The sequence below is a fragment of the Alligator mississippiensis genome, chromosome 3 (genome assembly GCF_030867095.1).
Source record: "Alligator mississippiensis isolate rAllMis1 chromosome 3, rAllMis1, whole genome shotgun sequence".
In the NCBI taxonomy this organism is placed as follows: Eukaryota; Metazoa; Chordata; order Crocodylia; family Alligatoridae; genus Alligator; species Alligator mississippiensis.
In genome coordinates, this window is record NC_081826.1 from 302,243,548 (window position 1) to 302,311,528 (window position 67,981).

At 60.1% G+C, this 67,981-nt stretch overlaps 4 protein-coding genes and 1 long non-coding RNA gene across 5 annotated transcripts in view; 2 read left to right on the forward strand and 3 right to left on the reverse strand.

Annotated features, from left to right (window-relative positions):
• The window catches only part of LOC106737388 (B-cell differentiation antigen CD72), a 2,916-nt gene extending 1,530 nt beyond the window's left edge, over window positions 1–1,386 (forward strand). Inside the window, exons 4-6 of the mRNA XM_019494511.2 lie at window positions 119–463; window positions 713–861; window positions 1,294–1,386. Of these exons, the coding sequence (XP_019350056.2) occupies window positions 119–463; window positions 713–861; window positions 1,294–1,386 (587 nt within the window). The remainder of the gene's footprint in view (window positions 1–118; window positions 464–712; window positions 862–1,293) is intronic.
• A 10,616-nt stretch (window positions 1,387–12,002) lies between these two features.
• On the forward strand, window positions 12,003–15,485 carry LOC109284867 (killer cell lectin-like receptor subfamily G member 1). The gene is made up of 8 exons (XM_019494513.2): window positions 12,003–12,153; window positions 12,226–12,324; window positions 12,451–12,540; window positions 13,075–13,209; window positions 13,542–13,690; window positions 14,106–14,215; window positions 14,473–14,629; window positions 14,772–15,485. Exons 1-8 carry the CDS (start codon window positions 12,069–12,071, stop codon window positions 14,859–14,861), a joined length of 915 nt encoding a protein of 304 aa, XP_019350058.2. The 5' UTR covers window positions 12,003–12,068; the 3' UTR covers window positions 14,862–15,485.
• Window positions 15,486–15,589: 104 nt separating this feature from the next.
• TESK1 (testis associated actin remodelling kinase 1) lies at window positions 15,590–37,093 on the reverse strand. Its single transcript, XM_059725380.1, has 10 exons — window positions 36,733–37,093; window positions 27,061–27,182; window positions 25,985–26,033; window positions 25,614–25,760; window positions 22,519–22,601; window positions 22,131–22,221; window positions 21,686–21,769; window positions 20,563–20,652; window positions 19,647–19,797; window positions 15,590–17,514 (listed from the first exon to the last, which is right to left on the reverse strand). The coding sequence occupies exons 1-10, from the start codon at window positions 36,943–36,945 to the stop codon at window positions 16,436–16,438; spliced, it is 2,109 nt and encodes a 702-aa protein (XP_059581363.1). The 5' UTR covers window positions 36,946–37,093; the 3' UTR covers window positions 15,590–16,435.
• Window positions 37,094–59,113: 22,020 nt separating this feature from the next.
• LOC106738958 (uncharacterized) lies at window positions 59,114–59,936 on the reverse strand. The gene is made up of 3 exons (XR_002091407.2): window positions 59,816–59,936; window positions 59,381–59,525; window positions 59,114–59,223 (listed from the first exon to the last, which is right to left on the reverse strand). It is a non-coding gene; the product is annotated as an uncharacterized LOC106738958 (long non-coding RNA).
• Window positions 59,937–61,843: 1,907 nt separating this feature from the next.
• On the reverse strand, window positions 61,844–63,882 carry LOC102573876 (uncharacterized). Its single transcript, XM_019487079.2, has 5 exons — window positions 63,807–63,882; window positions 63,301–63,421; window positions 62,794–63,207; window positions 62,501–62,657; window positions 61,844–62,084 (listed from the first exon to the last, which is right to left on the reverse strand). Exons 1-5 carry the CDS (start codon window positions 63,865–63,867, stop codon window positions 62,025–62,027), a joined length of 813 nt encoding a protein of 270 aa, XP_019342624.1. The 5' UTR covers window positions 63,868–63,882; the 3' UTR covers window positions 61,844–62,024.
• Window positions 63,883–67,981: the final 4,099 nt, after the last annotated feature.

Here is a 67,981-nt window from a genome sequence, read left to right on the forward strand (position 1 = left end):
ATGGTCCCAGGGGGTTGGTTGGAGGTGTGAGCACAGCGGATCCTCCCCTGCCGCAGCCACTGCACCCAGCTGGAAGAGCCAGGCCCTGCCTCTGGCACTGATGGCCCCATGCCCACAGACTGGCAGGTGGTCACAGCACTGCTGCAGTCCCAAGAGCAACTGGCAAAGACCAGAGGAGGGGGGAGCCACTGCCAGAAGGAGCTGCACAGCTGCAGCATGGAGCTGCAGAAGGCTGAGGCGGGTCTGAAACAGGCCCAAGTGAAGCTGTCACAGGCACGGCAGGAGGGGAACAGCTGCCAGAGGTTTCTGCACTGGAGGGACATGGATCTGCAGGAGGCCAGGGCAGCACTTCAGCAGGCCCAAGAGCAACTGCTGTGGCTGCAAAAGCAAGCCCAGCTCCTGTCTCAGCAGCTGAAGGAATCTGCAGGAGCCCAGGCCAGTGCATTTCCCTGCAAGGCCACAGGTACCCCAGGGTGGGGAAGGGTGGGAAGCGGGGCACCCCCAGAGCTGACTGTTCAGACAGAACAGCCCTTCCACACCCGGCAGCACTGCGCCCATGACCTGCAGGGACCAGGCATGGGTATTGCGGTGGGAGGGAACCCCGGTGTCCTGACCTGGTTTCCCCAGACCTTCCTCCCCCCGTAGCTTGCTCCCTGTGGCCTGGGCACTGGCCCTGATAGCGGTGCGGGTGTGAGCGGCTGCCTGTGCGCAGACTGCTGCCCGGAGACCTGGGTGCTGCACCGCGGGAAGTGCCTGTTCCTCTCCAAGGAGAAGAAGACCTGGGAGCAAAGCAAAGAGTGGTGTAAACAGGAATCCTCCAAACTCCTCATCACCTGGGACTGGGACCGCACAACCATGCCGGTACGGGGCTGTGGGAAGTGGTGATCAGAAAATCTGCCTGGCAGTGAGATGCTGGGGGCAGGGCAGGGCAGGGCAGGACAGCCTTCCTGGGGACATTGCCCTGGGTCTGGGCACAGCCAAAGCATGCTGGGGGGTTGGTGCTGCACTGGATGCCACATTTTCCCATCTCTGCCACTTCTGAGCCCAGTCAGCAGTGGCCTCTGCAAGGGGCTGGGGCCGGGAGCAGCTGGAGCGGATGCAGGTGCCTTCCATGTGTGCAACTTCCTGGGGGCAGTTGCAGCGGCTTGGCGGACTGGTGCCACCGACGGCCGTGCCCTCCTTGCTCCCCTCCTGCTTCCCATATACAGACAGGCCCCGTGGCCCCAGCTGCCCCATGTCCTTTGTCTCTGGCCCAGGTCTGGGGCTGTTTCTGAGTGGTTGCTCCCTCCCCAGAGCTTCCTCACCAACACGGACACCTCATACTGGATCGGGTTGTGGTTTCACCAGAGATGGATTTGGATCGATGAGACGCCATATGCACAGTGAGCTGCACTCTGGTTCCTTGGCCTGGCAGCCCCATTCAGCTCCTGGAAAACGTGTCCTGTGGGGAGGGGGGTCTGCGCAGGGTGGGAGGACAGGATCCGTGCAGTGTGGGCAGGGGAGGCTGCCAGGAGCCTTGATCCCCGGCTGCACCTGTGCCAGGAGCTGCCTGTAAGGACTGGGCTGAGCTCTGGCAGCCCCGCTGCAGGCTGACCAGGACAGGAGCAAGGGGCTGCTCACTGACCGTGTGGGATGGGGGAGGAAGGCTGTTGCCCAGGCAAGGGGCTGCAGGAGTCAGACCGGCCAGAACGGGGCCTGGTTCCTGGCTGCAGCTAGACGGGTGGGACCTTGTGGGGGCTGGGATGACCTGGGGGCCCTGACATGGCCTCTGTCATTGCAGCACTTTGACTCCTGAAGGTGATGGCTCTTATGGAGTGATTAAAGGGGGCAGCATAGAGGCAGGAGGTTTGAATAACGAGCAGTTCCAGTGGGTGTGTGAGAAGCTGCCCAGCTGCCCCGGGGAACCACAGTGATCGTCCCTGAGGTATGAAGACAGGAGGCTCCTTGAGTACGAGAGTGTGAACCTGCACTGGGCGCCCTCGCTGCACCCTGGTGCCCAGGGACTCGTGTGCCCTTCTCCTCCCCTGGCAGTGGGAGCCCTGCACCCCCGTGCAGGAGCATGGCCAGGGGAGAGGGGCTGTGCTTTGCCTTTCAGCAGCCCCAGCTCACCCTGCCCCTTGCCTTCCAGCTCGCACCGCTCCAGCACGGCCTCACCTGGAGCACTTCACTCCATGCTCCCAGCATGCAGCATTGCATACTCTTCATCCCTGCCCCAGCCTGGCTGCCCTTGCCCAGCCACCTCCCGCCTATGGCACCTTCATCCTGCCCGTCCCACAGCCCAGACCAACATGAGCTTCTTCCTGCAGCTGCAGCACACTGCAGACTCCTCTTGAGTCTGGCACCTCTGGAGACACCCAGGTCCTTTTTTGTATCACTGGCTTCAGCTGTGTCTCACCCACTCTATGCCTGTGTTCATGATCCTTCCTCCCAAGGACAGCACCTGCACTTGTCCACTCTGAGCTGCATCCTGTCAACTCCATCATGGCTTTCCATGCTGTTGGACCTGTCTGTGCTGTGTTCACATCCTCCAGTTTGTTCACCACCCTTTCCAGCATTGTGCTGTCCATAACTTGCTCCAGAAGCTTTCTGTGCTGGCGTCCAGACCATGAATGGACACAGTGAGCAGCTTCAGGCCCAGGACAGACCCCTGTGGGGCTCTGCTCCAAGTCTGCTGCCATCCTGACATGGACTGGGTCAGAATGACCAACCCCTTTGCTGCTAGTGATGGAGGCAGGTGTCTCCCCACCATATAGTACCTCTGTGCACATGTATGCACTTGGTTTATGAGGAGGTCGTGCAGGACCTTGTGCAAAGCCTTGCTGAAATGCAGACACATGACACCCACAGCAGGCCCTTCATCCCCCACCCCCGCCCCTCCCACAGTCATAGCAGGAGATCAAGCTTCTTGGACAATGGACCAGACTTTCCTCCTCCACATGTTTGCAAACAGACTTTCTTAGCATCTGCTCCAATAACTTCCTGGGCTCTGAGGGAGATCGATCTATAATTTCCCAGATCCCCTGTTGTTTATTCCAGGGAGGAACCCCACATTCCCCATCTCTGGTGCTCTGAACCCCCCCCCCCCCCCCCCCCGTGTCCCACGACTTGGTCAATGTCATTGCTAAGGCCCCGGCAGTCCCCTCTGCCCGGCCCTTTGGTGAAGTTCCTGGGGCCCTGCTGACCTGATCTCATGCAAACCCATCAGATGCTGTCTAGGACAGGGATTTGTGAGGTGATCTCTCATTGTGGACCAAGTCCAGAGCTGGGCAAGAGGACAGATGACATTTTGGCCCCAAAAGGCCCTTCCTGTGGGTTGCAGCCATAGCAGCTTCAGCCCCAGCTCAATCCTGCAGGCAACAGCGACCAGATCAACTGCAACGTACTTTAGGGGTCAGAGAAAGTCACTAAGGATTTATTACTGACTCTTTCTCACCAGGCAGGAACTAGGTCCACTGAATGAAACCAGCAGGCAGTAAGTTTGTCCAGAGTGTCATTAACAGGTAGAGCTCATGGCCAGCAGATGTGGTGGGAGCTGAGTGCAGCCAGATTCACCAGGGGAATGGACACATCTTTAGAAAAAAAGGGGCATCAGTTGTTGGCAAAGACCTGGCACAATCATCATGTGTGTAGGAGACAGAGCTAAGGAAATAGGGCAGGGTCCCAGGCTGCTTGGGTTGGGGGGGAACCAAGGAAAGCAGAGAACAATTTCCATTTCAAAACAGAAGGTGAAAAAGGTGAGACTGGAGTGCCTGAGAAAAGACAAAGACACTGAGTGCAGGAGAGTCGTGTTGTGCTGCAGGTGAGGGTAATGCAATATGGGATGAGGGTCCAGACACCCAAGGGGGAGAAGGCGGTGCAGATCCACCTGTAACAACCCAGGCAGAGAGGAGGCCTGTGGGGTCTCCACTCCAATGCTTCCATTGTACAGCTGTCTGCATCCCCCAGAAGGACTCTCTGAAACCCTGGGTGTGAGGAGACACTCTGCCCTGGGGATGATGTGAGACTTATGTGAGGCTTTCTGTTCTCTTTGTGGCTTCTTCTATTACATTTCCAATCAGATGAAGTTGTGCTTATTGTCATCACGTCTCACTGGGCTGTGTTTCAGCTTAGGGGAAGTTTCCTGTTGTTCTTGGTTGTGGGCTTAAAGTGCAGACTGCTGTGCGCAATAAATGCTCTCTTCAGAGCACAGACTTCTTGTTGAAGTGTCTATGAATTCTGCGCCGTGACCTGAAGTCTAATGTTCGGTCAGGTAAGAAAGTCTCTGTTGAGCAGGGAAGTGAGGGGCACAGCCTCTGCAGGGCTATGTCTTGGCCTTCACCACCCCACCTGTGGTCAAGGCAAGTTCTGCTTCTGACTGATGAACCAACACTTTCCGTCTTTGCTGTAGCAGCCTCACATAGCAGAGACACTTGCATGGGGAGTTGCTCCTCACCCCACTGCTGGGATGGGTGGCAGTGTGCTGTTTGCCAAGATGTGGTTCTCTCCTGGGATAAAACAGCCCCTGGCACAGCGGGGATGTAGGAGCCAGAGCTCCTACCATGTCTGTCCTGAGCCCGCCCATGTGTCGCAGCACCCCAGCACCATACCCAGTTGATAGGCCCACAATACCCTCCAGCTGGGCCCAGTGAGAGAGAGGCCAGCCAGGACTGGGTCCCAGCAGTGCAGAGGTGAGTGTGGGGGCATCCCCTGCCCTGCTCAGGGATGCAGAGAGCTCCCAGGGCTGGACAGCTGGCTCCGTGTGAAACAGGACTGCAGGGGCTGAGATCAGATGGAGGAGGCAGGGGATGGAGGGGCTGCCCTGCCCAGGGCTGAGGGGTGGCTCTGCTGGCTGTGTCCAGGCTGCAGGGCAGAACGGGTGTGTGTTGCTTGCCCCAGACTCTGGGCTTTTCTGGTGACCACATGGCCCCAGAAGAAGTGCTTCTGCCTCCCTGGTTGCTGTAAGGATCCGAATTTCCTTTGCCACCAACAGTGGAGCTGGGTGATGGCTGCAGAGAGGTGCTGGGATGTGTGTCTGTGGCAGAATGCTCTCCCACCATCTTCCCAGACCCTTCTTTACGTTTCTCCTTGCCACTGTCTCTTCACCTGTCTGCCAATTTGATATCTGATATCTAATCTAAATCTAATAACCACATGGTCACTGTGGTGGGCAGCCCCCCCCCCCCCAATCTGTTTCGGGTAACCCTGAGTTATAACCTGAGCTGGAAGTATTCCTGAGGGAGGGGGAACCTGCTCCTCCTTTAGTCAGTTTCCCTCCACGCAGGTCATGTGACTAATTTCCTCACCTGGAAAGGTGATGTCATTTGGAGGCACCAATCTTCAGCCAATGGGGCTGCTTCTGGTGGGGCCTTAGTCATGAGGTCAGGACAGGGGATAAAAGGGGTCCCCATGAGGAAGGGGGGGGGCCATTCTGGAATGCAAGGAGTCATGGGCTCTGGGGGGCTGGGGGGGAGCGGCTGAACAGCTGAATGCTGCCACTTTCTCCCTCTCTGTCTGGTAACTGGACACACAATGCCAATGGACAAGGCCTGCCTCCAGAGGAAAGCTCAACCAGCATCTGCATGATACTTGTGAATAAGCTACTTGAAACCTATCTGGGGCAGGGGGCTGGACTTGATGATCTTCTGAGGTCCCTTCCAGCCCTAATGTCTATGAATCTAAGATATACAGCTAGCGGTACAGCACATGCATAACCAATGGCTACCGATCCACACTGTTTCTTCTAAGGTTATTCTGTGACTCCTCACAATCCTGAATCCACCCCCTAGCCTCCTTTCGGTATCCAATAAAGTTCTCCTCTGTACCCAGCATGGTGGATTCATTGGGAGAAGCATAAGAGGCATGCCTTTGTGTCCCCTTGGTCTGGCTGACTAAGGGAGACCACTACATGGGCTGCAGACTAAAGAAAGCACCCCAGTTCTTGCAGTGGGTCGAGCACCCTCGAGGTCTACAAGGCCTGAGTATCTCACGGGGCACAGGGCTGTAGACAGACTGAGATTCCTGGGTGGTGGCGGCGGTACCCCCAGGCTTCCAGGTGTCCCCCAGGAAGGGAGTCAGCCAGATGTTAGGCACCCCAGGGAGACACTTGGAGCCCAATAGGTGGTTGGGTACAGTGAAGTGGTACTGCCAATGTGGTACCCGTCTTCAAGAAAGGGCAGAAAGTACATCCCGGGAATTACAGGCCAATCAGCTTGACCTCAATCCCCGGTAAGATTCTGGGGAAAATTATCAAAGACCCTTCTGGATAAGCTGGCTGAGGGCAACATCTTCAGGGAAAGCCAGCACAGGTTTGTCGTGGGTAGGTCTTGCCTGACCAATCTCATCTTCTATGATGAGGTGACATATCACCTGGACAAGGGAGAAGCGATTGATACCATATATCTGGGTTTTAAAAAAGCCTTCAACCTGGTGTCCCATGATCTCCTCATGAAAAAAACAACCAACTGTGGCCTCAGCTACACCACAGTCCAATGGCTGGGAAATTTGCTCCAAGGTCAGACCCAGAGAGTAGTAGTCAATGGTAGCAAATCATTATGGAGCTCTGTGACCAGTGGTGTCCCCCAAGGCTCTGTCTTTGAACGGGTTCTCTTCAACATCTTTATCAACAATGTGGACATTGGTATCAGAAGTGTACTGGCCAAGTTCGCTGATGACACTCAACTTTGGGGCATAGCGTCCACACCTGAGGACAGGCTAGTGATCCAGGCTGACTTGGATAAGCTTAGTAAGTGGGTGGTTACAAACCTGATGATGTTCAATACTGATAAATGCAAGGTACTCCACCTCAGGGGAAAAAAAAACAAAACAAAACCCTGCAGCATGCTTATAGGCTCAGTGGTGCTTGAGGGTCATGGTTGACCACAAAATGAACATGAGCCACCAATGCGATGTCGCAGCTGGTAAAGCAAACCAAACTCTGGCTTTCATCCATAGATGCTACTCAAGTAAATCTCAGGATGCCATCCTCCCACTGCACTCAGCCTGGGTGAGGCCACAGCTGGAGTAGTGCATCCAGTTCTGGGCTCCACAATTCAAGTAGGATGTTGAGAAGCTTGAGAGAGTCCAGAGGAGTCACGCACATGATCAGAGGGCAAGAGAGTAGATCTTATGAAGAGAGGATGAGAGCCATAGGGCTCTTCATCCTGGAAAGTGCAGGGTCAGGGGGGACCTGGTGGCTGCCTATAAGTACGTAAGGGGTGTGCATCAGGATGTGGGGGAACGTCTGTTCACCAGAGTGCCCCAAGGAAAAACAAGGACCAATGGTCATAAACTCCTCCAAGACCATTTTAGGCTGGACATAAGGAAAACTGTCTTTACTGTCCAAGCCCCCAAGGCCTGGAATAGACTCCCTCCATAAGTGGTGCAGGCACCTACCCTGGACTCATTCAAGAGATGTTTGGATGCTTATCTTGCTGGGATCCTTTGACCCCAGCTGACTTCCTGCCCTTTGGGCGGGGGGCTGGACTCAATGATCTTCAAGGTCCCTTCCAGCCCTAATGTCTGTGAAATCTATGAACTCTATGAAGGGAATGGCTCAGGGCAGGAGCGCCCCCACCTGGCCTGCCACAGGGTGTCAACGCAGGCAGGGCTGGAGACACTGTGCACACTTGCCTATTCAGATACACTCAGCACCTTCCCTGCAGCCCAGGCCAGGGTTGTGGACAGGGCTGTGCCAATGCTCCTGTTGGGACCAGCCATGCAGGGTCCTGGGAGGAGGGTCTTGTCAATCTTGGGAACCTGTGGTTAGGCTTGTCCCGAGGCTGCAGTGGGGGCAGGAAGGGCTGGGGCAGGTGTGGGGGGGAGGATCTTGTTCCTCCCCAGCCCCTTCCTGCCCCTAAAGAGCTACTTGCTGGCAGTGCTAGTGGGAGTGGTGCCTCCCCCATTCCCAGTGGTGCTGGACGATCCACCCCAGCAACCCCAGGAAGATGTAATGGATCCTGTGTCCTGCCTCATGCCACAGTAGCTGTGGCCCTGCTGCTCTGGGCCAGTCCCTGGACAATTTCGAAGCCATCACTCTGTCCCCCAGAGCTTCCTTGCCCACATGGACACTGTGATAGATCTGCTTCCAAGAGCGGTGGCTGGACTTGGGCAATGAGGTGGAGTGGGTCTGGCTGGATGAGGCTTGGTGTCCAGGGTAAGCTGTGTGGGGCTGCCTGCTGGCCCTTTTGGGGACGGGGGCACATGGGGAGAGCCCCAGGGGGTGTCACCAGGGTGCAAGTGGCCAGAAGGGGACTGTGGCTTCCCGGTCCACAAGAAACTGGCACTGGGGCTACAGCTGGATGAGACCCTGGCCACCACCACCTCCTTTGCAGACCTTGGCAAGAAGTCAGCTGTAATGCTCATGAATACATGAAGGCTGGAGGAATTGAGAGCATGGGCTGGTATAAAGACAAGCTCCCCTGGGTCTGTGAGAAGCTGGCTGTCCAGTCCAGCATCCTCCAAGACCCATTCTTGCTCTAGCATTAGGCAACGTAGAAGATGCACTCCAGGGCCTGATGCCGGGACTCAGCTGTGAGTACAGAAGTGATTCCCCCACACTGAAGACTCCTTGCAGCATCCCGGGGTCGGAGGCTGCGGCAGTGTCGTGGGTATCCAGGGGCTGTAGGGTAGCAGGGGGCAGGGACACCAGGGGACTGTGCTATTCCTACCAACAGCCCCAGTTAACCCTGCCCCTTGCCTTCCAGCTCCTGCTGCTCCAGGGTCTGGCTCCCAGCTGCTCCAGTCCTGCCGGATCCTGTGCCTTCCTCTGCCAGCGCCCACAGCTCAGCATCCATCACCTGCTCCATGGAGCCTGTCCCAGGACTTCAGGGAAAAGCCCTTTTCTGCCAGCAAGGAGGGAGGGAGCTCCCACACCCCTCCAACCTAAGCATGAACAACTGCCACCCCCGTCCCCTGAGCCCTGCACTCCAGCCCCTGGTCACCTCTGGCCCCATGCTCTCGGCCCTCTCCATGTTCTCCGTGTCCTGATAAATATGTGTAGCCCAGAGCTGAACCCACTGCTCTGCAAGGGGACTCCCCAGTGTCAAGCAAAGAGGCACCATCGCCTCTCGCATCTGGCACCTGATGTTCCTATTGATGCAGCCAAACCTGCACTCACCTTTTGTGCCGTGCGTCACACTGCAGATGTGTCCTAATTCTGACACCTGCCAGGACTCCCCGGTCCATGTCCATAGTGCTGCCTGTGGTGGGCCAGTAGGGGGCGCTCCTGCGTGGAGCCGCCCACCTCCCTGCGCCTGACCACCTTCCAGGCTCCGAGTGCCTCCCTGGGGTGCCTCCCGTCCGGCCGACCCCTTCCCTGGAGCACCCCCGCTAGCCTGGGGTCCCGCTGCCACCATCCAAGGCTCTGGACTCACTTCTGGCTCTGCGCGCCTTGGAGAACGCAGGCCTGATCGTCCAATGGGTCCTAGACCTAATACCAGCACTTAGGGCACTTCCCCCAAGTCAGGGGCTATTTAGGAAAGTCTCCCTTAGTCCACAGACCTAAGGGGCCTCCTTGGCATAATTTAGACCCACCCCTCAATAAGTCTCCCACACCGGTCACAAAGGAGAACTTTATTGATTACAGGGGGTAGGGCAGAAACAGGGTAAAAGGTAGAGCAGGATTGTAGAAATATCAGAGGGATCCCATAGAGCAAACCAGTATGGTTGAGGTAGCCCTTTTGATCACACATCTGAGTTACTGTAAGCTAAATATCTAGTCGGATCTCGAGTAGCTTACTCACTCGCATTATCCAGAGGTGGTTGGAGTTTCCTTTGGAGGCAGGGCACTCTTTGAGCATGCGGCTATGAGGAGAGAGTCAGGTTCAGATGGTGAAGCTCCTCTCCCAGTTTCAGATTCACCTCGATGACTGCATGGCTAATGGCTGCCGTCTTCCTGGACTGGGCCTTTAAATAACCTTTCTGACCTCAGCAGCCCGGTCCAATCAAAGCTGCCAGTGCTGGCCACTAGCCAACCAATTTAAAAAGCATCATGGGCTACCTGGGCTGGTGAGCGGGGCTTCCCCCCCCAGGTGACCAGACAGCCCACATCCCAGGCACCAGGCTTTTGTCATGTAGGCAAGGAGGAAGATCCCCCTCCCTGAGGGATTCAACACCAGCCTGTCACGCTGGCAGAGACAGATTTCTGGAAAGGGACACAGACGGTGGCATTTCTGCCACACTGCCGTTCTGCTGCAGTCTCCCAGACTCTCTCTGCAGCTTGGATCGTTTCTCCCTTGGGAAGTACTCTGCATGTCTCTGCACTGCATTGCCCGGTGCTGCCTCCCACCCAGCTTTCCAGTTTGCCAGGGTTTTTCTGGACTCTGCCCCCCTCTGCCAGCCAGGTCCTTAATAAACATTATGCACAACTCTGGTCCCAGGACAGAGCCCTGTGGGACTCCACTGGAAACTGCCTGGTATTCAGATGTCAATCTGTTCATAATGACCTGTATGGATGGGGCAGTATTGCCTAGTGGCAAGACACTAGGGGTGCAGGTGCAGCCTAGGTCAGTTTCCCCAGGGAGTGGGCGGGAGTTCGGCAGGGTCTGGCATCCAACCAGGATCTGGGAGCTGTAGCCTAGGCCGGAGGGCTGGGGTCAGAAGGTGTAGCTGGAGACAGACGGAGCTGAGGGTAACCAGGATCAGAAGCTGAATGCCAGAGCTGAGGTCTCCCTAGAGCTGGAGCCTGGAGCCCTAGATCAGCACAGAGATGCATGGACGGTTGGGACAGGGTCTGTGGTAGGGCCTGGGGCTGAGGGCTGCAGCACGCCAGACCTTTGCTAGTGGGCCGTGAGCTGGTTCTCTCTATGCCTGGCCATAGGTTTGCCCAGTGCACATGTCTTCAAGCTGTGTGAGGAGGTCATGCAGGACCTGCCCACAGCCTGGCCACAGCCCAGACACGCAATGACACAGCAGCCCTCTGTCCCCCGCCAGTTCCCCTGGCCAAGGAGGAAATGGAACTTGTTGCATGTGATTTGTTTGTTATGAACCCACGCGGCTGCTTGTGCTCAGCCTTTCCCCCTCCACGTACTTGCACAGTCCCTTCCTCCACATCTGCTCCAGTGGCTTCCCAGGTACGGAGGTGAGGGGAATGGGGCTGTAGCTCCCTGGGTCCCCATTTGTCCTTTCCACCAAGGGGCACTGCGCTGGCCCTTCTCCAGGCCTCTGCACCTCACCCGTCTCCCATGATCTGGTCAATATTGTTCCCATGGGCCAGTTCCTTCAGTCCTGTGGGGGGAAGCTCCTGAGGCCCTGCTGAGCTGGATGCATTTAGACCCATCCGCCTGCCTAGGAAAGGGCTTGAGGTGAGCTCTGGGGCTGGAGGACCCGTCTAGCTGGGAGAGAGGGGAGAGGAGTGGTGGTGCACAGAGTGCCCGTCCTCTGGGCTGGAGAAGAAGCAATGTCAGGGTCAGCTCAGCACCCTCTCAAGCTGAGAGCAAAATAAACCACAGGCTGTGGGGGATCTTGTGACCTTCCTGTGCCAGGAAATCTCATGCATTTCTCTGACCATTACGGTGAAGGTGATGCTTCAACCCTTTTACAAAAACTGTGATGGTCTCTTTAGGGCATGCATGCACAGACTTGTGCCCTGGGTACGGGAGGGTGTGGAGGGTGTAGGAGTCGGTGTGGAGGAGGCTGACCCATGCCCAGGTGCCTGTGAGCATTGATGGGGCAGGTCCTGCATTTGGGAGGGTCCTTTTCCCTCTCTGTTGTTCAGTGATGGGCCCTAGAGCCCAGACACACCCCAGGAGACCCTGTTGTTGAAGCCTGTGCCCTGGTTACACTGGCTATGCCTGGGTCTGGGACAGACAGAGGCTGCTGGTCCAGGCCTGAGCTTACCCCGCATGTCCTCTCAGATGCTCTTGGTCCCCAACAGCTCCTCTGCCAACCCCTGGCCCTGGTGACCTGCCTGGGGAGGGCACAGCCATGGCTGCTGGAGCCAATGGCAGGGCCGTGGCCCCACATCCGGCTGTGCTTGGCCACCCCCACCTGTGGTCAAGGACACTTCTGCTTCTGGCTGAGGCTTCCCTCCTGCTGGGACGTGCTGCACTGGCTCCAGCAGCCCAAGAGTTGCTCTGTGCAACACTCTCAGGATGGGTGAGAGCATAACGTACACTGAGCTGTGGTTTTCCAATGCCCCCCCGGAACAAAGTGTGACATGCAGGGCACAAGGGACAGGTAAGAGACAGCATCCCTCTCCCACCCAGCCCTGCCCCAGCCCCACATCCTGACCAGCCCCTGTGTCTGCAGCCCCACCAGCCCCAGATGAGGCCAAGGACATCTATGAGACCCTTCAGCTGGGCCCGGTGACTGAGGGGCCACTCGGGCCTGGGACCCAGCGGTGCAGAGGTGAGTGCAAGGGCATCCCCTGCCCTGCCCAGGGCTCCCCAGCAGGGATGGAGAGAGCTCCCAAGGCCAGAGGTGTGGCGGCCTGCGGGTGCTGGGGCTGGTCCCACAGCCCCTTGTTTCTTGCAGAGCATCGGTGGAGCACGCGTCCCCTGCTCCTGGTCCTATTGGCAGCCTGCCTGGCCCTGCTGGCCACCACCATCGCCCTGGGAGTCTGCTGTGAGTAGGGGTCTGCCCACTGGCAGGGAATGCAGAGATGTGGGGGGAGACAGGCATGGGGGGACAGCGAGGGGAACATGTGTGATCTTGGTCCTGGGGCTGCCCTTGCATGAGGGCAGTGTAGTTACGGGCAGAGGCAGGTCCCTGAGCCAAGGAGCCAGAATGACACTGGAGATGTCCCCAGGGATGTGCGGTGGTGGTGGTGGTGGTGGGGAGGGGGTGGTTGTCTGGGGAGACCCAACACCAGGGCAAGTGCCCGTGTGAGGGGTAGTGCAGAGGGACCCTGGCTGGTGCCCTGGTGCCCGGCTGTCCCAGGTACCTGGCTGCCTGCAGGTTCCTGCACCGCTCCAGCCAGCCCGTGCCCATGCCCATGCCCTGGTGCGGCCTTGGGAGACTCCTGCCAGCTGTACCATCCCCACGGCCCTGCGAGGTTGGGTGGAGGTGTGAGCACAGGGGGGTCCTGCCCTGCCACAGCCGCAGCACCCAGCGGGGGTGCCAGGCCCTGCCCCGGTGGTGATGGCCCAGTGCCCACAGATTGGCAGCAAGGGCAGCAGCTGAGGCAGGCGCGAGAGGAGATGGTGAAGTGTCAGAAGGATTCCCAGGTCTTTCAGAAGTCCCTGAACATGATTGCAAGAGCCCTGGCCCGCGTGCAAGCCTGTCAGGTCACAGGTACCCCGGGAGAGGCAAAGCGGGGAGTGGGGGACCCCCAAGGTGGGAAGTTTGGGCAGGATGGCCCTTCCCTCCCATGCTGTGCTGGCCCAGGCCCTATGGGGATCAGGCAGGGGCACTGCTGTGGCAGCTCCCCTGCATCTTTCATCCTCCCCTCCCCTGCTGCCCCATGGCCTGGGCACTGCCTGGCTCCCACCGTGTCTGCCCCAGCACTGCTCTGTGGGCAGAGGCAATGGCTCCTGGAAGGGTCACATCCCTGGGGCTGTGTGGCACCCCCAGCACAGCAGGGGCACAGGGCGGGAACGTGGGTGTGAGCTGCTGTCTGTGCGCAGACTGCTGCCCAGAGCCCTGGGTGCTGCAGTGCGGGAAGTGCCTGTTCCTCTCCAAGGAGAAGAAGACATGGTGGGAAAGTCTAGCAGCTTGTGCAGGGGAATCCTCCCGGCTCCTTGTCTTCCAGGACTGGGACCACATGGCTATGCTGGTACGGGGCCGCAGCGCTTGGGGCTCAGTGGGAAGGCCCTGTGCCTAGTGGGGAGAGGAAGGATAGAACAGGGAGCGGGGAGAAGACAGGGAGGTCAGAAAGGCACGCGCCGGAGGAGCCAGGGACTCCATTCTGGTGCGGGGGAGAGGGGCTGGGCAGGGCCTGGCGGGTGGAGGCAGTGCGAGGGGGTGCCTGGGGCAGCTGGGGGGAGGAAATGGACTGGAGCAGAGGAAAAAAGGCTGGAAACCTCTTGCCAGCTCAGAGGCCTCGGAGGTTGGAGTAGCCAACAGCCTTTTTCCTGCCCCTTCCCGGTCCTGAGGGCTGCCCCCAGCACCTGGGGCCCCTCTGGGAGCTGTACTTGGGCAGTGGGGTCTCCCTGGCCTGGGGCCATTTTACAGCTGTCATGACCTCCCAGACATGTCCTGCTCACAAAGATGCCCCATACTGGATTGGACTCAGATTCAGACGGGACTCCAAGTCACGCATGCAGCAGTGGCAGTGGGAGGACGGCACCCCGTACAACCTGTAAGCTGGCACCGAGCTCCTTGCCTAGAAACTCTGTGCACCCCCTTCTCGAGCACCAGCGCCGGGGTGCGGGGAGCTCCCTGTCAGCCCACTGCAGCACGGGCTGTGACGGGGGCTCTGGCTGGGCCCTGGTACAAGCCCAGACTGGCCGTGGGCTCCCAGCCGGGGAGGAGCCGGTGCTGAGGCTGCAGCCAGGCGGGCAGGGCCCTGAGCGGGTGGGAAGGTCTGGGGCCCTGACGCAGCTCGTGTCATTGCAGGTCTGGGAGCGAGACACCTCGTGGTCATTTTGGAACAATAAAAGAGGGCAGAATAGAGAGAAAAGGCCGGCTTACTGACAAGCACCACTGGGTCTGTGAGAAGCTGTCAGCTGCCCCCAGGAAGCCAACCCCAGGGCATGAATGCAGGAATGCTTCTGTGAGTACAAGAGCACGTGCCCACAGCATCGCAGAGCCAGGGACTCGTGTCCCCTTCTCTCCTCATCTGCTGGATCCTGCACCCCCCACGTGGGTCTGGGGCTAGCTCTGCCTGCCCCACTCACCCTGCTTCTTGCCTTCAGGTCAGGATGCTCCAAGGACCGGTGCCAGCACGATCCCTCCCAGCACCAAGGGCTCAGCACTCCCCAAACCATCCAGCAGACAGGCCCTAGCAGGGCATTAGGGGATGTGACTGGGATCTCCAAGCTACGCCAGACCCCTGATGCAGCCAGACAAGGCAGCGCCTCTGACCTGCCCCCAGCACAATTGTGAGTGTGGGGGGCTCAGAGTCCCTCTCCTTTCCCAGCAGCGGGCTCAGCAGAGCAGTGATGCCCCACTGCCAGGTGCCTTCCCACAGCCACATGCACGTGTGGGCTCCAGCTCTGCGGGTCGCAGCTCCAGCTCTCTTTCTTATCTGCTCCATGTGGCATGGCCACTGCCCCGGTCTGGGCCCATGGGCTGTATGCATGATGCCCGTGCACAGACCCTGGCAGTGGGGCTGGAGGGAACCTCCCACCCTGCAGTGTCTGCACCCTGCATCCTTCTCCTCCGGGCAACCCTGCACCAACCCCACCTTCCTCCGGCTGCAGCCCCCTCCCCACAGCAGCCCATGCTGCCTCAGAGCCAGCAGACAGAGCCCTGTTCCCTAATCCTGGCTGCTCTCCCTCTCACACACACCCAGCCAGGGCAGGAGGGGCCCCTGCAGGCAGCCAGGGAGTCCTGGCAGCCCCAGGGTCACTACCAACATGGTGCCAGGCACTGGCCTAGGCACCGGCCCTGTGCATCATGCAGATCAGGGAGCTGGCCCTGCACCAAACCTGTGAGTGCCCCCCGTCCCATCCCCACTGAGCTTCATGCTGGGGACCTCTTTGTGCCACAGGCACAGGCCAGGCAGGACGCATTACGGGACAGGCAGGTTTATTCAACACTGTAAAGAAGCCAGGATATATATTACTGCCATTCGTGCTGCTCACGCTCATGGTCATATTATTAATCCCCAGAGATTGCATTCACCAGTGCAATGTGTGTGGGGAAGGGCGCGCCGGGGCAGGGGCACCCCCAGCCACCCTATTGCACACAGGCCACCCCCAGTAGCTGGTCCGTCACCGGGACCCCCACACTTCTGACGTCCCCACCCCTCATCTGTGCACAACCGTCCCACTGCCCTGGGCAAAGCAGGGCAGGCCCGATGAACCCACCTCCCCCACAAGACCACCCCCCACCCCCAGCTCTAGCCCCTGGCCCGATCCAGGCCCCCGGGCACTGGCTTCCTAGCTGGTGAGTGAGGCGACCCAATGCTGGATGGGCAGAGCCCGCACCCCAGCCTGTCGCCTCAGAGGTGAGGCATGAGGTCCCCCAGAAAGGGGCATGGCCCAGTGCCCCCGGTTGGGGGAAACCAGTACCCAGCCTCTCCTGTCTGGACAGTGCTGAGGCAGCCGTGTTATTGCACTTGCGCCCGGGGCCGTGGCCATGGGGCACTGCCAGCACCTGATACACTCGTCCCGGGCACTGGACCGCAGCACTGTGCTTCCTGGCCACCGGGGCTCGCTGGTGAGTCAGGGCCAAGCTGCTGCCTCCCTGGCACATCTGCCCTGCTGGTTGCACCCCAAATGGTGCTGCTTGCCAAGATGAGCCCAGGCCCACATGTCACTCACTGTGCGGGGCATGTTGGGCAGGGAGATGACAGGCGAAGGTTTTGGCAGGTCAGCGCAGGCTCCAGACCTGGCCGCGGCCATTGTGCCCAGGACTAGGACTGTGCCTCGGGCAACTTCAGGCTGGGCTCGGCTAGCACCAGCCCTGGGGGCTTGTGGTGGCGGCCCCGGTCCTGGCACAGCAGGCTCTTGGCCTCGCAGTTGAGGTTCTGGTAGCGTGGCGGGCTGGGCGCGGGCCGATGGCACACGGAGGCCAGGCTGAAGCTGAAGGGACCCAGGCAGCAGCCGGGACAGGCCAGCACCTCATCCTGCTCCAGCCCCGCACCGCTGTGCTCCGTCCGCTCGAAGGTGCCCACAGGTGGCATGCTCAGCTCCGAGAAGCCGTGCTCCAGACCCCGGCCCCAGGCATGGGGCTTGCTCACCACCACGTGGTTGTTGTTGAACCGTAGCCCGTTGGGTGGCAGGGCCTCCGGGGCCCAGGGCCGTGCGTCCGTGGCTGCCGTGCGAATGAAGTTGCTGTTGGCCGGCACTGGAGCCGGTGGTGGCCCATGCTGTGGGTCAGGGCTGTCCGGGCTGCAGTCCATCAGTTCCACTCCCACAGGGTTAGGCAGTGCTGAGCGGCCCCCCAGCTCCGGTGCCTGCCCCCAGCGCAGTGGTGGGAGAAGCGTGGGAGGTGCAGGGGCCTTCACAGCGCACAGAGCTGGTGGCCGGTGGGAGGCAGAGTCCGATTCAACACCCAGGGCCAGCCCAGCGTGTCGTGGCAGCTCGGGGGAGGTGGGCAGTGAGCGGCACCTGCGGGTGAGCACCACGGGGGCCGAGAAGTCACAGTGCGCCTCCACTGTGGGCTCGGGTGTCACGGGGCTGCCAGGCGAGAAGGCGGCGGGGGGTGGCAGGTCGAAGGACAGAGAGATAACCGACTTGCTGGGCGTGTCAAACAGCTTGGTCTTGCCTCCCTTGAGGTCCTCACGTTGGGAGAAGGGGTTGAGGCGGGGCGGTGTTTCTCTAGTGCGTGCATCCACCTCAGGCTGCAGAGGCCGCCGCAAGCCAGGGGAGCGTGGTGGGAACATGTCTGACTGGCTGCGGGAGAGGCGGTAGTCGGGTGGCGGCAGCAGCCACGGGCTGGGCTCGCACCGGGGCAGTGGTTCGACACGGATGGGAGCAGGCGCAGCATCCCCTGGGTGCAAGCAGAGATGGCAGGTCAGCGACTCCAGCCACAAATGTCCTTACAGCCTGCCAGGCATGGCTGCAATCCCCACTCCCCCAGCGTCACAGACAACAGCCTCTGGCCCAAGGAATGAGAGGTTGCCATGTCTGCCCCAGCCAGAGTATTGCACCATGCAGCCTGGGACCATGCAGGCCCTGCTGAACTGCAGGTGCTACAGAGACATCCCCCTGCAAAAAGGGCCCTCATCCAGACCCTCATCTATGGTGGGGGCTGTGAAGGAAGTCCATCCAAGCCTCCTCCCTTAGGGGTTTTTGGGTTTTTTTTCTCCTTTTCCTCTTTCTTTGTCCCTGTCAACCTGGGTGCCCTGGGGTTACTGCGTAGGTGACTGGCTTCAGGTAAGAGAGTGTGGATTTAACCTCTCTATTGTTTGGACCTCTGACCTCATGATATAGGTCAGGGGCTTAAGCCCATGTCACTCCTCTAGGTAACTGTGATGCTTTTCAAATTGATTGGCCGTCATCAAATGACACCTGTCCCTGACTGGGTACAGGTGGTGATGTCAGTAGGGCTATAAAAGAGGGTCACTGTAGGAAGGAGGTTGGACATTTTAGAACACACACCGAAGCATGGACCCCCGCAGCTCTTTTCATGCTCAGGATGCAGAAGCGAGTGACTTACCAAAAACGTAACTAGAAGCTCAGTTTAATGTTCTTTAGTCACATATCAAAAGCCACCTAGCTTTGCTCAAGGTTGGTTTTCTTTCTATATTTTGCTATTGGTATTCCTTCCTCACCCTATCCCTCTTTGATCGATAAATCTATCTGTCCTAGCACGCCTCGCTGTGTGTGCTTTAGAGGGAAGAGACCTGCTAAGGTAGACTCAGCTATTTACTTTCCTCCCGCAAGGGAGGCTGCTGGTGAATGCTTCAGGCTAATAGAAGCATCCTGAAATCCCAAGGTCTACAGGGTCTGTGTATCATGGGCAGCACAGGGCCCAGACAAAGACTTGAGTCCCAGTGGTGGCAGTGGTACCCCAGCCTTGTGGGGGTGCTCCAGAAAGGGGGTTGGCAATAAGTTGGCGACCCTGGGGAGGCATCTGAAGCTTGTTTTTTTGGCCAGGTGCAGTGAGGTGGGCAGCTCAGCATAGAAGCACCTCCTACTGGCCTGCCACAGGGCCCATGAGCCCCTTGCCCTGCATGCAGTATGGTCCATAACCCCTTTCCTGCTGCAGGGGCATGCACAGTCTAGTCACATGGGGCAACACAGGTGCTCCCTGGGGTCACCAATAACTGACCTAAAAACTTGGGGCTATAAGAACTGCAATGGGCTGGGTCAGACCCTAGGTCCATCTTCCCCATTGCCTGTGCCCCACAGAAGAGGCTGGAAGGAAGAGTGACTAGGTCTGAGCAGGGTCTTCCCCTGTTCCTCTCTCCCCTGCAGCCTCCAGCATTGAAGGTCCAGGCAGTTCTCATGTAGAGGTTGTGCCCCTCACTCCTGGCTCAATAGTAACTGATGCCCCTTCCTCCAAGGACACGCCCAGTCCCTTGATGAACCTGGATAAATTCTCATCTCCCACCACCGCTGGTGGCTATAAATCCCATACTTCAATGACGTGCCAGGGGAAATAAAACTCCCTTTTGTTAGTTTTAAACTTCTGGTCTGCTCGTTTTGTGTTACAATGCCTGGTTCTTGTCTGGGGAGAGAGACAGTCAGTAGCAAACCCCTCTTGACTTTCTCTTCCCCATTTCATGCATTGTAAAACCTCCTGCCCCACTCCAGTGTCTCTCTTCTCTGACCAGGCCTGGTCTCATGAGTCTCTCCTCACATGGGAGTCCCTCCATAGTACTCGGCACCCTTGCTGCCCTGCTCTGCACCTTCTCTAGCTCTTTTAGCTCTTTCTGGAGGTGCAGGGATCAGAACTGGGCACACCCTTCAAGGCATGGATGCCCTGTGGATTTGTAAAGGGGAGTCACAACACTTCCCACTGTGTTCACAACCCCCTTCTTCATCATCTGTAAGGTGCTGTTTGCTCTTTTGACGTCTCCATGCAGGGCTGGGGGGGTCTGAGAGGAGGGGGCTGCATGGGCGGGAACCCCAGGGCAGGGAAGTAGGCAGCCCAAAGGAAAGGTGCATCCACAGTACCGTTTAGAGCTGCTGGTGTCTTAGGCGTAGGCATGGCTTCCCCATCAGCCTGGAGGCTGGGCACTGTGCCCTCCGCTCCCAGCTGCTGCTCCAGGATGCCTTCTAGGCGCTGTGTGATCTCCAGGAAGGAGGGCCGGGATGTTGGCTCCATCTGGTGAGGAGGGTCACTGGGTCAGCCACAGCCACGAGAAGCTAACCCCACACCAGCCTCCCCACACCCCCAGGGAAACTGCTAACCCCAGCCCAGGGGCTGCACCCTTTCCACTCAGCATAATACAAGAGCTGCCCTGTGCTGGCTCAAACCCTGGCTCCATCGCGTCCACCTTCTGTGTCCCATGGGGGCAGAGAACGAAGACTGGAAGGGAGAATGACTGGGTGTGACCAGGGTTTTTCCCCATTCCTCTCTCCTTTGCAGCCTCCAGCATTGAAGGTCCAGGCAAATCTGATGCAGAGGCCGTGTCCCTCACTCCCCTTCTCAATAGCTCCTGATGCCCCTTTCCTCCAAGCACGTGTCCTGTCCCTTGCTGAACCAGGCTGCACTCTCAGCTCCCCCTCCCAACCTGGTGGCCATTAGTTCAACCCTTTAAAGACATGCTGGGGGAAACAGAACTGCCTTTGGTTCATTTTAAGCTTACCGCCTGCTAGTTTTGTGTCCTATTGTACTAGCTCTAGACTCAGGGAAGGGGAGAATGGACATGAATCCCCCCAAGGGTGTTCAAGGGGGGATGTGGGCAGCAAGGGGCCAGAGAGCTCAGGGACCCACCCCCCCAGCCCTGCTTCACCTGGGGGGTTACAGGGACTGGGAACTAGGGGGTGATGCTGGTGCTGGGACTGCGGCTCAGCCTGGCAGGGGCCGTGCCGCAGCCCTGCGGGTGAGCACCAGGACAGGGCAGGTGGGCACAGGCCGGGCACTCACGTGGCAGCAGTGGAAGGCCAGCTGGAGGAAGGGCGCCGGGCAGTCGTCCCTCACCAGGTTGCGGAAGGCGGCGATGTCCAGGCCAAAATCCTGGTGAGGAGCAGACTCTGGCGGCATCCGTATGGCACTCCCACAGGGGAGCTGGGCCACGGATGCAGTGTAAGCAGTGCACCACTAGGTGGCACCAAGCGCCCATCACTGGCACTGGCACTGGCACCGGATCCCCAGCTGACACTGACCAGAGCAGACTCAGCAGGCGGCCTGGGATGGATCTGGCACCTTCCAGGGGCAGTAACAGGGGCTCGACCCCAAGCACAGGCCCTCTACCCCTCATGCTCCTTCCATCACATGAGGGAGATCTGGGTCTAGGCCCTGGGCAGAATCCAGTATTATGGGCACAGGGGACACCTGTCTGCAGCCATGCCAAGGGCCAAGCCATAGGGCAACAGCACCCACACCCCTGGCTGCTGGTGGGGGGCCATGCTAGACACTCATCTCACTGCAGGATGCCCCTTCCAGACAGACAGCAAGCCCCCCACCCCAAGCTACTCACAGCCCCCAGGCCCAGGACACAGAGCCCAGGCCCAGGGCAGGTTTTGGGGTCCAGTCCAGCTGAGAGAACTGCCCCCAGTGCCCAGCCACCAGGATCGGGTCCACGGGCACCTCAGGCAGGTGGTTTTCCCTCCCCCACTCTGCTGGGCAGCAGGGCAGCATCATAGATTCATAGATGCTCGGGTCGGAAGGGACCTCAACAGATCATTGAGTCCGACCCCCGGCCTAGGCAGGAAAGAGGGCTGGGGTCAGATGACCCTAGAGCCACATCAGAGGGGCTGCAGGTAACACAGAGGTGCTCGCTGCTACCTTTGCCCCCAGGGTCAGCTCTTGCACTGGGTGTAGTGATGCAAGACCCAGGTGCTGGCACGGAGCCCGCCGGCTGCACCAGGCCAGGGACACAGGTCTGTCTTATGCACTGAGCCCTGGGGAGCCTGCGACACTGCAGCGATGGATGCCATGAGGCCGGGCTTGGGGGGTGAGTGACCAGCTTTGTGCCACCCCTGACAGAGCAGGGCCCAGGTCCCACTGGCTGGGGGTGGCAGTGGGGCTTTGGTGGCCAGAGCCCTACCTCGGTGCGGGGCAGGTAGTCGGGGTCAGCCGGCACCCGGGCGATGATCTCACACAGGATGATGCCGTAGGCGAAGACGTCAGCCTGCAGGGACACTGGAGGTGAGGGGGGCACGTGGGAAAGCCCAGCCCTGGCCCCTGCAGCTCTGCAGGGGGACAGGAACTGGGGGGGCGGGGGCCGGAAGCTGGGGTGCTGTGGGGCTGGGGGCAGGAGCGGGCATGGGGGGGGGGGGGGGGGAAGGCTTTGTGTGCTCCAGGGAGGGGGGAAAGGGCAGCAGAGCACAGGATGGCTTGGACAAAGCCCCCAGCTCTTCCTGGGCACTGACACTCCCAGCCACTAGGCCCAGGGCCCCCCACCCCAGGTCCTGTTTCCCCCTCCTCCATCCCCACCTGTGCCACCCCCTTCCCATGCACACATCGCCGTCCACACGCCCCGCGCCAGGCACCTTCTCGTTGTACAGTTCCCCACGCAGCACCTCCGGCGCCATCCAGTACGGCGAGCCCACCACTGCCAGCGGCTCCTTCTCGCTGCCCTCACTGCGGCACAGCAGGCCGATCAGGCACACACCCAGCCCTGGCCTGGGCTATCCAGAGACCCCCCAAATCCCTGCAGCCTCCAACCTGAGGCCCGCCCCCCCCCAATCACAGCCTCCAACTGGGGCACAGGGCAAGGTGGATCTCCACAATGCCCAACGCCCCCCAGGGCCACCCACCCCTGCCCCCACATTTCCACCCCATGCTTTTCTCCTGCCCCCAGAAATATCCCAAACCCGCTCCCAACCCCAGTGATCCTTCCTCCTCTGCATCTGTGGCCTGGGGAGGGGTCCTGCTCACCTGTAGATGGGGATCTTCTCGGCCAGGCCAAAGTCTCCCACCACAGCCGTGTAGCCATTGTCCTCACACTTCACCAGACAGTTCTGCAAGGAAGGGGCAGGGGGGATGTACCACAGCTCCCAGCACCCCCCAATGCCCTGGGCCAGATGGGGGTCACCCTGATACTGTCCTATCTTTGGGTGCAACAGGCAATGCCACCCCTGTACCCAGCACAAGGGAGGGGCTGTTGCACCTGTGCAGCACCTGAGTCACCCCCGGCCTTGCAGGGAGCCCATGCCCAGCACAGACCTTGCAAGCGGCATCATTAAGGACTGTCTGGAGCCACAGACAGGGGGTCACCTCCAGCCCAGCCCCCTGCTTGAGGCAGGAGCAGCCCAATGGGAGCTGTCCCATATGCATCCTGCTCTGACTTGCTCCTAACACCTCACTCCAGGCCTGTGCATCTCCTCCAGCCCTTTGCCCAGACACTGGGAGCCCCCAACCTGCCCCAGAGGAAGGCAGGGGATGAGGACAGGAGCATCCGGCTGCTTGCAGAGACCCCAGCAAGAGGCCATGCCTCCACTGTAGAAGAAGGCAAGACCCCATTCAGTACTTGAGACGCCAGGGGCTGTGCTCCCACTGCCAAGGAAAGCAACACCCCCCCCCTCCCCTCCCCTCCCCCCCCCCCCCCCCCCCCCCCAGTCTGTGCCAATCTGACTGGAGGGAGGGAGGGAAATCCCTTTCTGAGTCCAGTGCATATCGTTAGCTTAGAGATCAGGAAACACAGATCACTGTAACACTGAAATGTGTCTTCACTGTCAGAGCAGGGAAGCTGTGGGATAGACACCAGGGACGGTGAGGACTCTCAATCACTGGAGGTGTCAAGGAGAGGTTGGGCAGCCACCGGGTAGGGATGAACTAGGCGAAGCGATGCCTGTGCTCTGCTGTGGGGATTTCCCAGGCTTCTGGCCCTCCCACCTCTACCCCCTTTCTGCTCCAGGTGTCAGGAAGTTTAAGCCTCCCCCAGAGGTGCTGGGTGCTGGGCTGTGCCAATGGTCCTGCTGGCACCGACCCCGCAGGGTCCTGGCTGGAGGGTCTTGCCCCTGCACTCAGGCTCAGCCGGCCGCTGCACTGAGGGCAGGAAGGGATTTTCCCCCTGGTCAGACTGGTCTGGACTGGGGAGGTTTGCCTTCCTCTGCAGCCAGGGCACAGCCTCTGCCCGGGGTCTCTGGAGCATCTATGAACCCGCTTTGCAGCAGCAGGACGTTGGTGGCTGTGGTCCCCCTGCTTTCCTGGGGCAGGGGTAGGGGTGATGCCTGGGGATGTGACAGGGGTAACTGTGTGGTGTTGCTCAGAGTTCAGATAGTGGATGTGTCTGGGGTGATTGGGACAGGGTTGATCCTGCCTCAGGCAGGGGTTGGACTAGATGTGACCTCTGAGGTCCCTTCCAGCCCCGCGGCTCTGGGACCCTATGATTCTAATGCAGCCTCGGTCTGAGCCAGCCAACAGGGGCAACCAGCATGGGTTCATTAGGGGCAGCTCCTGTCAGACCAACCTGGTGGTCTACTACGACCAGGTCACAAAATCCTTGGACGCAGGTGTTGTGGTAGACGTAGTCTTCCTGGATTTTAGGAAGGCTTTCAACACTGTCTCTCACCCCATTCTCATTAAAAAACTATGTGACTGTTATGTCGATGCCTACACGGTCAGATGGGTCACAAATTGGCTGAGGGGCCGCAACCAGAGTGGTGGTGGACGGGTCATTTTCAACCTGGAGGGATGTGAGCAGTGAGGTCACCCAGGGCTCGGTCCTCTGACCCGCACTGTTCAACATCTTCATCAGCGACTTGGGCGAGGGGGTGAAAAGCACCCTGTTCAAATTTGCAAATGACACTAAGATGTGGGGGGAGGTGGGCATGCCAGAGGAGAGGGACAGACTACAACTAGATCTGAACAGGTTACAGGGGTGGGCAGATGAGAGCAGGATGGGTTTCAACACTGACAAGTGCAAGGTGCTGCACCTGGGGAGGAAGACCCAGCAGCAGACCTACACGCTGGGGAACTCCCTTCTTGTCAGTGCAGAGGCAGAAAAGGATCTTGGAGTCATCATTGATGCCAAAATGAACATGGGCCGACAGTGTGGGGCCGCGGTCAGGAAGGCCAACCGCACCTTGTCGTGTACCCACAGATGCATCTTGCGCAGGTCCAAGGAGGTGATCCTCCCCGCCTATGCGACACTGGTGCTATGCTTCAGGAGGGATGTGGCCAGCATCAAGAGGGTCCAGAGGAGGCCACTCGCATGAGGACAGCAGGGCAGGCCCTACGAGGAGACGCTACGGGACCTGAACCTGTTCAGCCTTCACAAGAGGAGGCGGAGGGGGGATCTAGTGGCCGTCTACAAACTGGCCAAGGGACACTTGCGGGGAACAGGAAAGTCCCTGTTCACCCACGTACTACCGGGAGTAACTAGGAATAACGGACACAAGTTGACTGAGAGTAGGTTCAGACTAGACATCAGGAGGTGCTACATCACTGTCAGGGTCGCTAGGATTTGGAACCAACTTCTAAGGGAAGTGGTGCTGGCTTCTACCCTGGGGGTCTTCAAAGAGAGGCTGGATAATCCCCGAGCCGGGGTGGTTTGATCCCAGCACTCTTTCCTGCCACAGCAGGGGGTCAGACTTGATGATCTGCTCAGGTCCCTTCCAACCCTACCAACTATGAAACTATGAAACTATAAGCCCCAGTGCAGGAGCAAGACCCTCTAGCCAGGACCCTGCAGGGTTGGTGCCAGCAGGAGCATTGGCACAGCCCAGTCCTCCTCCCCAGCCTGGGCTGCAGACAGCACCCAGTGCCTGTGGGGGAGGCAACCCCCCCCCCGACATCTGCAACAACAGGAGGGAGAAGATCCCTTTCCAGCTCATGTGGCCATCTGCACACAAGGCCACCTCCCTCCTCCAAGGAAGCTGGTCCCAGGTGCTCCTGTAGCTCTCCAAGGGCCACATGGCTTAGAAACTGCCTGTGGACTGGGACAGGTGAGGGGGAGCCTCAAGGCCATGGCAGCTCCCCCAATTCAGGCCTGGCCCTGGGGATGGGGTCAGGGGAGGCCATGGCCTTACCTTGGAGGTGAGGTCGCGGTGAAAGATGCCTTTGTAGTGCAGGTAGCGCAGGCCACGGGCGATGTCCAGCGCCAGCTTGATGCGCATGGGCCAGGCCAGGGGGGCCGGGCTGTCCAGAAGCTGCTCCAGGTTTCCTCCGTTGATGTACTGAAGAGGGGCAGGCATCAGACACAGGGTTGTGCCCACCTCCCTCCCATGCCTCCCCACAATCCCTGTGCCACCTCCCCCCCTCAATCACTTCCTCCCAGTCCGAGCCACAGCAGGGAACCGATGGCCAAAACAATCCATCCATGCTTCCCGCACCCAGCACCTCCCCTGCGAGCCTTGGGCTGTATCGTGGGCACAACGCCCGCCAAGGTGCCCACTCTTACCTCTGTGAGTGCATGCAGCTGCCCCTGGTGCACACAGACACCCATGAACCTGGACGGGCAAAGAGAAATGTGGGGGGTTAGGCCAGCAGGACTCCCCAAGAAGCCGCACCGTGCCAGGCTGGCACATGGAGAGGCTCCAGGCACCCTCAGGCAGAGGCTGGAGACCCCCAGCTTGGGGCAGGATGGCAGCCAGAACCAATCCTCCTCCTCTCTCCCCAGTGCTGCATCTTTCCATACACCCTGTTCCCAGCCAGGGATCAGGCCAGTATGAGGCCTGGGGGGTGGGCAGGGCCTGGCAGCCAGGGGTGAATGCAGGGGGGCAGTGGCGCAGTCAAACCCCCTTTAATTAGGGCTCCACCCAGACTCTAACAGCTGCAGGGGAGAGGCAGCATATTTCTATGCAGGCATGACTGCAACTGACTTCAGGGCTCATTGCCATCTCCCTGATTCCTGCTCATCTCTCCACTTCACAGGTGTGAACGACCCTCTTTCCTTTTTCATGGGCTCCATGTTGTCCTACTCAACCTCTCCTTTCTTTTGCACTGCTGCTGCTCTTTTGCCATTCCCTGTCACGTCTCTTCTGTATCACAGCCCTGCAGACTGGTTTTAGCTCCAACTAAAAACCTTCACTCAGGGGCAGGCATACAAACTCCGGTGTAGACGTGACTAACAGTGAAGTACTGGAGGTGCTGGCAAGATGCCCAAGAGGCCTAGATCTTGTTTGACAAACTGACTGAGAGATGTACCTTTAATTACAATACCAGGACCGACAACACTATCTATGGACAAGTTTTTGCTTAGTTTATGGTCTTAAACCTAACATATAGCCCCATTTCAACAAAGTTGCGTTTGTTCTTTGCTTTGATCTTATAGCGCTGAACCCATGCATATTATTAAAGCTTCTAGTCTCTGTTTAACAAGGGAAAACTGTGCTGTGTCTATGTGATGAGGCACCATGCCCTCTGCACCTCCCTTTTCAAAATCTTAAATTTGTCCTTGCTGGCGGGGATGGGGTAGGGGACTCCAGCATGCAGGGACAGGATGGAGGACTCCGGCTGGTCTGGACGGGGGCTCACCGGAGGATGTTGGGGTGGGAGAGGCGGTTCATGAGCTGCACTTCCCGCAGCATGTTGCCCCGGTTGCTCATCAGCTTGTTCATCTTCAGCACCATGATCTGCCCTGACTGCCGGTGCCGCACCTAGAGGGACAAGGGGGGAAGCACGTGACCCTGGTGTCAGTGCCATGAGGCTGGGGGGCTTCACACACGGGGTCTGATGCCCCCCACTCAGCTCACAAAGTCCCCAGGAGGCTGTTGTATTCTCAACCAGGGCAGACCTAGTCCCATGAGTGCAAGAGACCAGCTGTGTCTGGCCCCCAGGGGACGTGGGGGTGGGGGCATCAACTGCAGAAGGAGGGGACAAGGGGCAGTGACCCCATTTCAAGGGCCAGGGCACAGGGAGGGGACGGCTATGCCCTGGGAGGGATCCAGGCTCCCCATGCTCCTGGCCCAGCCTTGTGCTATCAGTGCTGCCTGGCTCCAGCACAGCATTGGGTCCCGGCCTAGTCATGCCTCAGTTTCACCATCTGACACAGAGTCTGCACCCCACCACCACTGTGCATACCAGCCCTGCTAGCATGACCGGTCCTGTCAGCACCATAAGCAGCAGGACGGTACCCAGCCCTGCAGCACAGAGCAGTGCAGCACGCACGGCCTGTCCTGACCAACCGCCATCACGTGAGGGGCTTCTGGCAGGGCCTAGGGGAGGGGGAGGCTGAAAGTTGCCTCTGAGCACCCCATGTGCACAGAGACCTCATCACACACCCACACACGTATGCATGCATGCGCATGCACGTGTATGCACACACACGCACACAAGTACATACATGCATGCATACATGCGCACACATTCACACTCATATGTACCCATACACAGAACACATGCACACATACAGAAGCACACGTGCACATGCCTGCACACACATGCATACACACAGGCACATGTGCGCACACAGATACATAGGCATGTATGCGTACATGCTCACACACGTGTACATGTTCCTGCCACTGCCAGGAAGCAGCTCACAGCAGGAGGCCTGCTCTGTGGAGAGCGGGTCCTGGACTGTAGGCGGGCAGGGAGAAGGGCCCTGCCCCTGGCCAGCCCCTGTCTGTCCATCAGAGCTGCCGGGAGGTGCCCGCGTGGGTCCCAGCAGCTGTGAGCAGCCAGCGCCCCCCACACCCCCATCCCCCGCCTGCATCCAGGCCCAGGCCCAGGCCCAGGCATTCCTGCGTGCTGCCGTCAGCTCCCCGCTCACTCCTGCCCTTTTTAGTCAATGCTGCTGCGAGCAAGCGCCTGTGCCAGGCCCATCCCACCCCCACCCCGGGGACCTCCTCCCTGCACGGGTCCTGGCGCTGGGGCTCGGAGCAGGGCAGCTGCACGGATCGGCCCCAGCCTCAGCCCCAGCCCTGCAGACAGACAGGGCCATAGGCCGGGCTTGCTGCATCCCCGACATAAGAACATAGGACCTGCCCCGAGCAGGGTCAGACCCCAGTCCATCTTGCCCCATCTCCTTTGTCACAAGGAGGCAGAGAACAGAGGCTGAAAGGAGAGCAACCGGGTCTGAGCAGGGTTTTCCCCCGTTCTTCTCTCCCTTGCAGCCTCCAGCACTTAGGGTCCAGGCAGGTCTGATGCAGAGGCCGTGCCCCTCGCTCCCTGCTCAGTAGCTCCCAATGCCCCCTTCCTCAAAGCACACGTCCAGCCCCTTGGTGAATCCGGATGCACTCTCAGCTCCCACCACATCTGGTTGCCCTGAGTCCCCCCCCACCCCCTTCAACGACATGCTGGGGGGTGCAAAAAACTTCCATATTGTTAATTTTAAACTGCTGACGTGCTGGTTTCATGTGGTGCCCCTCCTAGTCTGAGGAAAGACAGGCAGTAATAAATCCCTAGTGACTTTCTCTTCACTATTTAATATCTTGGAAACCTTTCTCCTGCCCCCCTCCTGCATCTCTCTTCTAAACTGAATCATCCTGGCCTCATTAGTCTCTCCTAGGGAAGCCCCTTCATAGCACTCAGCATCCTTGTTGCCCTTCTCTGCACCGTTTCTAGCTCTTCGATCTACTTCTGGAGGTGCGGGGACCAGAACTGGGCCCAGCCTTCAAGGTGTGAATGCCCCATGAATTAATAATGGGGCATTGTGACACTTTCTGCTGTGTTCACAGCCCCCTACTTCATCATACTAATGCATCATTTGATTTTTAAATGGCTGCTGAGCACAGTACTGATGCTTTTAACAATCTGTTCACCGTGACTGAGATCTCTCCTAGCTGGTAACAGATCACATAGAGCCCATCACGGGGCAGGTCTGGCTGGGGTCATTTTTGCCTAGGTGAAGCCTTTTGCACTTATCAACACTGAATTTCACCTGCCATCAAGTGGCCTGTTCACTCAGCTGTGCCAGATCCTTGCAACCCATCTCAGTTACTGCTTTGAATCACTGATGCCCATGTAGTGTTTTGGGACAGCCGGGGTCACGAAGCATCATGGCCAGAGCTGGGGCAGGGGCCTACGCAGTTGCCCCACCATTGTAGGATGCTGCAGGATCCAGAGATGTAGGAGGTACCATGCAGGGGTGGGCATGAGCCATGGGCATCACAGCCTCCCCAGGGATAGCAGGGCCCTGCCGGTCTCTGGCAGCAGGTGCCCTTTACTCTGTCCCAGTGCACCTAGATCACAGCAGGGACCATCGTTCACATGCATGAGGCATGGCTGCAAGCCCAGCCCCAGAAGCAGCGCCCATCTGAGTGCTGTCAGGGCTGGTGGGGTTCAGTGCCTAGTAGGAGCTGCCCACACCCACCCTGGGTACCTACATCCAAGGAACAGCCCAGCCAGACCCTGAAGCAGCTTCTGAATTATTCATCAGCCCCTGCATGGTGCTCAGGTTTCACCGGTGTCGCCTTCCTGAGCAGGAGGCCCCACATGCCCAGGCACATGCTCCCCCAGGGGGCACGGGGCAGAGGGATGCTTGCCATAGCCCCCAGTGACCCCTCCTGCCCTAGGGCAATGCTATCCCAAGCCATGCCCACACTGAGCAGGCACTGGGGGACAGATGAGCGATGCACAGCCAGCTAGGCCTGGGCACATCATGGCCTCGTTAAGGCCCCTCATTAAGACCCTGATGTGCTGCCCCTGCCCCCACCTACAGGGCTCCTGGCTGAGCCCCTGTTCGTGTCACCAGTGCCCTTGGCTGCCCCTGGCCCCGTATTATGGGTAGATTAGCTCGTAAGCCCCTTAGCGCGGCTGCAGGCACAGGCTGACCTGCTCCCCTCCCACAGCTCACCCAGGAGGGGGGCTCTGGGTCTGGGTATAGCCCATGGGATATGGCTGCCAGTATGCCCAGTCCATGCCTGCGCCCACCTTGCAGCAGCTGGGAGGGACCACCCGCATGGGCACTGCAGGGGCTGGGACCAGTGTCCTGGGCTCTGTGGGGCGACCCCAGGCACAGACCACAAAGCCTTGGAGACAGGCACTGCCCTGACCCCCTGGGCAAGAGCAGGGGTCTCTTGCTGCATCCTAGCCCTGTCTCCCTGCCCCACCCCTGAGGGATGCTCTGGGGTAGCACGCATGGATCGCAGGACCCCAATGGCACAGCTGAGACCAGGAGGAGGCCGGAGAGCACAGCCTGGACCATGACCCCAACCTGAACACTGGCACCAGGACAGCAGCCATCTCTGACCCCCAGCCCTGCTGTGTGACCCAGGCAGGCCCGGCCATGAAGCGGGTCTCAGCTGGACTGCACCAACGTGGCACTGCCAGCGCCAAAGGCTACTAGAGCGAGGCCCTGCTAGGAGCCGGGGAAGGGAGATGGCTGCGGCTACGTGTGGGACCCAGCGTGACTGAGGGGCAGCTCTGGGAGCCCGCCTGGTGCAAAACGTGTGGGGAAAGGCTGTGTGAGGAGGCACAGCCACAGGTGCCAAGGCACAAGCCACCTCCCACGTGCCACGGGCACAAGCCCAGTGGGGCTCCATGCAGCAGCAGCCCGTGACAGGCCCATGTGATGGGCATAGATGGGGCAAACGTGGCAGGAAGGACTGGTGGAGACACAGAGGGCAGGATCGGGGCCAGGATGGGTGATGGGGAGCTATTCAGGCCTCCCCAGCTCCTCAGGGCACATCCCAGAAGCTCCCGGCCAGGCTGGCAGGACCAGTCCCACAGGCAGCTCCGACCACTCCCAGCACTTGCAGGAAGGGGCAGGGCAGCACCACGCGGCATGCAGCATGCAGCCCGCCCAGGCACGCGGCAGGGAGCCCCGGCCACGCCAGCACCTGGCATCCAGCCCTGGGCACAGCTTCTCTGCTAGCGGGGAGGGAATGTGATCTGCACCCCTGCCCCACGGGGGCAGGACATGCCCATCCCTCCACTCAGCCGCACTCAGTGGTAATTGACCACGATGGGGCGGCACGTGGCCATGTGGAGGCTAATGTCCCTAATCCCCGGTGGGCTGAGGGGGTCCGTGACTGCTTGTCTCCCTGCCTGGCTGTGGGGGCTGGGGAGATGCCGACCCCCGTGTCTGCCAACTGTCCCAGGACTTCTCTGTGAGGCTGTTTCCAGTCTGAGACCTGGTCCAGCCCTGGGGGATGCCCTGCTCCCTCCCCCCCCTCCCCATGCCCACGTGCCAGGGCCCAGCAACGGGAAGGAGCAGGGCGAGGGGACCCAAATGCTTCCAACAAGCCACAGGCAGGTGCAATGCCAGCTCCCTCCCATCCCCCAACCCAGTCACCGGATCCTGCAACACGAGAGCAGCAGCAACTGGATCCCGCGGAGGGCGCGGGCTGTGGTGGCGCTGGCCAAGGCTGTTGCACCCAGTTGGCCATGGGCCAGTCCCCTGCACCTGGCAGCCAGGGTAGGACAGGGCCCCTGAACACCCGACGCTCCCACCCCGATAGTGACACCCCTCTCCTGGCTGGCAGGCTCAGACCCCCCCCCGAGCTATCCCTTCTCCAGCATAGGCTCCGGCCTACTCTTGCTCCCAGCTCCCAGGCTCGGGGCATCGTGCAGACTGGGCTCTGACAAGTCAGGACAGACCCCAACACCCCACCCTGCCCTTGCACATGAGCAGGGGCCTGGTCTCACCCTGGCTCCTGCCCTTGCTGTGCCCACAGATCAGCCGCTGCCCTGTGTCAGCCTACTGGCTCCCTCCAAATCCAGCAGGGAAGGGGTTAATGAGGCCACAGACTCACAGCAATGCAGCACCAGACTCAGCCCCAGGGCTGGGCAGGGGGCTAGGAGCAGGGCTTCAACCTCCCCCCTCACCCCCAATGCCCAAGCCACTATGCCCAACTTGGCTCCTGGGGGCCTGGGAGCCCCATTTTCATCCCTCTCCCGCCCGCAGCTCTCATAGGGGCCCTGGCAGAGCTCAGCATCTAAGCCCATCACAATCCTGAGAGCCCGGGGCAGAGATGTCAGCTCCCCAAGGGCCCCCGACATGGGCTGGGAGCAGAGGGCACTGCCAAGGCCTGCACGAAGGAGGAGCGGGTGCAGAGATCCCCTGTGCGATGCCACCCACCCCCTCGCCTCCCCGGGCCTGGCCTGGTGCCTGGAATCCAGCACATTTCCCAGCGCTGAGCTCAGCCGCCCACCCGCCACGGCGCTGGACAGGCCGGCAGGTACCCTCTCCCCTTGGCAGCGCCTGCGGGCGCCCCCGAGCCGGGCATGCCAGCTGCCCACGGAGCCAAAATCCAGCCGGCACGGGACAGCCCGGCTGGCGCGTCTGCCCGGCCCGGCACGAGGGAGCTCGTGGCGGAAATTAGAATCTTATTTAAAGATCATGGCAATCAGCGCCAACAGACGGCGCGGCCCCCAGGGAGGCAGCCACCTCCCCCTGGCTCCCAGCTGGCTGCACTCTGTTCTGCTCACAGAGCATGGCGTCTCCATGCACCCGGCAGAGCCCCCTGGAGAAGTGGGCTGTGGCCTCCCACCAGACACACAGCTGGGAGCTGGCTCCAAGCAGCCACTAGCAGCCTAGTCTAGCCGCTTCCTTGCTACCCCTGCACCAGGCCTGTCAGTGCAAGGTGCACTGTGACCTCTTGGCCTCCTCTGCCTCTCCCCATGTAAGGCTCCCACGCTTCATCCCTGCTCCAGGCCCTGGAGCACCAGCCATGCATGATACATGGCTGCCACCCTCCACAGCTGAGACCTCACCGAGGCTGGCATGCAGTGCTCCAGCCTGCGGCCAGGGCACCCTGCCTGCACCATGCTGTGGGCCTGTATTTTTTGCACTCTGGGCACATGAGCAGTGTGGTTGGAAGCTCCCCGGAAGGAGAAACAGCACAGCAAATGGCACAAGGCTTTGACAGAGGCAACCTTTCCGCACTTCTGTGCCAAGCAGAAGAAAAGGGGGTGGGGAAGAAAGCGCCATATGGTTTACAGGCAGAAGCTGGAACAAGGAGGAAACAGATAAGGGAAGCTAAAGGCATAAATGTCAAGTTGACCAGGCATGATACAGCAGAGCTCTAGTTATTTATATTTCACAAGGGGCTAAAGGGACACCAGTGCTGGGAGGGACACAGGGACTGTCAACACAGTTGGCATCAATGACACAAGGGTTTTCGATACGGGTTCTGGTTCCCTCTTTAGAAAGCAGCAGGGGGGTGCACTTGTGTCACACAAGGGGGATGGAGGACTCCCCTGCTCATTGGAAATGGAGGAGCTTAAATAACATTTTTTTCCCCAGCACCACCTGGGGTGACGAGGAGCAACGGTAACAAGCTGATGGAGAATAGGTTTAGGTTAGATATCAGAAGGCAATATTTTACAGTTAGGGTGGCCAAAATCTGGAACCAACTTCCCAGGGAAGTGGTCCTCGCCCCTACCTTGGGCAAATTCAAGAGGAGGTTGGACGATCACCTGTCTGGGGTCTTGTGAGCCCAGCATTCATTCCTGCCTGTGGCAGGGGGTCAGGCTAGATGATCTGTTCAGGTCCCTCCTGACCCTAGCTGCTATGAAACTATGAAACATCAACCCCGTGCCAATCAGCAAACCCAGAAAACACAGACCCAAGAATTCTGCAAGAGCTGGCCAAAGAGGTTGCAGGGAAACGATGGTAATAAAATCCTCGGGGCTGTGCCTGGGGCTGGGGTAGCTTAGGGGATTCACAGCCAGTCAGCTTGGTTGAAACACCAGGCAAAGGAGCAGAGAGGCAGAGGGGGGATTTGCCGAGTAATTGAGTCAGGGGTAAGAGGAGGCACAGCCAGGGCGGGTCAGGGTTCAACCAGACCTGCTGCGCTCCCCAAGGAGACTGCGAATGGAGCTGATAAGGGCCACTGTGTAGATGCCACAGGTCTGGGCTCCAGTGAGTCACTGGATGCTGTGACTAGTGGAGCAGTGCCAGCCCAGCTCATGGGGAAGAGCGGTCCCCATGGCCACCCCAGGAGCAGTCTCCACTTGGGAGCACGGCCACCTTGCAGCCTAGAGACCTTGGGCCAATGACGCCCGGCATAGGAGGCAGTGCTGGCAGCTGATCAGAGCCCTGGATGGGGAGGGGGAGGTGGACTCCAGCCCCAACTCTGACACTGCTCCTGTGCCAGCTTGGGCCAGCCTGTGCCTCAGTTTCCCCACCTGCAGAATGGGCAGCATGGCAGCAACCTTCTTGTAAAGTACTACAAGAGGCACTGGGGACAAGCACTGGGTCAGAGCAGGACTCTCACCTCCAACCCACACCCAGAGGGAATGGGATAGTGGGCGGTGGTGGGGGCCCTGGGTCCATGCACACACAACGCGCTCCCTTGCAGGAGCTGGAAAGACCCCAGATCACAGGGGAGAAGAGACAGGCCACGTGCTCCCAGGGAGAGTCTGGCACACCCCGGGGGGACAGCAGGTGACAGCCACATGCCCGCAGCACGGGAGAGTCCATGTACAGCACCAGCCCTTTGGCACATGGTGAGTGCCAGCCGCCCCCCACCCTACTGCCCTAGCTCCCCCTCACCCTCTGGCTTATCCATCCTTATCCAGCAGCCACATGCCCTAGGCTGGGGGCTGAGGGAAGCATCCAGCCCAGCAGAGAGGCCACGAGTCTCCCGCAACAGCTGCTGCCCCACAGGGATGAGACGCTGCACCCAGCCAGACCCCTCACCCTCCTGGAGAAGCCCCCTCTGCCCCAAGGACCAAGCCAGGGCTGGGCCTATGCTGTACCCAGATAACCCAGCTGCTTCCCTGGACCCCGGGGACATCTTCAGGGGCTTCCCCATGGCCACGATGCACAGCTGTAGCCCCAGTGGCCTGCATGGGGGGTTGAGAGGGCTTTCCAGGCAGGTGCGAGGCAGGGCTGGGCCCAAGCTGGGCCCCGGCAGCTCAGAGCCACTTCCAAGCGGGGCCCAAGTGCAGCCACAAACACAGCCCAGAACCAGGCCCATCAGCCACGGCCTGGCTCAGGGAAACGGGCCCAGCATGTCTAGGCCCTGATCCTGGACAGGCCTGGCTCCGGGCCTGCCCTGCAGCAGGACAGGCCCCTGCCAGCCTTGGTGCCATGCTCAGACCCATTCCTGAGCTCCTGTCCTTCTCTTGCCGCTTTCCCAGCGGCTCCAGGCTGTAAACAGACCCGGGCACTCCCCTCCCCTGTGCAGAAAGGAGCAATAACATCAACAGGAGTCGAGTGTCTGACAGCAGTGCCGGGCCTCCGCAGGCCCTGCCCTTCATGCCACCGCCCCCCGCGGCTGCAGACCACCCCAGACACACCGCACAGCCCCCACTGGGGGGGACAGGGCTCAGCCCCCCCAGGGGTCTGACGCAAACGCTAGCCTCACACAGGCCTGGCGAGGAGCAGCAAGACCCCGGGGACCAACACAGCTAACAAAGCCCAATCAGTGCTCTGAGGCCCAGCAAGCCAGGCCCCTGCAAGGGCCACAGAGATGCCTGCGGGGCTGGTGCCATGTCCCACTGCAGCCAGGCCACGGCCTGAGACATACCATCCTCCCAGGGCCTGGGATTCAGTCTCAGGGCCTCGTGCCTGTGTGCAGACGCCAGGCCCAGTCTCCCCAGGGGAACAGGAGACAAGCAGCACATGCAGCCACGAAGCCAGCCCCAAAGCCCCCTCCAGCCCCAGCTCGGCCACACACACCAAGGAGCCCCAGACTGGGGAAGGGGAAGGCCTGGCAGGTGCAGCCCACCCCCTCCATCCCCAGGGCCCTTAGCACGGACACAGGGGCAGTGGAGGACAGTCTGGAGCTCACTGTGAGCCACGCATTCAGCCCCACACCCCCAGCCCTGTGTGCTCTTGCTCCCCATGTGCCTTAGCTCCTTGCACCCTCAGTCCCCATGCACCCCTGCTCCATGTGCCCCAGCTCTATGTGCTGTCAGTCTCCACATGCCCATAGCTCCATGTACACTAGCTCCGTACGCCCCAGCTCCATGTACCTCAGCTCCACACACCCCAGCTCTGTGTGCTGTCGGTCTCCATGCACCCTCCGTCTCTGCACCCAGCTCTATATGCTCAGTTTCCATGCACCCCAGCTCCATGTACCCTCACTCTCTGTACACCCCAGATTCATATGCCCTAGCTCAATGCCCCCAGCTCTGTGCGCCCCCGGTCTCCATGCAGCCCAGCACTGTCCGCTCTAGGTCTCCATGTACCCCAAGCACCCCAGCCCCACTGAGCGCATCCCCGTGTGCTCTGGATCCGCGTGCGCCCCAGTCTCCATGCCCCGCACCGGCGCAGCCCGGCCCGGCCCGGCCCGGCCCGGCCGCCGCACGCACCTTGAAGACCTCGGAGAAGAAGCCGGCGCCGATCTTCTCGCAGTAGAAGTCGTCGATGCGGGCCAGCGTGGAGACGGCGCTGCGCAGGGCGCGGTAGGACGAGGGCCGCAGGCCCCAGCCCGGCCGCTCCCCGTCCGCCTCGTCCGGCCGCTCGGCGCGCACCCACAGCCCGGGCCGCCGCGGGGTCCGCTCCCGCTCCCGCTCCCGCTCCATGCCGGCCCGCCCGGCGCTCACATCCTGCCGGGGCCGCGGGGCCGGGAGCCCGCACCGGCAGCGGGGGCCGGAGCCGGAGCCGGAGCCGGAGCCGGGCGCGCGGCTCCTCCCCGCCGCCTCCGCGGCTCCGGGGCGGGCCCGGGGAGGGGCGAGGCCTGCAGAGCCCGCAGCCGCCGCCGCCGCCCTCCTCCGCCCGGCCCGGCCCGGCCCGGCCCGGCCCGGCCCGGCTCGGCTCGGCTAGGCCTCCTGCCCCAGCGCCCCGCCGCCGGCCCTAGTGTAGACGCGGCGTCCGCGAGCCGGGCCGGGGAGAGGGGGCGCGGGCCCCGCCTAACCCGGCCGCAGCCCCCGCCGTGGGGCCGGGCAGCACCTTGGACAGCGCCGCGCCGGGCCGGGCCGGGCCGCCTCCGGGCCGGGGGCAGAGCCGAGGGGGCCGGCCCCTGGGTCCTCTGGGAGCGGCGGGCGGCGGCGGGGCCCGACGGAGCACAGCGGGGGGGGTGAGGGGGGCGTGGGGAGCCCGGACGCCTGGGCTCTATTCCTGGGTCCGGGAATAGCATGGAAGCGGGTGGGTCTCGTGAAGCAGCCGGGGTTGGGGGCTGGGAGCCGGGACGCCTGGGCTCTATTCTCAGCTCTGCCCATGACTCAGTTTCCTTCGTGAAGCCACCCCCGGGACGGCACCAGGCAGCACTGCCCTCAGCTGCCCCAGGAGCCTCGGGCCCCCTTCGTACCGTACCCATCGGATCTGCCTCGTGCCGGAGGTCTCAGCCCCATGGCCCAGGACTGAGAGGCTATGGCCTTATGTCGGGGCAGCTCGTGGGTGGGATGTGTGGGGTGGCGAGGAGGCTGCTACGTCCCAGTTCACCAGGCAGCCTGCACCAGCGAGGAGAGGAGCCATCTCCACACTGCCAGTGCCTGGCCTTCCAGCCCATCTGTGGGGAAGCCTGCCTGGGACCCAGCTCAGCCCTGCCAGCGCTGAGCGAGGTCTCTACATGCTGCCCCCTCCCAGCCCAGCAGCCTCCTGTCCTCAGGCCCTAGCACCTCTGCTTTGCAGGGGATGCTGGGGGTTAGGGTTAGGCTGGCACCTGGAGATGGGGTATAAGCTAGCCCCAATCCCTGACCAGCATCCACGAGCCCCCACACACCCTGATGGTTCCCCAAGCAGGGCCAGATCCAGGGGATGCAGTGGTGCCATTACCACCCCCCACCCCCCACCTTAGATCCCTGGTCCACCCAATGTTCACAGCCAGCTGTGAACGGCAGCAGCATTTCCATTTAGGCAGCAGTGAGGGGGTCAATTGAGTTCATGGCTGATTGCCTACCTTCTTCCTTCTGAGCTTTTTATTCCATAGCCCCCTCTCCTTGCAAACGGTCTTCACATCCCCTAAACACCCTGTCCTTTCTTCTGCACTTCACCTGGCTGCTGGCTGCTCCTGGGCACGTCACTCCTATTTCACAGCCCTGCACTTGTCAGCTCCAGCTAAAAACAGCAACGCCAGAATGGAAATGTGAAGCAAGGGGAACACAAAGTCTGGGATGGAAATAACTTCCAGTGAATCCTTGGAGGCAGAGGTGCCAAGTACATGGGGGCCTGAGGGTCCTGGCCCCGCTTGGGAAGAGGACAGTCATGTGAAATGCATAAAACTTTCCACATGTCCGTCATGTTAGCCCTCCCCCGGCAAAAATAAAAGTTGGCACCTATGCTTGGAGGCACTGCCGAGACACTCAGGAAGCCTGGATTTTGTCTTATGAATCTGACACGGAGACGTCCCTTTCTAACAATGGTGGGACTCATGAAACAACACCTTTGGGTGACTTTTTGCCTAGTTTACATATACATAATATATAATGTAACCAACAAATGCACACTGCAATAACATTGTATTTGTTTTGCTTCCATCTTAAATATAGCTCTCAGGCCCTGGCATATTAGTGTAGGAGTTCCAGCTGGGCTAGGCCATGGTTATGCTCAGCTATAGCTAGCTACAGAGCTGGAAAGCAGCCTGAGGGAAAGAAAACAGCAGCTGATAAAACTCGAGGATGAAGGTAGAAAGTGAGAACCAATGAATGAGATGGAGATGACAAGAAACAAAGTGCAGGTGTGTAAATTTGGCAAATAAAGCCAGTAGAGATGAGCATTGCTGGGCTGTTCTCACCTCCCAGCAGCTCCCCTGGCAGGGCAGATCCAGGCACCAGACAGCAGGTCTCCTTCTTCCAGGACCCGGGAGACAGGGAGAGGGAGAAGAATCAGTATGAGATGGGGACACACCAGCACAAATGCAGGGGTGGGAAACCTGTTCCTCGTAGAGCCCTTGGGGAGGGTTAATCATGTCTGGGTCTCCACCAAGGACAAGCTGCTTTGGGCTGCACTGACCATTCCTCAGACATGGATCCAAGTTGTTTTTTTTGGAGTCACCTTCAGACCCTGGAAGATGGCGTGTTAGTGTCTGCCATCCAGAGCACTGATGCCAGCAGCCTAAATGACAGCAGCACAGAGCAGTGGGGCTGGAAGGGAGCTGCAGAGTCGCACCCATCCAACTCCTGCCTGAGGCAGGGTCAGCCCTGTCCAAATCAGCCCAGACACATCCACCCTCTGAACTCAGCAAGAGAGAAAAGGTGCTTTCCCTGGATGGCAAAAGCTGCAGCAGCCAGATACCTTTTAGATAGATAGATAGATAGATAGATAGATAGATAGATAGATAGATAGATAGATAGATAGATAGATAGATAGATAGATAGATAGATAGATAGATAGATAGATAGATAACCTGTATGATAAACTTTCCATCACATGCTTTAAACTGCATCAAGTAACCCACGCACCCATTACAATAAATGCACCCGCTCCCCTGCAATCTGCTCACCCACCCACTGCCCTCCCTAACCCAATTGCAGTTCCTTAATCCAAGCCCCAATTTGGGGTTTACAATCTCCATTCATTCACTGTCCTTGTCGCTGTTGATGTCACTTCTGCTGCTGCTGGTCCTGTTGTTTTCCTTCTCGCTATCTCCAGGTCCAGTTGTGTCACTGTCCTCTTCATCTTCCCTGGCCTCTTCTCCAGGGGGATCTTCGGACAGCCTGTGCCCAAAAGTCCCTTTTCCAGGTGGAGTTGACTGCATATTCTCCATTCTATCCTGCCAATTTCTGGTAGTAGGACTGGAGTCCCTTCAGAAACATTTTAACACAGTCTGTTTCCTCGAGCTCCACGTGTCTGTACACCAGTAGGCTCCTACATTGCCACAGGATGCTCCTGATGCAGGAAACAAACTGGTCAAAGTGGGTTGTCATGTTTTGCCCGGTGTCCATACAGCATCACTTCCCTTGTCATCAGCCTGACTCCTGTCACTTTTTCAAGGAGCTGGTTTACCCTTTTTCTACACTCCCATGGCCTAGGGGCAGCACCACAGGAGGTGGTCGATGGTCTCTGTTTCATTTTGGCAAGATTCCCTGGGGCAGTTGGGTCAAATCCCTCATCCCTCCCTGTGTCTCCATGCCCTCATTGGGAGTACATGGTGTGCTATTAGCCAACTCAAGTCTCTATGGTCCTTTTGGAGGTCTTTGTGGAAGATCCAGTCCCAGATAGCCTGGCAGTCATCTTCGGGGAGCAGCTTCATGGTCGATAGTCTGTCTCTGTCTGTGACTGCCTTGTATATCTCCCTGTGGTTGGACATGGTCTCCGGGCTTTCCTTCTGTAACCCGTACTCTCTCCAGCACTCGTTCAGCACACCATAGGGCCAGGGGTGCTCCATGGTGCATGGTCTCCCATTGGGTGGTGTGTGCATCCCCCATGGTCTCAGGAGAAGACCTGTAAAAAAAACTTTACTAGACAGGCTGTTTTGATCAATGGCCCAATCATCAGCTTGCAGATCTGGCTCGTGTACCATGCCTGCAGGAACAGGTGGATGTCTGGTATCCCCCTGCCTCCAGCCTGGTCTCTTTTTGTACAGGGTCTTCCTTGCCACCGTCTTCATTCGGGATCCCCAGAAGAAAATGCATATGGCTCTCTGGTTTCTGCAAGTGACACACTTTGTGGGGGGGAAGACCAGTGCAGTGTACAGGAGCATTGGTAGCAGCATCGCCTTCATGAGTGCCATGAATCCCCCCATGGAGAGGTGGTGCACATGCCACGTACTCAACCTCTGCTTCACCTTGGCCTCCTTCTTCTCCCAGGCCCTCCTTCTGCTCAGCTCATGGTCAAACTCCACCCCAAGGATCTTGACCCCCTCGCAGGAAACCAAGACCCCCAGGGACTCCAGGTCCCTGAGCTCACCCACAGCCAGGCAGGTGCTTTTACTCAAGTTGAGCTCGGCCCCTGCTGCCACTTTGTAAAACTGTGTGTGCCACAGGGCTCTTTCTACTACACACTTATTCTGGCACAGGATGTTCAAGTCGTCCATGTAGCCCAGGACCTTGATCTTTTCCTCACTTCCTTCAGGGATCTGGACTCGGTGCATCCCAGGATCCTGCCTGATGTGCTGGGCCAGAGGTTCAATGGTGCAGATAAAAAAGATTGGGGAGAGCAGGCAGCCCTGGCGGACCTCCGACTCTACAGCGATCTGCACACTCAAGAAACCATTGACTAGCCGCTGCTCACGTCCGTGTACAGTGTCCTTCCCTCAGCCTCCCAACAGCAGCAGCTGGAGGAGTGGACACTGGAGGAGGTCGAGAAAACCCACCATGGCTTCAAGAATGGTAAGACTCCTGGGACAGACGGCCTGCCCAAGGAGTTGTACGTGGCCTTTTGAGACCTCGTGGGCCCCGACCTGCTGAAGCTCTTTCAAGAACAACTGCAGGAGGGCTGATTGGGGGCTGGGATGGACCGGGGCCTCATGACCCTCTTGCACAAGGAGGGTCTGAGGGAGGAGTTGAAGAACTGGAGGCGCATCGCCCTTCTGAACTTTGACTATAAGGTGCTCGGCAAAGTCTTGGCCAAGCGATTTAAATCTGTCCTAGTTTCCATCATCTATGAGGACCAGTCGTGTTTAGTACCAGGGAACCAGATCCATGAGGCCCTGCTGCAACTGAGCAGCCAGATACCACAGAGAAAACACTCCACTTGCCTCAGCACAGCAGTCAGTAAAGCTTCTAGTTTATTTTTACCTGGAGAAACACACATGCCATGCCATATGTGATGATTCACTGCTTTGCCTGTTCCCCATTTTGCAAAATCCTAGATCCACCCAGAGCCACAGGCCTTGGCCTTCTGCTCCCTCATGCATCCCTGCAGCCTGGCAGAGCTCCCTGGCTATTGGGGAGAGCGTAGCCACCACCCGAGTGTGCCCGGCAGCACAGCGACATTGCTGGGCTGTTCTCACCTCCCAGTAGCTCCCCAGGCAGGGCAGGGTCAGGCACCAGCCAAGAGACCTCCTTCTTCCAGGAGCCACCACTGCGGATGCAGGAGACTGGACTACTTCCCTTGGTCTGGCTTAGCCATCCCTGAGGGCCTGGCTGGGGCTTGGGCTTTCCACATGACTCAACCAGGACATCCCTGCTGTCTGCCTCAGTTTCCCCACTGGTCAGTTTGGGGAGGGGGATGCTGCCCGCATGCCCAAGAGCTGAGCTCAAGGCAGGAGGCAGGCAGGCATCGGGGCATGCGTCTGTGCTGAGATGTACGATCTCCCTGCAGAGCTGGGCTGTGATGCCAGGTGGGAGCAGCTGGGCTGAGGCCTGGGATTCCCTTCGACTCCATCTCAGGCTGCTCAGACTGTGTGCAGCTGCCTGCAGTAACCCACCACTGCCTGGATACATGTTCTGCCCAGAGCCCTCGCAGCCCCCAGGGTCCACCCCCACCTCCCATTGCAGACATCAGCAGATGCGTCTGGCACCTCTGAGCTGCCACAGCCTGGGCCCCTCTGCTCCACTGCTGTGGGTCACCCACCCCACGGTTCACATGCCCCAGAGCCATCCATGCTGGTGCCTTGTCATAGAAGCAGAAGAGATGGGGGGCTGGCAGGGACCTATGAGGGTCACATCCACTCCCAGCCCGGCCTGTCTAAACCAACCCAGACGTCTGTGTCCAAGCTCTGAGCAGCACAACACCACCACCCTGACACAGCCCCTGGCATCACCCCTGACCCTGCCCCCGAAAAAGCAGGGGGGCTGCAGTGGGCAGCATCCTGCTGCTCCAGCGACCCCAGGCCAAGGTTGTGCCCCAGCTGCAGAGGAAGGCAACCCCCCCAGTCCAAACCAAGCTGACCAAGGGGGAAATCCCTTGCTGACCCCAATGCAGCATTTGTCTGAGCCGGAGCACAAGGGCAAAACCCTCCGGTCAGGACCCTGTGGGGTTGGTGCCAGCAGGAACATTGGCACAGGCTGGTGCCATCCCCAACCTGGGCTGCAGCAGCACCCGGCACCTCTCGGGGAAGCCAAATAAAACACCCTGACACATGGAGCAACAGAAAGGGGAAAATCCCTTTTTGGCCTCATATGGCCACCAGCAAAGCCCTGGAGCCTGGGGCAGCCACACCCCCTGCTTTGCCCTGCAGCCTGGGCACAGCAAGCAGAGCCACCCCTCAGCTCTCTCCCTGCACAGCCAGAGCTGCCATCTGTGCCTCACCCCGCATAACCTTCTTCCAGCTGCTTTCTCACCTTCTTGACCCTGTTTCCCAAGATCCCCGTCTGCACAGCCCAGGAGCAATGCTGGTACAACTGACTATTAGGAACCCCTCATTGGACACCATCACCCTTGTCCTGCACGGGTGATGGCAGCCGGCTCTGTCCCAATTCCAGCCAGTTCCCCAACTGGGCTTGTCCTGGCCTGAGCTGCTCCTCTCCCCAGAGCAGCTCCTCAGCCCTGCCCCTCCCAGGCCAGCTGCCCCTGCCCCTATGCAGCTGTCACAGCTCTCCTGGGGCAGTGGGAGCTGGAGGTAGATTGGGGGGTCTGGGTGGCATGCAAGAGCTGGATGGGGGGAAGCTGCAGGACAGAGAGGGTGGGCCGGGGGACCAGGGGCAGCAAGGAAGGATGCTGACCCTGCAGAGGAGAGCAGCCCAGATTCCTGGGTCCCGCAGGGACTGGCCCCTGCACTGTGGTTAGCAGGGGTGACCAATGCAGGACCAACACTGGGGCCCCTGGTATGCTGGACAGGGGGATCCCAGATCCCCAACCCCTCTCCCCAGGGGATCCAGGATAGGGTGACCCATGGGACTACAGTGCCCAGGCCAGCTGCGGTAAGGCAGGGGGTTCCTGGCAGCCCCTGGCAGCACTGTACCCACCAGGCAGAGAGGATCCTGTGCTGTGTAACTCATTACAACCAAGGTCATTACCAAGCAGCTGTGAGTCTAGTTTGCACATTGAGCCCTCTTATCTCCCTTATCGTGCAGGCACCACCCTGTCCATGCTCCGCTTCACTGCTGGCCTCTGGACCTACAGGGCTGGGAGCAGTGGGGATCTGGCACCTTGGCTGGATGGTCCCCTCCTGCACAGTTCAGGCTAGCATTGGCCCACGGAGCTGGGCCAGGAGGGACAGAGCCTTGAAGGGTCCTGAACCCACCTGCTCCACTGCACCTGCAGGGCTGAAGCCTCCCTTCATCGGAGCTGCAGGTGACTGGGCTCCATCCCTGCCTCCATCCCCCGTGCAGCTCTCAGGGGGCACGGGCTGGGGTCCCAGCATCCCCACCCAGTCCTAGGAATGCTTTTACCACAACAGCCCCCATAGCACCTGTAACCCACCTACCTCAGGGCCCAGAGCCAGCATGGATCCCAGGGCAGCTGGCAGAGCTGAGCAAGGGCCCTGAAGAGGATGATCCAGTGCACAGGCATGCAAGGCACCCACAGGCCTCCCAGCACCCACAGGGCCAGGAGCTGCATCTGAAAGGGCATCAGCCAGGTAAAAGGTTAAAGCCTGCAGCACTGGGGCCCCCATCCAGGCCCAGACCCAGATCCAGACCCAGCAGACCTTGCATAGCATCTGAGACTTGCTATGCTCACTCCACCTGAGGCAGCTAAAGGATGCCACCTGGCAAGCAGCCCCAGGCTGTGGCAGGGGCCACCCTGGCACTGATCTGACAGCCCCCACTTGCAACAGTCAAACCTTTCCCCCAAACCCAGAGCCCGCCTGGATGAAGAAGTGAAGAGCCCGGGGAGCTGGCAGGGAGGAGGCCAGCTCCAGCCAGACCAAGCTTTGGAAACCCCCAGCCAGGCACATGCCTGCTGGCAGGCTAAGTGGATGGGCAGCAAGGAAGGAGCCAGACTGGAGGCTCTGGGAGCCAGGCTGTGTCCCCCTGCATATCTGGGCACACCAGAGCCAGGGCCAGAGGCCAGCCCACGCCATGGCCTGGGCAGACCGGTCCTAGAAGGTGTCTTGGGGCTCCCGGTGACTCAGAGGCCCGTCCTGTCACTGCCATCCATGGCCTAGATACAGCCCCGGAAGCTGCTGCCTCCACCCTGCAGATACCAGGTTCAGGGCAGACAGGTTCCTCGGCTCTGGGCAAACAGGTCTCCCAGGGTAATTACCACCCTAGGCTGGCGGGGCAGGGCGGTGCTGCTGCTTAGGACATGGCTCTGTGAGCTTGCAAGAAGCCAAGTGGGTCAGCACCAGCAGCAGGGCCAGGCAGCATTGGCCACCTTGCCCCACCCAGCTTCAGGCACCTGGGGCTGGGGACCTGGGAGAAACCCACAGCCATGGGGTGGGGGAAGGGGCCGAGCAGTGGGAGCTCAGCCAGGACCCCAGGCATCCAGGCATTGTGATCCGGTTCAAACCATAGACACCCCTGCTCGTTGGTGCCTGCTGGCACTCAGGGAGCTGCCCTGCCCTGCCCTGCCCCTGCTGTGGACTACCCTTGCTGGGCTTCCCCTTCCCTTTTGCCCACATCCCTCCCAGCCTGGTACATTTTGGGCACTTCCCTGTTCCCCCAGCTAGCATGGGCTGCACCCAAGGCTTCATCCTGCCCCAGGGCCAAAGCCCGGGCACACCAGGCCTGGGCACTGGGCTGCAGCAGGTCATGCCCCCTGTTCACTTCCCCCACAAGTCACTCATGCAGCCCCCTGGGCCATGTCCTCGCTGCCTATTCTTGCAGCTGGGCCCAGCCAGGACCCAGCTGCAGCAGAGCTGCCAGGAGCCCCCCGTGCTGCAGAGCACAGAGGGGTGCATGGAGCCCATTGTCCGGGGAGGGGGAGGCGGAAGAGGGGGCCCAGCACAGGCAGCAGCAGCTATACGGACCAGATATGGGGCATCCCCAGGCTGAGCTGGGAGCTGCTGTGGGTGCACAGGGTGAGCCCAGGGCAGCTCAGAGCCTGGCCCTGCTCCACCCCAGGGGACTATCAGGGTCTCAGGCAGCTTCCCCCCCCCCCCCCCCAGCTGCGGCCCCATGGGGGTCTCCCATGGGGGTCTGTTAGTCCTTCCCTCCTGCCTTGTCCAGCACCTGCTGGAGCAGCATCCATAGGTGCAGGGCTCCCCCTGGTGGGACATTATTGCAGGCCATGCAGGCGAGCTCCTGCCCCCTGCCCCTCTGCCCTTGCCCTGGGGGCAGCAGGGCAAGGCCCCCCACAGACCCCCTCCAAGGACAGGGGTGCAAGGGCTGGGGGATGAACTGAGCAGTGGGGGCCCCTTCCCCCAGGGCCCATGTGTTGTGGAGCCCCCAGGGCCAACTGGCTCCCAGCCCCCCCCCCCCACACACACACACTTTGCTCCCCAGGATGCATGCTCCCCTCCTCCCCCCCACCCCCAGCATGTTGCAGATGGCTTGGCCTCAGGCACCTGCTGGGCAGTGCAGAGGTGCTGTGCACACGCTCCCTGCCAGGCTAGGTCTGACCCCAGGGCTGCCCTGGACCCTGAGACCAGTGCCCCTGACTAGCTCTCCAAGGGGCAGATCCCACCTGGCTCCCAGGGCAAGGGGTCCCCCCAAGACAATCCCCCCAGCTCTGCCTTGGGGTCCTCAGTGGGGGGACTTGCTAACAGTGCCTGCAGCCCCCCAGCACTGACAAGCCCTGCCCATGGAGCCCCACTGTCCTTGACCTCTCTGGCTGTCTGTCACACCACTGCCATGGCAGAAGCTGTGCGGAGCAGGGGAACCCCAGCGCCACACACTCCGTGGCCAGGGACTGCTATGCCCAGCCAAGGGGTCCCAAAAGGAGCCGGAGGGTCTTGCAGGTCACGCATGGCCTGTGGACATGGGGAGTGGGGATGGGAGCTTTCAGGTTGGAAGGAGCTGGGAGGTAAGCAGGGGGTGAGCTGGCCACCAGTAGGCAACACTAGAGCAGAGGGGATTCTGGGTAGGAGCCGGGGGGGGGGGGGGGGGCTGCCCCTGGAGCTTGCAGAAGGTGAGGGGCAGCTTCAAGGGAGCTGAAATGCACAGGCTAGAGATCACAGCCCTGCTAGCACAGCTGCAGAGGCCGTCCCTGCATTTGAGCATGAGCTCTGCCACTCATTGATGCGTCCGACCCTTGAGCCATGGGCCCATCCTCGGGGGAGAGCAGGCTGCAGGCTGGGATTGCTCGCCTTTTTCTTCTTCCACAATCTCCTCTCTGCTTTGAGGGCAAGCCACTACCTTGAAACAGGCCACTTAGTTGAGGTTGCTGCACCATTGGAGTGCGTCAGCAGCCAGCTCTTCCCAAGTCTTAATTTCTTGGAGTCTGTCTTCCACATGTCCTTGTAGTGTTTCTGGTCACCGCGAGATCTCAGGCCATGACTAAGCTGGGAGTAGAGGTCTTGTATTAGGAGTCAAGAGCCCAGCATCCACACACAGTGGGGGTAATGCTGGAGCGGCACCAACTCGGTGCCAGCACCACTGGCTGCAGCAAGGATGCTGGTGTTTGTGCAACTATCTTCCCATTGGATGTGGGGGATTTTCTGGAGGCATTGTTGCTGATACCTCTCCAGGCTCTTGAGGCAATGAAGGTCCATCACCCACCTATCACACCCATCGAGGAGAGTGGGATGGTGGCTGCATTGCAGACCTGGATCTCAGTGTGTTTCTGGAGTGTTATTTGCTGAAGCATTGCCCCTGAGGACGCACTGGATCCTGTGCTGGATCTCCTCCTCAATGTTCACTCTCTGAGGGAGGAGGCTAGCAAAGTAGGGGAAGTACTCACCTATGTCCAGGGTCTCTCCCCCAGTGGTAATTTGCAGGGGGAGGGGTGGGGTGAGTCACACTCTCAGCCCAGGGCACGCTAATGGAGCACTTCAGTCTTCTGTAATACAGGCACCCGAGGAAAGAATGATGCTCACAGGGCACGACTCGGTTTCCCTGCTCCTGACATCATTGGCCAAGAGAGGGTTATCACAGAACAATGAGCAGGAATGCAGACATTTGAACTTAACCTGTGCACAGAGCAACCATGCCAAGACAGATTGGGGGCATCTGGACCTTGGAGATGAATTTGGAGGATGCTTTTGGGGGGATGGGGGGAGCCTGCAGCACCTGGAGAAGAGTCTGTCTGTGTCTGTGTGCTCTCTGCTGGATGCAGCAGCTCTTGCTAATGCTGCTTGACTGCTAAATACTCCAACAAACTGGTGCACTGCTCTTGTACTTCTCCAGGTAAAGCAAAAGCCCCCAGAGATATCCTGGGGGTTACATGTGTCCCAGAGCCAGTCAATCTTGGCACACATGCGTGACAAGTGCAAGTCATGTACTGCTGCCCCACGCTTCTATGTTCCCAGGTGACAGGCTGTCCTCCTGCCCCGGGGGTGACTCTGGGGGTCTGTAGCTAATTTTGTCTGGAGCAGCAGAAGACAAGCCCAACAAGCCCCTCCACCCGGCATGCTGGGACACGAGCCACCAGTGACCCACAGCAGCTGCACGTGGTAGAGGAGACACCAGTGCACTCTCTACTGCGTGCACTCTCTGAGCCCCAGCACCCACCTGCATCCTCCCCCTATAACCCCAAATTACAGGCTCCATGCATAGGCCTTGGCAGTGCAGGCGTCACCGTGTAGCTGGCTCACCTTTCAGAACCTGGGTTGAGTCCCAGGCTTGAGATCCTGCTGTTTTGATTGGTGGAGCCCATCCACCAATCAGGAGGCAGCAAGAGAAATAAAGTTGTGCCCCTTTCCTGAGGGGAGGGGAGAAAAGCTTTGCCGGACCTGATTGAAGACTAAACTGTCAGGTCTGGAAGACTTCAGGGGTGGAGCCCTGGAGCCTATAGAAGGAGCTGGTGCCCAGCACATGAAGAAGCCTTGGGGGCAGAGAAAAGCAGGGCTGAGGGGACTGAGGAGAGCTGCTCAGCGGGGAGAAGCAGCAGCCCAGAGGAGCCCCTGAAGACTTCTATCAGTGGGGAGCAGCGGATGGCTCCAGCAGTTAGGCCAGGGGCGGGCAATTATTTCAGGCGGAGGGCCACTTACCCAGTTTTGGCAAGTTGTCGTGGGCCGCATGGGTAGCCCCGCCCCTTCACAAGTGCCCCACCCCCTGGTCACCATCTTAGAACCAATGTCCCAATGTCATGGGACCAATGTCCCAGGGCCAGCACCGGTGGGGCCCAGAGCAGGTCACAGGCTGGCAGGGGTCTGTGGAGCCAGGCTGGGCTGCACCAGCAAGGAGGGGGGAGCTGGCCCCTGCCGGCTGAGGCCAGGACTCTGTACCCCTGCCACCCTGCTCTGAGCCTTGCTGGCACTGGCCCTGGGACAGCGGTATGGGCCCTGTGTCCCCCCAGACAGACTGATGGACAGGTAGAGCTGGGGCCATGCCAGGTGCTGCGGGGGGAGCTAGGCAGGCTGTCAGCCCCAGTGAGAACTGCCCCCTTCCCCACATCCCCAGACCCGCCCCCCCTGGGGTGTTGGCTCTGTCAGTAGGAGCTGGGCTGCAGCTGGAGCCCACCCCAACCCTGGCTCCAGGCTTCCTGCCCCCCAGCACAAGGCTGTCCCATCACAGATGTGAGAGGCCAGGCATCAGCCCCATAGACCCACGTGTCTGGGAACACAGCTCCATCAGCCCCAGCAAAGGCTCCCTGTGGCCTGACCAGGATTTACTGCATGGACAGGTTCATTGTGGAGCACAGGCAGCCTCTGCAGGGCCTTGGTTTCCCTCCCTCCCACCCTCAGGGACTGTCTCCCAACTCCCAGCCTCCTGTGGCTGCTGAGTGAGGAAGTGTTGGTCCCTGATCATGGCTCTCAGTATATGCAGGACCTCAGCAGGTGCTGGCTCAGGGTGCCCACGCCCCCATGGTGCTGTTACTCAACCCAGGGGGTCCTGGCACAGCCGGGGGCTTCCAGCAGGGACCAGAGCCATGGCCGTGGGGGCCAGGTGCTGCTGGGAGGGCTCAGGACACAGCAGGAGGCTGCAGTCATGAAGCAAGGGGCTCAGGACAGGCCGCAGGGGCCTGCAGAGATGGATCCAGGGGTGAGCACTTGCTGTGCTCCCCGCCTCTGCAATTCCTGCTCCATCTAAGGCCAAGTCCCAGAGGGGCAGCAGGATTTCTAGCCAGGCAAGGTGGAGGGACTCACTTCCCCAGGGCCACCGCCCTCCACCTGGTCCTATCTGCACTCTCCCTCCATAGTGAGACCCACCCTCTCTCTGTTATTTGTACCCCAATGTCTCGCTTCTCCGGCCATCTGTCACCCTGTTTTCTGTGCTGTTCCTGCCCTGTAATTCCCACCTCCCTGCCCTGTGACCATTGGGCACGGGCTGCAAGGATCAGCTCAGGGGTGGAAACAACACCCTTGGAAGCACTGCGGGCCCCATCCAGAGGCACAGGATGTCTGGGTTTGATTTTCAATCTGAACGAGACATGCATCGAGGTCTAATGGCCCCAGGACAAAAGGCATGACAGCTCTGGATGGGCTCTGTCTGGTTTTAATACATGACCTGTAATGCAGCCACTTCAGGCAGGTTCCAGTAAGATTATATTGGTTTTGCTCTGACCTTAGACAGAACAGTGCAACCCAAGGGCATGGGCATATTTGTAGAGCACCTCATTTCATTACCTAGAGAAAGCTACCTGCTGTGTTCCCTGTAACAAGGAACCAGGACATCTGCAACCCCTTGCAAAATGCTTGATCCATCCCTAGGTGTCTGCAGCTGGAAGTCAGGAAGAGGAAGAGGTAAAGCGCCCTGAACCAGGGAGTATCCATGGCCATCTCTAGGATCAGTGCTCAGAGATGTTTGCTGCTAGCCCAGGCTCCATGGGGCAGGGGGAGGTGTCCTGGGAGGAGGAGAAGAGCAGGGAGCGTGTTACAGACTTGCCAAGGGTTTCCCCAGATAGCAGAAGTGCATTGGCAGCTCCTGGGCTTGGCTGCCCTCTTTTGCTCTGTGGCGTAAGCCCCAAGCCTTGCAAAGGGGCTGTGACTTCCAATCCAGTTTCTTCATCAGGGCAGGGATCCAGGCATGTCGGGAAGGGTGCACGTCTTCCTGCAAGTTTGGTGGTGAACCTGAGCAAAGGCAGAAGGAGAGCGGTGGTGAGGACAGGACCATACCCCCGGGGACCCAGAGCCCTGTTACAGCTCCACCACCCAGGACCAAACCTCAGGTCAGGTCCCTGCTTTCATACACGGTGCCCCTAGGTACTCACATCACAGCCCAGACAGGGCACCCAGGCATGGGGGTCTGGATGCTATAGGGCTGCAGGATTGCATTGTGACAAGCTTCAGGCAGTAGTCGGAGTTTGTATCATTGGCTGCAGCATCAGACCCTGGAGGACAAGCAGAGGGGTAAGAGGCCTGGGCGCAGACTCCTGCTCCAGCCCCAGCCCCAGCCCAGCACTGGGGGCAGGGGCAGGTTTCCAGGCAGCTCCTCCATGTCTTCCCTGCCCCGCACACCCCCCACAAGGCTCCACACCCTGACCCTGCCTGCAGTGCATGCCGAGGGGGTGGCCTGGGTGCCAGCTCTCCTTGCCCACTCGTGCTGCCTCCCCATACCAAAGCCCTGGCCCTGTGGTTTGTCCCCTGTCTACAGAAGGAGCAATGGCTAAGTGGGGTCAGCAGTAGGGGAGGCAGGAGGCATGAAGCCACGGCACAGCCAGGATCAGGCAGGACACAGCCCTCTCCCTGGCCTCCTGCTCTGCTCTGCTCTCCTGGGCCAGAGCCCAGCTGCTGCATGTGCTGCCTGGCACCCTCGGCGGGCAGCCCAGCCCAGCTCAGCCCTGTCCTAGTTGGCTCCTTTGGCCTGTTGGCTAAAGGCAAGCAAAGCTCAGGGGCCTTTGAAACCCAAGACCTGCAAGCTCGGACCTGCACAAGCTCGGTCCGGCAAGTAGGATGCTGCCATGGATTTGGGAGTGTCTAAATACACAGGCTTTAGAGCCTGGAAGGGAGGAGACTTGCCAGTGGCAGCACCACAACAGACCTGAACAACTGAGCCCTGGTCAGGCAATGGGATTTGGAATGGATTTGGTGCAAGACGTGACTTATATGAAAAAAATAAATTCCTCTCCATCCTTCCCCTCTCCTCCCTGCCAGGCTGGGCTGCATCTGGCTCTGGGGTGCAGCCATGGGGCAGGGGCTAGGATCCCCAGGAGGCAGATATGCCTCTACCCCAACCTCAACTGCCCCCTGCAAATGGGCGGGGATGGATGGACTGACAGACGGGCAGAGCTGGGGCTGCGCTGGGCGCTGCGGGGGTGTTGAGCAGGCTGCATGAGCTCCAGCAAAGAACTGCTCCCCCCCGCCCCCCCCAATCACCAGACCCCCTTGGGTGTCAGCCCTGGTCCTGCCTCCCTCCTGTGGGGGCACCTGCAGCTGGCGGGAGCTAGGTGCAGCTGGAGCCCACCCCCGCCCTCGCTCCCAGGCCTCCTGTCCTGCAGTATGGGGCTCTCCCAGCTTAGATCCAAGGGGACCAGCTTCAGCCCCACAGACTCAGAGGTCTGGGGGCATGGCTCCACTGGCCCCAGTGCAGGCTCCCCTGGCCTGGCTTGGGGGCTGCAAAGCCCCAGGCCAGGAAAGACACTGAGAGCAAAAGAGGCATTCTCCTAGGAGTTCAGCTGGGGCCAGGGGCCTCCAACGAAAGCCCTGCTGCGAGCTCCTGTCCAGCAGCTCCATCATGGCTGTGACCCAGGACACATCAGGAGGGGTGCACAGCTCCCTGTCCTGTTTGGTAATGAACCTGAGCAAAGGCAAGAGGAGAGTGGTGGTGAGCTCAGGGCTGCACCCCCAGAGGTCTGGAGCCCTTCCCTACCCCACTGCCCAGGATCAAGGCCCCAGGACAGGTCCCCCCTTCTTGCACAGTGACCCCAGGTACTCACACCACAGCTCGGACAGAGCACCCAGGCTCCGGGGTGTGGACGCTGTAGCACTGCAGAAGCCCGGCTGGGATGGGCCTCTTGAGGAAACTGAAGCAGCACTTGGTGGCCTGAGCATCAAACCTTGGGGACAAGCAGAGGGTCTGGGGGGCTTGGCCAGGCACAGGGAAAGGGATGCACTTCTGCACTTGCTGCACAGCCCCAGTGCCAGACACATGACCACCTTGGGGCTCCGTCAGTGCTGCAGGGACCCCCCCAGCTGAGGGCCGGGATGGGGACATGACCAGGTCCACACAGCGCCTGTGGCGGAGGCTGGGCCAGCTCATGGGGCACCTTAGCAAGGACGGAAGCCAGAGCTCCCCCAGCTCCCTGGGCCTAGCAGGGCCATCCCTGTCTACCGAGGGGCTGGCAGTGGTCAAGGGCGGCCAGCAGCAGCAGGGGCAGGAGGTGGTGCGGAGCAGTGGCATGACCGGGAGCAGGCAGGACGCAACCCCCGCCCGGGCCCTCCCAAGATGTTGTTTCCCCCTGGACAGAGCCCAGCTTCTGCTTTTGTTTCCTGACTGCCTTGCCCAGGCCAGCCCAGCCCAGCCCTCTCCTTCCTTCTCCCTCCCTTCCTGGGCCAGGCCGGGCTGTGTCTGGGTCTGGGGTGCAGTTGTGGGCAGGGCTGGGGTCCCCAGGAGGCAGATGTGCCCCTGCCCAGTCCTCATCTGCCCCCTGCTCATGGGGGGGACAGACGGACAGGCAGAGCTGGAGCTGCACCAGGCGCTGCAGGGGGGCTGAGCCCCTTTGGGAACTGCCTCCCCCCCTTCACCAACCCCCCCCAGGGTGTCTGCCCAGCAGGAGATGGGTGTGGCTGGAGCCCCCTCTCCCGCACCTTGGTTCCCAAGCCTCCTGCCTCCAGTGTGGGGCTGTCACGGCTCGGGTGCAAGGGGCTCAACTTCAGCCCCACGGGCCCAGGTGTCTGGGCACACGGCTCCACCAGGCACAACGCAGGCTCTGCCGTGCCCACCTCTTATGCCCAGTTCTGCTTCTTCCAGAGCTTGAGCCCCCTTCGGCTTCCTGGGCTTGCGAGGGGGCTGTGATTCCCCTCCCAGCCTCTTCATCAGGGCAGTGACCCAGGTTACGTCGGGAGGGGTGCACAGCTTCTTGCCCTGCTTGGAGGTGAAGCTGTGTGGAGGCAGGAGGAGAGCTGTGGTGGGGACAAGGCTGCAACCACAGGGACCCGGAGCCCTTCCCTGCCTCACTGCCAGGGCTGTGCCCCAGGTCAGGTCCCCCCTCTCCTGCACAGTGTCCCCGGTACTCACAGCACAGCCTGGACAGAGCACCCAGACTGGACGCAGTAGGACTTTACTGTGGCGGGCCAGTAGGGGGCGCTCCTGCGTTGAGCCGCCCACCTCCCTGCGCCCGACCACCTTCCAGGCTCCGAGTGCCTCCCTGGGGTGCCTCCCGTCCGGCCGACCCCTTCCCTGGAGCACACCCGCTAGCCTGGGGTCCCGCTGCCACCATCCCAGGCTCTGGACTCACTTCTGGCTCTGCGCACCTTGGAGAACACAGGCCTGATCGTCCAATGGGTCCTAGATCCAATACAAGCACTTGGGGCACTTCCCCAAGTCAGGGGCTTATTAGGAAAGTCTCCCTTAGTCCACAGACCTAAGGGGCCTCCTTGGCATAATTTAGACCCACCCCTCAATAAGTCTCCCACACCGGTCACAAAGGAGAACTTTATTGATGACAGGGGGTAGGGAGGAAACAGGGTAAAAGGTAGAGCAGTATCATAGAAATCTTACAGGAATATCAAAGGAGTCCCATAGAGCAAACCAGGGTGGCTGAGGTAGCCGTTTAAACGCATCTGAGTTACTGAAACTAAATATCTAGTCTGATCTCGAGTAGCTTACTCACTCTCATCGTCCAGAGGTGGTTGGAGTTTCCTCTGGAGGCAGGGCACTCTTGGAGCATGCGGTGATGAGGAGAGAGCCAGGCTCAGATTCACCTGGATGACCGCATGGCTAATGGCTGACTGCCCCTTCTTCTTGGACCGAGCCCTTAAATAACCTCTCTGCCCTCAGCAGCCCGGTCCAATCGAAGCTGCCAATACTGGCCACAAGCCGACCAATCTCCCCAGCATCCCTGGCTACCTGGGCCCGCGCAGGGCCGGGTCTTTCCTCCCTGCCCAGGTGACTAGAGCATCCGCCTCCCAGGCGCCAGGCTTCTGTCATGTAGACCAGGTGGGAGATCCCCGCCCTGAGGGATTCAACACCAGCCTCCCAGGCTGGCTGAGACAGGTCTCTGGAGAGGGGCACCAACGGTGGCATTTCTGCCACATTTACGATCTGGTTTGGGATGGCTTCATGTCAAGCTTCAGTCAGTAGCTGGCTGCAGGATCAGAGCTTGGGGACAAACAGAGGACAGGGGGGCTCATTCATATGTAGGGAAGGGGATGCGCTTTTGCCCCGAGACAGAGCCTGGCTGTTGCTTTAGTTTGCTGATACCCTTGATGCGCTGCCCAGCCCAGCCCTCTTCTTGCTCCCCGTCCCCTCCCTGGGCTGGGTGCAGACATCCGGCAGGGCTGGGATCCCTGGGAGGCAGATGTGCCCCTGCCCCATCCTTAACTGCCCTTGCATATGGATGGATGGATGGATGGATGGATGGATGGATGGATGGATGGATGGACAGAAAGGCAGAGCAGGGGTCATGCTACGCATTGCAGGGTGTGGGGGCTGTACAGGTTGTGTCGAGCCCAAAGAAGAATTCGCCCCCCCGCCGCATCACCAGACCCTCCTGGGGTATGGGTCCTGGTAGGAGCTGAGGTGCAGCTGGATGCCCACTCCCCTCGGCTCCCAGGCCTCCGGCCCACCAGCATGGGACTGTCCTGGTGCAGATCCAAGGGGCCCAGCTTCAGCCCCATGGACCCAGGTGTCTGGGAGCATGGCTCCACCAGCTCCAGCACAAGCTCCCCCCATCCTGGCCTGGGTGGCTGCAAAGGGAGGAGAAGGGGCCATGTCCCAGTAGTCCAGCATGGGCCAGAGGTTTTCAGGGACTGGGAGCTCTACTATAATTTGACCGCCCCAGACCAAGCTCCAGGATAGGTTTCACATGGCGCACACGGTGCCCCCAGGTACTCACACCACTGCCCAGACAGAGCAGAGTTGATGTGAGCATGTAGAACTGCAGTGAGGAGGCCAGGATGGGCCTCCTGGAGCAACTGAAGCAGCACTTGGTGAGATGAGCATCAGACCCTGGGGACAAGCAGAGGGGCCAGGGGTCTCACTCAGGCAGAGGGACTTAATGTACTCCTTCAGCTGCTGCACAGCCCCAGCCCCAGCCCCGCTTGACTGTAGCCACCTTGGGGCTTTGTCAGAGCAGGGGCAGCAGCAGGATGCGCGGAGCCATGGCACAGCCTGGAGCAGGCAGGACGCAGCCCTCAGCCTGGGTGCTGAAGTTGCTGTTTGTCCCAGGACAGAATCCAGCTGCTGCTTTTGTTTCCTGATGCCCTTAGCCAGTGGCCCAGCCCAGCCCTCTCCTGCCTTCCCCTCTCTGAGCTAGGCTGGACCTCGTCCAGCTCTGGGGTGCAGCTGTGGGGGTGGGGGGGGGGGGAAATTCCCAGGAGGTAGATGTGCCCCTGACCCATCCTCAGCTGCACCCCCCTGCAAACAGGAGGGGACAGATGGATCCACAGGCAGGCAGAGCTGGGACTGCACCAAGGGCTGCAGGGGGGCTAGGCAGGCTGCGTCAACCCCAAAGAAGAACTGCCCCCCCCCCCCATCACCAGACTCAGTGCAGTGTTGCCCCAGGTAGGAGCTGGGGTACAGCTGGAGCCCACCCCCACCCTGGCTCCCAGGCCGCCTGCCCTCAGTGCGGGGTTGTGCCAGCCAGATGCAAGGGGGCCAGCTTCAGCCCCATAGACCCAGCTGTCCGGTGACGTGGCTCCAGTGGCCCCAGCACAGGCTTCCCCTGGCCTGCCCACATGGCTGCAAAGCTCCAGCCTGGGAGCAGAAGGGGCCATGTTCTGAGAGTTAGCCTGCGGCCAGGGGTGTCCAGGGAAATCCTCATCCAGAAGGGCTCTGGTCCAGCCCTGGGGTGCAGAGAAGCTGCCAGAGCTCATCCAGGACCAGGCGTCCAGGCTTTGTGCCCCTGCTCTGGGTACAGACACCCCCAAAGCATCAGTGAACATCCGTGCCTGGGGACCTGCTCTGCCCTTCCCCTGTCGTGGGCTCCCCTTGCTGAGCAGCCTGTACTGAGCTCCCCTGCCCATTGCCCACATCCCTCCCATCTGGCCTGGTGCATATCTGTCACTTCCCAGTTTCCAGCTGCCATCTGGCACGAACTGGGCCAGAGGCTAGGTCCTGCCCCAGGTCTGAGACACGAGCTGGGTCACATGAGGGTGGGCTCTTTCCTCCCTCGCTGCACCCCAGGCCAGGTGTTGCCCTCACCTCCTGCCAAGGCCGAGGCCGGGCTGTGCCACAGGCTGGCAGGAGTTGGGCAGAGCCCCTCAGAGCAGAGCCACACAGGTTTCTCCCTCCTCCCCTGATGAAAACCCTGGAGGAGGGGCTGCCAGCACAAGGCGGCTGTGGCACCCGTGATGGGGACAGGGTAGCCAGGGTGGGTCCATGCAGACAGAGTCACGGACACCTTCATTGTGTAGCACAGGCAGCCTCAGCAGGGCCTTGGTCTCCCTCCTCCTGCCATCATGGACCATGCCCCCAACTTCCAGCCTCCTCCAGCTGTTGAGCAAGGACACATCTCTCTAGGGTCATGGCTCACAGCACATGCAGGACCTCCACGGGCTCCAGCCCGAGGACACCAGTGCCCCCACAGCACTGTCATTAGTTCCAGGGGTTCCTAGCACAGTCCGGGGACTTTGAGCAGGGACCAGAGCCACGGACCTGGGTATTAGGTGCTGGTCAGGCTGCAGCAGGAGGCAGTGGTCATGAAGCAGAGGCTGAGGTGCAGGCCACAGGAGTCTGCAGAGGTGGATCCAAGGGGGAGCACTCACCAGCCCTGCCCCACTCTTGCAATTCCTGCTCTGCCCCACGTCTAAGGCCAAGTCCTGCAACAGCAGCATTTCCATCCAGGCAGCGCTGAGGAACCCACCCAGTCCCATCTGCGTTGCTCCCCCCACAGTGTGACCCACCCTCTCTCTGTTATTTGTACCCAAACATCCCACTCCTAAAGCCACCCCTCTTCCTGTTTCTCTGCACTGCTCCTCACCCTGCAGCTCCCTCCTCACAGCTCTGCCAGCCTTGGGCATGGGCCGTATGAATCAGCTCAGGGTGGAAACAAGGACTCAGGGAACGTGAGCTGCAGTGTGGACACAACATCCAAGCAACCACCAAGGACCTGTCCAGAGGTGCAGGAAGCCTGCTCTTGGTTTTCAATATGAACGAGATGTGCATCGAGATCCAGCTGCCCCAGGATGAAAGACACAACAGCTCTGGATGGGCTCTGCCTGGTTTTTAATGCATGACCTGTGATGCAGCTGCTTCGGTCATGTTCCACTCAGGTTAGGTTTGGTTTTGCTGCCACCTTCACCTGAACGACACAGCCCAAGGCCACAGGGTGTTAGCAAAGGGTCTAGTTTCATTATCTGGAGAAAGCTACATGCTGTTGTTGCAGTGACAAGGAACCATGATATCTGCACCCCCCTGGAAAAATGCTGTCTCCACCCCTAGACATCTGCAGTGGGGAGAGGGGAAGAGGAGAAGGGCCCTGCTCTGGGCAGCATCGATGGTCAGGCTGCGCGACCCGTGCTCAGGGATGTTGACCGCCAGCCCGGGTGCTATGGAGCAGGGGGGAGATGTCTTGGGGGAGGAGAAGAGTAGGGAGGAGGTCACAGGGGTGCCAAGGCTTCTCTCAGATACCAGCAGGCCCCACAGCTCCTGCCCCCACAAAGCTCCTCCCGCTTCCCCCCGAGCCTGCTGCCTGCACTCCCCGGGCCGGACTCTGTTCATGGGTGCTGGCCCCAGCACCAGCAAGGGGCCACAGGGTTGGTCCAGGACCCCGGGCAGGTGCCCCCTCCCCTCCTGAGACCTGGGACCAAGCACTGACCCCCCCACACACCTCCCAGCCCCAGCTTAGCCATGCCCACCTCTTACGCTCAATTTCCGTCCAGCCTCTCCATCAGGGCAGTGACCCAGGGTGCATCTGGAGGGACGCACAGCCTCCTGCCCTTCTTGGTGGTGAGCCTGAGTGGAGGCAGGAGAGTGGTGGTGAGGATAGGACTGGACCCCCAGGGAACTGGAGTCCCATCCCACCCCACTGCCCGGGACCGAGCCCCGGGTCCTGCCTTGCACGTGTGGTGCCCCCGGTACTCACACCACAGCCTCAATACAGAGATCATACCAGGGGCTCTGGATGCAATAGGACTGCAGGATCTTGCTTGGGATGGGCTTCGTGCTGACCTTCATGCAGCAGCTGAAGGCTGCAGCATCAGACTCCGGGGACCATCAGAGAGGCCGTGGGGCTCAGCTGGCTGGAGCAATCAACCCTGGGGACAAGCAGAAGGGCCAGCGGGCTCAGTGAGATGCAGGGAGGGGGATACGCTTCTGCCCATGCTGCACTGCCTGAGCCCCTGCCGCCTGCCACAGCTGAGGGCATGACGCTCCCCCAGCCTTTTTCCAGCTCCAAGACAGGGGACATGACCATGTCCATGCACCACCTGTGGCAAAGGTCAGACCAGCTCACAGGACAACCCAGCAGTGACAACGGCCAGAGCCCCCCCTGCCCCTGGCCTGCGTCCCCAGCCCCCTGGGACTGGTGGGGCCGTCCCCTGCTTACCCTGGGTGCAGTGGGAGCCGAGGGCAGCCAGCAGCAGCAGGGGCAGCAGGAGACACGGAGCCATGGCACGGCTGGGAGCAGGCAGGACGGAGCCCTCACCTTGGCTGTTCTTTATCCCTTGCCAGAGCCCAGCTTTTGGTTTCGTTTCTGATTCCCTTGGCCTGGGGCCCAGCCCAGCCCAGCCCAGCCCTCTCCTTCACTTCCCCTCCCTTCCCTGCTGAGCTGGACCACCTCCAGCTCTGGGATGCAGCCACCCAGGGGGCTGGGATCTCCGGGAGTCAGGTGTGACCCTGCCCCTTCCTCAGCTGTCCCCTGCACACAGGTGGAGATGGACAGATGGCCATGACAGGCGCAACACAGGATTGCACCTGTCCTTCCTCACTGGCTCCCGAGGATCCCCACTTCCCTGTCTTAAAAAGTAGAGCCTGGGACTCGGGGGTCCTACGGCCAGCCTCAGTTTACCTCAGCTCCCTTTGCTTGGCCAGACCCCCTGTTCTGGTTCTGACCCAGCTGGCCCCAGTCTCATCACAGAGCACTGCATGGTCCATGCCTTAAGACCCTAGTGGGGCCTCCAGCTGCCCCCATAGCCATGCCCCCACTCCGGGGGTCTCTTCCTCTCTGTGTTTTGACACTCCTGCCAGCTTGCCCTTCACGGCCAAGACCTGGTGCATAGACTTGGCCCCACGTGCCGGATGCAGCTGTTGACTCGCTGCGGCTGCCTCCCAGGCCTGGAGGATTTGTGCACTTTATGCCCTCTTCCAAGAGCCTTTGCCTGGAGAACCAGTTCCCCACCACCGCATGCTCGTGTCCTCTGGAGGCCGTAGGCGAGGGATCCATCAGCTCAACTGCAGCATTCACTGTGACCCCAGCAGCACCGGATCAGGGCCGGGGGGAGGCTCTGGCAATGGGGTCAGTGGTCCTGCAGGTTTTGGCTCAGCCAAGGCCTGCTGGGTGTTCAGGACTGTGCAAACAAGGCCGCTGTCATCCTCACATACAGGCAAGGCCCTGGAGTCTCATGTAACGTCTGTGCAAAGCCCGGCAGGGTCAGCACCATCCCCTTGTTCGGCTCCACTTGCTGTGCTGCCCTCACCAGCACCGCACCCCTAGCTGCCTCAGCAGGGAGACTTCAGGAGCGGGCATGTGGGGTGTGTAAGCCGCAGGTGAGAACCACTGAACCGCCCCTGCTCCGGGCACCAGTGTGCAGCACTGGACCAGACCGAGCTGCCCATATCCCTCCTCCTCCCTCTGTGCTGAGAACCAGCCCCTGGGGCAGGGTGCTGCCACCATCCTGCCCTGCCCGTGGCCAGGAGCCCGAGAGAAACCCATGGTACCTGGGGGGGAAGGGACAGAGCAGCAGGAGCTCAGCCAGGACCAGGCATCCAGGCCTTATGCCCCGGCTCTGAGCACAGACACCCTTGGGTCATTGGGGCCCATCGGTGCCCAGGGGACCTGCCACACCCCCACCATGGGCTCCCCTTCTTGGCAGCCTCTGTGGGGCTTCCCCTTTGCCCACATCACTCCCATCCAGCCTGGCACATTGCAGGCATTTCCCTGTTCCCGGGCCTCAGCTGTCAGGATTCGCACCTGAGGCTGCGTCTTCCCCCGGGGCAGGAGCCAGGAGCTGGGTCCTGGGGCAGGAACCATGCATGGGTCTGGGCTGCTTCCCCTGCACACCAGGCCTGGGCACTGGGCTGCAGCAGCAGCGGGTAGGCTCTGCCCCAGGAGAATGGTCACGGTCTCAGCCACACACTCCTGCCCCAGGGCTCCCTGCACACCATCCATCCACCCCAGGCACTGGCCTCGCCAGCACTGCCCACCTCAACAGGGCTGTGCTAGGGCCTGGCAGGTGCTGGGCATGGCCTGTCAGGGCAGAGCTGTGGGTTTCTCCCTCCTCCCCCTGCCACACACCCCAGTTGAGGAGCCACCTGCACGAGGCAGCTGGGCCCCCATGAGGAACAGGGCACCCGGGGTGGGTCCCTGCAAATGGACAGCACACAGAAAAGCTGTGGATATATTCATTGTGGAGCACAGACAGCCTCTGCAGGGCCTTGGTCTCCCTCCTCCCATCCTCAGGGACCATCCCGCAACTCCCAGCCTCCTCTGTCTCCTGAGCGAGGGAGTCGCAGCATCTCTTCAAAGCCTCAGCTATCAGCACATGCAGGATCTCTGTGGGCACTGGCCCAGGGATGCCTGTTCCCCCACGGTGCTGTCATTCACCCCAGGGGTTTTCTGGCAGAGCCCAGGGTCTTTGAGTAGGGATCAGGTGCTCCTGGATGAGGAAGAAGCCAGTGAGGGAGGGGTTAGGGGCACCAAGGCCTCCCCTAATAGCTGGGCCCAGGCAGGCAGCAGGGTGGGGTCCCCTTCTCCCCGCCAGTTCCTGACCCTCAAAATCCCCTCCCTGCTCCTACTATTTGACCCCTGAGCTAGGACAGCTCTGCTCATGGGCACTGGCCCCAGCACCAGCAAGGGGCCGCAGGGCTGGTTTGAGACTCCAGGCAGGTGCCCCCTCCCCTCCTGAAACTGGGGCCGGCCCCAGCCACCTCCCATGGCAGTGCCCGCACCCTCATCATGGGGGCCAGGTACCTGTGCCTGCATCACCCTAACCAGGCCCAGGCAAATCTGGATGCTGGAAGTAGCTCCCAGTGACCCCTCCACCACCTGCAGCCACTGGTCAGCCATGCCTACCTCTAATATTTGGATCCGTCGCCTCCTGGACTTTGCTGCCCCTTTTTGCTGAGGCTTGGCCACAGCCTGGGGGTCCTCATCCAGCTTCTTCATCAGCATGGGGACCCAGGGCGCATCGGGAGGGGCACACAGCTTCTTGCCCCACCTGGTGATGAACCTGCACAGAGGCAGGAAAGTGATGGTGAGGACTGGGCTGTATCCCCCAAGGACCAGGAGCCATATACACTCCTACCCCAGCACCGAGCCCTGCAGGAGGGGAGCAGAGCGATGCTCCCAGCCCCCCAGGGACTCACATGACAGCTGGGACCAGGCACCCGGTCTCCGGGCTCTGGATGCTGTAGGACTGTAGGGTCCAGGGCGGGATGCGCTTCGCACTCAGCCTCAGGCAGCAGTCACGGGCCACAACCTTGGGCCACGGGGGATAAGGGGGGAGATCAGGGGATGCCAATCTGCCCTTGCCCCAGCCCCAGCCCCAGCAGGGCCCCATCTCCACTGGCAGCTGACTTGGGACCCCATCCCAGGGATGTTTCTCCTGCCCTCCTGCCTCCTGGACAGGGCTCAGCTGCTGCCTCCTGGACTTCACTGTCCTCTTCTGCTGCTTGGGTTTGGCCCCAGTCTTGAGGGCCTCATCCAGCTTCTTCATCAGCTGAGGGACCCAGGGTGCATCGTGAGGGGCGCACAGCTTGTTGCCCCGTTTGGAGATGAACCTGCGTGGAGACAGGAGGAAAGCAGTGGTGAGGGTGGGGAATGGGAGCCCACCCCTATCCCTGCTTGTGCATGTGGTGCCCCTGGGTACTTACACCACAGCCTGGATGTTGCACCCATCCTCTGGGCTCTGGATGCTGTAAGACTGCAGGATCCAGGCCTGGATGCGCCCAGCATCGAGCTTCACGCAGCAGTCGGAGCCTGCAGATTTAGACCCTGGGACAGAGGCCAGGGATTCATAGCGGGGTGGGGAGGTGGGGGGCACTTCTGCCCCAGTCCCTACCCCAGCAGCATCATAGCTCAATACCCAGTAGCCTCAGGGCCTGTCCCCCCTAGGCAGGGGTGGTGCAGCAGGTGTCTCATGCCCACACCCTGCATGAGACCCCTCCTGCTCTGCTCCCCCAGCCCTACCTGCTGCCTCCTGACACCCTGCCCAGAGTGCCGGTGCTCTCTGCCCACTGCTCCAGGGACAGGGGACATGACCAGGTCCCACACAGCATCAGTGGCAGAGTTTGCTTTCATTACATACCAGCACTGGAAGGAGTCTGAGCTCCCCCCAACCCATGACCTCATCATCCACCCAGCCTCCTCCCCAGCCTACCTTGGGCATCGTGGGGGTAGAGGGCAGCCAGCAGCAGAGGCAGCATGAGGTGGAGCTCCATGGCACAGCTGGAAGGCTAGGAGCAAGCAGGCAGGATGCAGCCCTTGAGCTTGCTGCTATTTATCCTGGGCCAGAGCCTGGGTTTTGCTTTCATTTCCTGACACACTTGGCCGGCGGCCCAGCTCCCCGCTCCCCGCCCCCCCCGCCCCCCCCCCTCCAACCCAGCTGAGCACCAGGGTACACCTGTGCTGCAAAGAGGGGGTGGGGGCAAGGGGTGCCAGGAGTTTCCCCAGGCTCTGCAAAGAGCTGCTAGGGGCTGTGCAGGAAGTGTCCCCCACTCTCCAATTCCCATGTGGCACGCGGACAAGAGTCAGCTGGGGTTGGGAGGCACGGACCCAGCCAGACCCATCCTGCCAGAGGCACCCAGCCTGGACCCATAGATCCTAAAGCTACCCCAGCATGTTCTGCCCTACTGCAGCCCCCACCTTGCTGGGCAGCTTCTGCCTGGCTTTCCTCCCCTCTGCCCACATCCTTTGTGGCCTGGGGGATTTTGGGCACTTCTGTGTTCCCAGCCAGTGCTAATTTGGGTTATTCCAGTGAAGGGGCCAGGAGCCCAGGGTCAAGGACAGGGGCATGGAGCTGACAGGCAGGACCCAGGACATCAGGGACTGAAAGCTGGCAGCCTGGAGCTGGCCAGGGCCCCTGCCCCATGGAGCAGCCTGGGAGAGTGTCGGTGTAGCAGACAGGCCCTGCATTCGGGGGCAGTGGGGCAGTGGGTGCTGGCAGCCATTCACTGGGGCTGCCCTGGGGATGAGGGGTTGGGGGGTGGATGGGCCATGCATGGATCCACTCACAAACCCCAGCAGGAAACACTGCCCTGCAGCCCGGCATTCCCCACCAAAGCTCTGGAGGAGTCCCCCCAGCCCGGGCTAGCACTTCCTTTTCCTTCTCGCTTTGGTTTATTTCTGGTAGTTCCATGCAATAAAAATATCCCCTGCCCGAGGCAGGGTGATGGGGAACCGTGAAGGGCAGGCAGAGGATGGGAGAACTGTGCACATGCACCCCTCCAGCATCCCACAGCCAGGGCCAAGGGAGCACATCGCTACCCTTGCCCTATAAGCACTGCAAATCTTTGGAGTTGCAAGGTAGGTCCCCAGGCATTGATGGGCAGGAACTGTCCCAGGGTGTCTGTGCTCAGAGTCGGGGCATGGAGCCTGAACACCTAGGTCCCGGCTGCTTTGCAGCTGCTCAACCCCTTCCCCCACCAGGTGCTTCATGATGCTCCAGGGCTCCTGGCCTCACCTGCAGCCCCAACACAGCCCAGCATCTCCAGTGTGCAGGGGGAGGCTCCATAAGGAGCAGAGGGATGAAGGGGCAGGCTGTGAGGGACCCAGTGTCCTGCCTGTATCCTAGTCCCCGGGCAGACAGCTGGGAGCAAGCTGGCCAACAGGCAGCAGCACAAGGACATCAGTTTCCCACCCGGAGAGCCCCAGAGCCTGGGACCCAGGAGTCTGGACCCCAAAGCATGGGACAGGCTGGGAAACAGCCACTTCTTCCAGCTCCTCATCGTGGCTGCTGCACTTCTCTGGGGCTCCTGGACCACATGAGGGGCAACTTCTGCAAATGGCCCCATCCCAGCCTGGCAGGTGGTGGGGAGGCATCAGTAGCAGGCCCCAGAGAAGCCAGGGGGACCTCGTGTCTGGAGCAACTGGGCAGGGCGACTGTCTTGAGGGGCAGGGTCCAAGACTGGACACCGTGCTCCCAGGGATGCGTCGGCAGCACTGAACCGAGTGGGAGCATCGCTGCCGTGGACTGGTATGTGGCACTCACATGGATGCAGCCCAGTGTGCTCCAACTCCTATCCATGCTGGGACTCAGCCCATTAGGATCCTGGCTAGAGGGTCAGGCCTCTCTGCTCAGGCTCAGACCAATGCTGCATTGGGGGCAGGAAGGGATTTCTTTCCTGGTCACATTGGTCTGGACTGGGGGGGTTGCCTTTCTCTGCAGCTGGGGCATGGCCTCTGCCTGGGGTCTCGGGCATGTATTAATCCCCTTTGCAGCAGCAGGATATTGGCAGTTGCAGCCCCCCTGATTTCCAAGCGGCACGGTCCGGTGTGATGCCGAGGGCTGTGTCAGGGTGATGGTGTCGTGCTGCTCAAGGATCAGACACCGGGTTTGTCTGGGCTGGTTTAGTCAGGGCTGATCCTGCCTCAGGCAAGACTTGGAGTGGATGTGACCCTGCAGCTCCCTTCCAGCCCCATGGCTCTAGGGTCCCCAGCTCCTTCCCTGCCCTGCTGCAGCCCCCCTCCAGTGCAGGACGGCACAGGCAAGGCTCTGTCCTCGGCGCAGGCTTTCCTCCTGCATCAGTACAGGGTCCTTTTGAGCCCCTGCCCTGTGCTCTGAAGACCCTGGTGTCACCAGCGATGAATGCTGTGTGCCGCATTCCCTCCTTCAAGCCCTATGAATGCGCAGAGCAATGCCAGACCTGGCAATGCCAGACCTGTGGAGCTGTTTCCAATTGGACAGAAGCTGCTGGCAACACCTCTCTGACCAAGATTAGCTGCTGTGCCATGCGCTTACTGGGCAGCAGTTGCCTCTAAACCATTTCCTCACGTGCTTCAGAGAAGGCCCCAGAGGTTGCATGCAAACCCTTGCTGCAGCCCATCTAAAGCAAAGCTGGTCGCAGAGCCTGTCACGCGATGCAGCAGGAGCTCAAGTGGAGCTCAAGTGCAGCAAGATGACTTGTTTGGAAGAGCTGCTGCTTTCTTGTGTCCTGCTCCTGGAGTACGGCTGGCTTTTTGCTGTTGTTTTGCATTGAAGTTGCCTGCCTCAGTTTCCCCGACTCCCTTGTGCACTGTGATACCCTGGGAAAGAAAGGGTTAAGCTTTCAGCTGCCTTAGACCCGTATCTCATCAGTGGCTGGAGAATGGGCTCATCAGAGCAGGACAAGGGGCGAGGGGAGTTCCCTGTGCAGCTGTGGCAAGGATGCTGCGCTTGCCTCCAGACCCACGATCACAGAAGAGAAGACTCCGGGAGTTCTGGGGGAAAAGACTGTGGGGTACCGGAGAGGGGTATTCCCCTGGAAAGGGGGGACAAAACCCCAGGAGATTTATTTGGTGCTGGCAGGAGACCGTGGTGATCCCATAGGATGGCTGCTCTTCAAAGGAAGATAGAAAGATAGCAATGGAGAGAGTGTGAGTAAGAAGTGAGAGCCCTAGGAGGCAGATAATAATTAGCCCTACACCGTACCATTAATGTCCCATCATCCGACAGCCTGGAGGAAATGACCTGACACCTAATTGAGCCAGAGCCTGCAGCCCACGGAGCTGCCAGGGCAAAGCGAAGACCAGGACAAGGGAGCCAAGGACTCTGAGGTCTACGAGCAGAAAAACATTAGCCCTGCAAGCAGGCTGAGCGATGAGGGGATCAACTGTCTGGAGGAAATTCCCTCATCACCCCAGGGATCAGTGCACGAAGCTGAAGTGAGGGTCGTTGGTTGTAGCCCTGTATGTCTAAGGACATAGGCAGGCAAGGCTCTTTGGGGTAGATGTGATAATTTTTATTAGATTAACTAAATAGTTGGGGGAAAAAAAAAGCTCTTTGCAAGTTTGGGGGCAAAAAACACCCTTCTTAAGGCATGCAGCAAGGAAGCCAGATAGGTTATGAGTTAAGCAAACTGGCGGGGCCTCTCTGAGGGATAAGAGAGTTCGATATAAACTGACAGCATCTGGGAGTGATGATTTGGCATGCTCAGGACTGTTTTCTTTAGTTTGTCATTTGTGTTGACTTTATGCCTATGAGTGGGACCACCTGAGCCAGAAAAGGAGCGGTTCCCGTCTGAGACCTGAAGAGTGAATGCGGAAAGGTGAGCAGATCTAGCCCTTGCCCTTGGACTGCGATTATTGCAAGTGTCATCTCAGTGAGCAGCAGACCAGGGTGGAGGGGTGGAGGAGCCCTGCACAAGATGCACCGCAAGGTGGGTGAGGAGTCAATGGACTGTAGAGGGTAAATCCTGGATACAGAAAAACTGGGAGGAAGTTACCCCAGGGTGCATTTTCTCTTAGTCTCCAATACTGCCATTAATGCACAACAGGTGAGAAATCCAATGGCAAGGGAGTGCTGACCCTACTTAGGAAATTAACCCAGGGGTCAGATAGCACCATGTCACAGTGGGA

Coding starts and splice junctions, on each gene's coding strand:
- LOC109284867 (XM_019494513.2), top strand. CDS start 12,069: ATGGGTGAGAGCATAACGTACACTGAGCTGTGGTTTTCCAATGCCCCC. Junction 12,154..12,225: donor ATGCAGGGCACAAGGGACAG/GTAAGAGACAGC, acceptor CTGTGTCTGCAG/CCCCACCAGCCCCAGATGAG. Junction 14,216..14,472: donor GACGGCACCCCGTACAACCT/GTAAGCTGGCAC, acceptor GTGTCATTGCAG/GTCTGGGAGCGAGACACCTC.
- TESK1 (XM_059725380.1), bottom strand. CDS start 36,945: ATGGAGCGGGAGCGGGAGCGGGAGCGGACCCCGCGGCGGCCCGGGCTG. Junction 19,798..20,562: donor TGGCCTTCCACTGCTGCCAC/GTGAGTGCCCGG, acceptor CCTCCTCACCAG/ATGGAGCCAACATCCCGGCC. Junction 17,515..19,646: donor GACACCAGCAGCTCTAAACG/GTACTGTGGATG, acceptor GCTTGCACCCAG/GGGATGCTGCGCCTGCTCCC.
- LOC102573876 (XM_019487079.2), bottom strand. CDS start 63,867: ATGGAGCTCCACCTCATGCTGCCTCTGCTGCTGGCTGCCCTCTACCCC. Junction 63,208..63,300: donor TGCAACATCCAGGCTGTGGT/GTAAGTACCCAG, acceptor GTCTCCACGCAG/GTTCATCTCCAAACGGGGCA. Junction 62,658..62,793: donor TGCCTGGTCCCAGCTGTCAT/GTGAGTCCCTGG, acceptor GCCTCTGTGCAG/GTTCATCACCAGGTGGGGCA.